Raw genomic sequence first — 72089 nt, 5'->3', positions numbered from 1 at the left:
GGGGCAGAATGGCCTATAATAATCAGGCTGATCTGCATCGGGGGGGCAGAAACCCCTAGACACCAGGGATCTTTTTATTTCCTTTATTTTGTATATGTGGGGAGCAACCCCTTAGGCAAGGGTGGCTCCCCTGGGGGCAAAAGTACCTTTAGGCCATTTCTGCCCCCCCTTGGGGGCAGATCAGCCTATTTTTATTAGGTCAATCTGCTCCCAAGGGGGGCAGAAACCACTAGACACCAGGGATTTTTATTTTTTTTGCGTCAAGTGCACGCAAGGGGAGCGACCCCTTAGGCAAGGGTTGTTCCCCTGGGGGGGCAAATTTATTTTAGGCCATTTCTGCCCCCCTTGGGGGCAGATCGGTCTGTTTTTATTAGGTCGAAACCACTAGGCACCGGGGATTTTTTTTTTGTGCCTATTTCACGCAAAGGGAGCGACCCCTTAGGCAAGGGTCGCTCCCCCGGGGGGGACAAATTTATTTGGGGGCAGATCTTGGGGGCATCTATTTCTATTAGGCCGATCTGACCCCGGAGGGGGCAGAAACCACTTAGGCACCAGGGATTGGTGTGTGTATGTGTGTGTTTTGTTTGGGGGGCAGCCTCTTGGGCAAGGTTTGCTCCTCATGGGGGCACATTACTGTTGGCCATATTAGATCGGCCTATTTTTGGAAGGCCCATCGGCCCCCAAGGGGGGCAGAAATCCCACCAGAGACCAGGGAAGATTTTTTTTTCAAAATAAGAGGGTGGGAGTATGGCAATATCCCCACCTCAAATAAATGCGCCAAGGTTGTTCTGCCCACCATTGGGCAGATGGGGCAATTACCCACGATCACACCCTCGGGGGGGCAGAAAGTCTACTAGATGCCAGGGAATTAAAAAAAAAAATTGTGTGGTGGTGGCTACCAACCAGTATGGGCGTGGTTACGCCCCCACCCCAACTGAAGGGGCTAACAGTCTTTCAGCTCTACCCCCGCACACTAAAACATCTTATCCCATGGCAAGCAAGAGGACATTTGATTATTTTGGGTTTTGGTATTACATTTGGGCCATGTGAACATGGCTAACTCTCAAAATCGTCCCACTTGGAATGGTGAGGGCTGCACTTTTTGGACTTTGGGACGCTGCCATGTAGAAAAATTCACAAGACTTAGACACTTCTGAAAACTAAACATCTGGGTGGGTCCAGAATGGTGTGCTTCACATGCACCCCGCACCATGTTCTTACCCACAATGCCCTGCAAACCTCCAACTTTTCTGGAAATCACTCCTTTTACCCACATTTTTGTGATGGAACCTTCTTCAATCTCCAGGAATCCACACACTTCCTACCACCCAGCATTGTCACATCTATACCGATAAAAGATCTGCCCCACTTGTCAGCCTAAAAATGTTTTTTTTCAAACTGCCCACTTGGACCCGCTTTGGTTCCCCCTCAATTTCAACATGTTTTTGGCTCTTCCCTGTCACAGGCACTTGGCCCACCTACACAAGTGAGGTATTATTTTTACAGGGAGACTGAGGGGAATGTTGGGTGGTAGGAACTTTGTACCTGTGCGATGATCCCACACAGAAATGTGGGAAAATTTGATTTTTTACTTAAATTGAGGTTTGCTGAGGATTATGGGTAAGAAAACATTGGGGGATCCACGCAAATCACACCTCCCTGGATTCCCTCGGGTGTCTAGTTTTCAGAAATGTTTGGATTTGGTAGGTTTCCCTCTATGGCTGCTGAGCCCAGGACCAAAAATGCAGCCCTCCTCCCCCACAAAAACAGGTAATTCAGTATTTGATAATTTTGATGTGTCCACATAGTGTTTTGGGGCATTTCCTTTCGCCGGCACTAGGCCTACCCACACAAGTGACGTACCATTTTTATCGGGAGACTTGGGGGAACGCTGGGTGGCAGGAACTTTGTGGCTCCTCTCAGAACTTTCTGTCACCGAAATGTGAGGAAAAAGTGTTTTTTTTGCCAAATTTCGAGGTTTGCAAAGGATTCTGGTTAACAGAACCTGGTGACAGCCCCACAAGCACCCCATCTTGGATTCCCCCAAGGTGTCTAGTTTTAAAAAATGCACAGGTTTGGTAGGTTTTCCGAGGTGCTGGCTGAGCTAGAGGCCAAAATCCACAGCTAGGCACTTTCCAAAAAACACGTCAGTTTTCTTTGGGAAAATGTGGTGTGTCCATGTTGCGTTTCCTACCTCGGGCATCAGGCCTACCCATGCAAGTGAGGTACCATTTGTATCGGGAGACTTGGGGAAACACAGAACAGCAGAACAAGTATTATTTCCCCTTGTTATTTCTCTACATTTTTTCCTTCCAAATGTAAGACAGTGTGTAAAAAAAGACGTATTTGAGAAATGCCCTGTAATTCACATGCTAGTATGTGGACCCTAGAATTCAGAGATGTGCAAATAACCACTGCTTCTCAACACCTTATCTTGTGCCCATTTTGGTACTACAAGGGTTTTCTTGATACTTATTTTTCACTCTTTAGATTTCACCAAATTAATTGCGGTATACCTGGTATACAATGAAAAACCATTGCAAGGTGCAGGTCATTTATTGGCTCTGGGTACCTTGGGTTCTTGATAAACCTACATGCCCTATATATCCCCACAATCAGAAGAGTCCAGCAGATGTAACTGTATATTGCTTTAAAAAATCTGACAATGCAGGAAAAGGTTACAGAGTAAAACGTGGAGAAAAATGGCTGTTTTTTCGCCTCAATTTCAACATTTTTTATTTCAGTTGTTATTTTCTGTAGGAACACCTTGTAGGATCTATGCAAATGACTTCTTGCTAAATTAAAAAATGTGGTATGTCCCAGTAAAATGCCAAAATTGTGTTGAGAAATGTGGTTTTCTGATTCAAGTCTGCCTGTTCCTGAAAGTTGGGAAGCTGGTGATTTTACCACCACAAACCCTTTGTTGGTGCCATTTTCAGGGGAAAAAACACAAGCCTTTTTCAGCAGCCCTTTTTCCCATTTAAAAAAAAAAAATGAAATCTTTGCTTTATTTTGGCTAATTTCTTAGTCTCCTTCAGGAGAACCCACAAATTCTGGGTACCTCTAGAATCCCTTGAATGTTGGAAAAATAGGACGCAAATTTGGCGTGGGTAGCTTATGTGGACAAAAAGGTATTGGGGCCTAAGCGCGAACTGCTCCAAATAGCCAAAAAAAGGCCTGGCGTCTGAGGGGGAAAAGGCCTGGCAGCAAAGTGGTTAATAATACATTTAATAGTGGCCTATAGTTGCCTTATTCTTTATTTATTTTCCCACACGTTGATGACAGTTACAAAATAGCAAACATATCTTTAGTTCCAGTTTTATTCTCTTTATTACAATTTCTAAAATAGACATGTTAGGAAGAATCAAATACCTCAATCGGTAAATATAGCACCCTAAATATAAACACAAACAATGTTCCCATACCCTAAACTACAACAATAGAAAATACTAGTCACATCAATTACACCTTCACATATCTAAACTCAAACTCACTATTATAAAATCAATACAGAATAAAAAGTCCGTAGACTAAAACATGACACTTCTAAAGTTTCCTCCAAGAGTAGCAATCAAATCTTATATAAAAAGTATACAAAATCTAGTAACCTAACCTAACCAAAATACAAAATACAACATGAATTTAACAGAAAAACATTAATTAAACAAATTTAGAAACACAGGGCCAACAAAACCAAAAAGATAAGTTATACCAATATTAAAACACAATTCCAACAAAGAAAATGAATTAGGCCAATTAGGGAACACAGTGTCTACGCGCGTTTTGGTGTCACTCTCATTGGGGGCCACCTTCATCAGGGCAGTTCCACTTTTGCAGTTCCTTAGGGGCGAATTGTGGCTCATGTCATTCCTTATAGATAGGGCCACATCTATGAGTTTTTCTGGAAACAAATATAAACTTATATAAGGTTCGCGAGACAAGTATCCAACTCTGAATTAATACAAACAGGACTTAATACACACCCGAGAGTGGGGCTAGTGTATAGATAGAGACCATCACCATATAAATTTAGAGTGGTTGTATGCCATAGTGAGGCGTTATTACATAAAATGTCACCTAATTTCCCAAGCTATTTGTGGCTAGTAAGACCATTCACCAAGATATCTACAAATCAATGAGCAAATGTGATTGCCTTGTACCTCAATTTTTTAGAATAATCTCCTATTGCTTCGCATCTCCATACAGGTGTATGTTATTCGAATGGGGGACTCTATGGGCCATATTTATACTTTTTGACGCAAAACTGCACCAGCGCAGTTTTGCGTCAAAAATATTACCGCCGGCTAAAGCCATTTTGGTGCGCCGTGCGGGCGTCAAATTTATACTTTGACGCACGGCGTCGCAAATCACAGGTGGGAGTCATTTATTTTGACGCACACCGCAGCGTCAAGTCGTAAAGCAAAACAACTTTAACGCGGCGGAAATGACTGTGGGTTAATTTACGACCCTGCAAACCGGATATGTGCCGTTTGTTGACGCAATAGCGGCAAAAACAACCGCGAACACTACCATTTCACCAGAGGAGAGCCAAAATGGATACCACTACAGACCCCAGGAAGATGACAACAGACCAGGAACTAGCCAGGAGGACCCACACAAGAAGCAGGACACTTATAAGAAGAAAAGAAAGTGTTGCTTCAGTGCAGAGGAGCAGGAAATTCTGGTCAAAGAGGTGACAGAACACCAGCACCAACTGTTTGTCACCTCAAAGTTCCCAATCAGTAGGAGAGAGGCTATATGGCAACAAATTGTTGACAAGATTAACAATGTGGCAGAAGTACGGAGAACAGTCATCGAGTGCAAGAAACGCTGGCATGTCTGCAAGCGCAGGACCAAGGAAAAGATGGCCAGGAACAGGAAGGCAGTACTGCAGACTGGAGGTGGGAGTCCAGCACACCAGGAGGCCCTGGACCACATGGAGGAGATGGTCGCAGCCGTCATCCCTGAGGAGATCATCACAGGAATTCAAGGACAGGACAGCGCAGACTACCAGGAGACAACGCACATGCAGGATAAGTCGCATGGAGAATTGAAATGCACTAATGTCAACTGCAACCGGGGGGGAATACCTACTACACATTGTATGTAAGTCATCATATACATGGAGTGGCATGGGTAAAGGGACACGGCATGGGGGCATGGCCTGCACAGACAGAAGCTGGGGCACAACATTACACTACACCAACAACAGTCCCATGGGGGCATGCTGTCATGCCAACGATGGAGCAAAGGGAAATCCACGCCAGGAGGGAAGGCCACAACGTCAAACTGACATCCCGGCACACGTCAGCCACCATACCCCCCACATTAACTAGGGCCTCTTAACAACCACTAGCCATACCGACATCTGGAATGTAACTGCGACAACAGTTGCCACTACCACTTCCGCTCTGTGTGCAGCTCAAGTAGCCAATGGCAGTAACCTCCCCATGGATCATACACACCTAAATTAGGGGGTTGAGGATGACAACTTCAACAATCCCCAAAAAAAGACAGTACTGTCAAATGTCAATGCCCATAGTTGTTGCAAACATCAGCCAATTTCAACAACAATAGGAGCTACACAGCACTAAGGACATACCCATGCTGCATATGTCAGGGTCCATCCTGTGCCTGGGTCACAATGTAACATCCCAAATGTCATACTGCTCAGACAACAGCATTGGGGGGGTGGGGGGCACATGTAACTGGTCACTGACATACACCTGCACAGTCAGAGGAGGAAATAGGACACTGCTACAACAATCAGGGCAATCCAATGTACCACACATTCCCCAACATCAGCAGTACAAATTACCAATGTCAACATCCATATTGTGTCATAACATTGCTATGCATAGGATATGCTACATGTCAAATACATTTAAGTGGATGTGAAAGATCAGAGATTGGGGCAGGTCCAGATTGTTAAGTGTGCTGCCAGTGCCATCAGAACACCCACAGCCAGTGAAAGGTCTCACCATGAGAATGGATGTAGACGGAGGGTTGAGTAGGACAAGAAGGTGGCAATTCACTATTTGGTCAAAACCAACACCTAGAAGAGATGATGCCGACAAGTCTAATAACTTAATAACCTACATGTGACATGCAGGTGGTCCATAGGCCTGGGAGAATGCCCATCTGAAGGACCGGAGCAATGAACACGAAACAAGATCACAATGTGAATTCATCACAAGGCAGGCATGTCACATCACTCATGCCACAACACAGACAAACTAATTGTACCCCGTTTCATTGCAGAGGAAGATGGATCTCCTGCGGATATGCCTGTCCCAGATTACCCTGATGACATGGATGACGAGCTGATAAACATTCCCCAGGAGACTATCCAAAAGGTCCTTGAAACCCTCCAGACCCCACCTTCAGTCACAAGGAGGAGCACAGAACAAGCAGCCATTGCAGAGGATCCACCCATCACCCCAATTGTAAGACCTGCCAGCTCCAATACAGCTGAGGACTCAGACGACACAGGCACCAGCTTTGAGAGAACTGTAGTTGGGGTACAGCGGGAGCTGGCCAAGGAAGTGCGGGTGGGGATGCAAATTATGGCAGCCAGCCTAGAGGGGGTGCGTTCGTGCATGAGGTCATCTGCAGCTCAGGCAGCAGCTATGCAAGCCCTAACATCTATCTTGCAGGAGCAGCAAAAAAAACAGAAGGAAACCAGCACAGCTGCAATACAGTTGACCCAACACCTACAACAGCAATCCTGTCAACGCGTGCACGAATGCAACATTGAACCACTCGGGCCGACCTGGCTGCCTACCATCGTGATGTGGCTGCTATTCTTAAGAATCAGCAGATCCTCCTTGCAGCAGTACTGCCCTTAAGACCTTCACAGGTAGCAGCGACCGAGATGTCTGACTCCACGTCTTCTTACATTGAGGTGTGTGTTGCCCCTTCACAACCACCACCACCAAGAACAGAGGAGGCAACACACACATCAGAAGAAGAAGACATGGAACAGATCACCTTCACATGGATAAGTACCCGGAAGCACTAGTCCCTGCCACATGGCCAACTATTACCAAGGTCCTGCGCTTTGTAACATGCCAGTCTTGCAACAGCTCTACTTAATGACTGTTCTGCTTACCACTGTATATCTTGTCAGCCTGCCCAGTGATTGTCTCCTACTCATTGGCAAATCCCGTCCCTCTGCACTGTCTGAAACATCACCCCAGAATGTCAAAAGTATTTCCGTAACCCCTTGTGTAGGATCACAATGTAAGATGTCACTTTAATGGACTCACAATCATGGACAATGTACAGATAGCACTACAGCACTATTCAATAAATAGCACTTACACAACAAATCTGTCTCTGGGTAATGTGACATATCAACTGTGCAGTAGATAACTGAAATGCGCCTACTGTCTGCTATTGGCCTTCAAAGGAGAAATGTACATGATATATGTCATTTACAGTGTGTGTGCATGTGACCATTGTATGTTACGCATCACATTAGCTCTGGGATTTTCAGTGTCCTAATCAGTATATCAGCAATGCTCCATGAGGCAACACTCTTATTCTGATAGTTAGAGATGAAGTTGTGCAAAAATGATTAGCCAGACCATGATATGGTGATTATTATAGGTGTTTATTTAAATTAGTTCATTAAAGTGGTGATGGTGATTATATTTAAAAGAAATTGTTCACGATATGTTGCCGCCTGCGTATACCAGCGGCCGTGTTCTGTAGTTCCCCCTCATGTTGCAGGCCAGCATCCTCCTCTTCCTCCTCTTCAGGCATGTGTGACTCTGGTTCCAGGAGGGGAATGTTCCTTTTGATGCAAATGTTGTGCAATATTGCACATGTTAGGATGATCTTACAGACCATCTCCGGGGAATATAGGAGGCTACCACTAGTGATGTCGAAGCACCGGAACCTTGACTTGAGGATGCCGAAGGTCCTCTCGACTATGGTGCTTGTCCTCCTATGTGCGTCGTTGTAGGCACGCTCTGCTGCAGTACTCGGGTTGCCAATAGGTGTCATTATCCATGGCTGGATGCCATACCCCTGATCAGCTGCAAGAGAAAATGAATGGGATCATGTTGATGTAGCTAGCCCCATTGAAATGACCTTTCATGGCAGTAGTTGTCTTGTGTTGTCTGTGACTCTTTTGTGTTATTATGTCGCATCCTAGGCTTGTAGGATGTACTATCTGCATCGTGTTTTTTCCTTGGCTGAACTAGTGTTTGGCTGCTGACCATTTGTCAGCAGTATGTTTGGGGATTTGCAGTACAGTGTGCCCTCCCTAGCATTGTGACTTGTGATACAGGTGTCCGTGTGTCTTCACTGGGGGTGAGATGATAGTTCCATACACAGAATCATTTTGACAGTGTTGTTAACACGTTCATATCAATGTACCATGGACATCCCATACCTTTAGACTTATGCAATGGATTAATGTAAACGTCATTGGACACTTACAATTTGCAAGGTGACATTTAGGCAACCCACTCCACACGTTGTGATCTTTGACGTCTTAATATTAGGCTGTACAGTAATTTCCGATGTGTGACAGGTTCAATGGTGACCTAAGAAACATGGCTAGCGATGTCACGACCTCAGTGTGTTCCTGTTCACATGTTGCTGTTGTGGGGTATGTGTTGTGTGTCCTAGAGGGTTGCTGTGCAGTGTGTATATAAGTAGGTTTTTGTACTTACCAACAAGTAGTCCATTGCCATACCGTCTATCCTGGAAGTGTTCATTGATGGTACAGTGACAGAAGATGAAGGAGTCATGGACAGGATATTTAGCCACGATGTTGGTGATCAATCCTTGGTGATCGACTATGGCCTGCACATTGATGGAATGTGTGTGCTTCCTGTTGCGGTAGAGTTGTTCAGTTGCAGCAGGTGGCACAAGGCGTACATGTGTGCACCAAGGACGTGTGGGAAGCCACTAATGAGGTAGAACCCCTGTTTTGTTTCCTGCTGCTTTTGCAGTGTGTTAGGGAAGCAGATGTGGGTGGAAGTCCAATGATGGCATCCAGTACTTTGGGCAAAAAGGCAGAGAAAGATGGTTATGATATTCCGGCAACCAGGCCACCAGTTGTTTGAAAAGAGTCACTTGCCAGCATGTGTAGTACAGCAAGCAGCTTGGTTTCTGTTGGGATGGTGCGGGGTGTCAGCAAAGTGGGTGCCAACTGCGGTTCAATTTTTCACAGCAGCTGCTGAATGGCCTGCCAGTTCAACCTGTACCTCTGGATGATGTTGTGTGCCCTGAGGCCATGAAGGGTTGTTCTGGGGCGGAATATCCTCTCCTGCCTTCTGCGCTGCCTTTGGGGTCCCTGCTGGTGTTGTTGTAGCTGCTGTTGTAGCTGCTGGGCTCTGCGTCTGCGTGCACGCTGGTTAAGAATCACCTCCATGTCTCCCTTTTGCTGCTCTGCTGCTCTGCTGTTGCTTCTGTGTGTTATGATTAAATACAGGTGTGTTTGCCCCATTTTAACACCTGCCCTGACCCAGGCGTTAAAGTTTGACGCAAATCAGGCTGTGCGTCATTTTCTGGGTCCGCCTCCCGACCGTGCGTCATTTTTGCCAGAAAGCATAAATACGACGCACGGCCGTTTAAGTCATTTTTTGGACGGGAACGCCTACCTTGCATATCATTAATGCAAGGCGGGTTGCCGCATCCTAAAAATGACGTACACAGCGGAATTTTGTCATCTGCGGGCTCGGGCGTCAAAGTTTAAATACTAGGCAACGTTTACGCTGAATGTGCGTCAAAAAGTTTTGATGCACATTCGGCGCAGACGGAGTATAAATATGCCCCCATGTCCTTTCTTAGTGGCCAAAAAGTCACCTAGGCTTGCCAAGGGCTACAATGAGGTGAATGGTCTAAAAAATAATAATACACTATGAATAACTCACTTTGAGCCTAAGTTAATACCTCACAAACAATTCACCAGCCACTAAATATAACTACCTTGGATTCATGCATCAACCCTCACCGGCAACAATCTATTTATATGTGAATGCCTCGAGGGCTAGTTCACAGCAACAAATGAAATAGATCTGTAAATTATAATAATAACACCAAGCTGAAGAATTTTTGAACTTCGATCTAACTTGGGACATCCGGCCTCACATTAGCTCGTAAAGGTATATTTAAGCAGTATCGCGGTCTGCACCCAGCCGGGGTAAACCATTCTCCCAATAAACAGTCTATCCTTGTTCCTAATCCATACCTATGCAATTGCTTACCTCCTAAGTTCCTTACATGATATATTTTCCTCAATATCACTGGCGTCCTCTCCTACCATTCAAGATCATATTTAACCCCTTCGCTGCCAGGCCTTTTCCCCTCCTGTGTCTAGCCTTTTTTTGGCTATTTGGGGCAGTTCGCGCTTAGGCCCTCATAACTTTTTGTTCACATAAGCTACCCACGCCAAATTTGCATCCTTTTTTTCCCAACATCCTAGGGATTCTAGAGGTACCCAGACTCTGTGGGTTCCCCTGAAGGAGACCAAGAAATTAGCCAAAATACAGCATTCGTTTTTTTCAAAAAAATGGGAAAAAAGGGCTGCAGAAGAAGGCTCGTGGTTTTGCCCCTAAAAAAGGCATCAACAAAGATTTGCGGTGGTAGAATCACCATCTTCTCAGCTTTCAGGAACAGGCAGACTTGAATTAGAAAACCCCATTTTTCAACACAATTTTGACATTTTACTGGGACATACCCCATGTTTACTATTTTTTGTGCTTTCAGCCTCCTTCCAGTTAGTGACAGAAATGGGTGAGAAACCAATGCTGGATCCCAGAAAGCTAAACATTTCTGACAAGTAGACAAAATTCTGAATTCAGCAAGGGGTCATTTGTGTAGATCCTACAAGTATTTCCTACATAAAATAACAGCTGAAAGAAAAGAATATTGAAATTGAGGTGAAAAAAACTACCATTTTTCTCCACATTTTACTCTGTAACTTTTTCCTGCGATGTCAGATTTTTGAAAACAATATATTGTTACGTCAACTGGACTCTTCTGGTTGCGGGGATATTTAGGGCTTGTGGGTTCATCAAGAACCCTAGGTACCCATAGCCAATAAATGAGCTGCACCTTGCAATGGGTTTTAATTCTATACCGGGTATACAGCAATTCATTTTCTGAAATATAAAAAAATGAAAAATTGGTATCAAGAAAACCTTTGTATTTCCGAAATGGCCACAAGATAAGGTGTTGAGAAGCAGTGGTTATTTGCACATCTCTGAATTCCGGGGTGCCCTTACTAGAATGTGAATTACAGGTCTTTTTTACACACTGTCTTACATTTGAAGGAAAAAATGTAGAGAAAGACAAGGGGCAATAACACTTGTTTTGCTATTCTGTATTCCCCCATGTCTGCCGATAAAAATGGTACCTCACTTGCGTGGGTAGGCCTAGCGCCCGCAATAGGAACTGCCCAAAAACACAACATGGACACATCACATTTTCACAAAGAAAACAGAGCTGTTTCTTGCAAAGTGGCTAGCTGTGGATTTTGGCCTCTAGCTCCGCCGGCACCTAGGGAAACCTAGCAAACCTGCGCAGTTTTGAAAACTAGACACCTAGGGGAATCCAAGATGGGGTGACTTGTGAAGCTCTGACCAGATTCTGTTACCCATAATCCTTTGCAAACCTGAGGGAGTCCAGGGAGGTGTGACTTGCGTGGATTCCCCAATGTTTTCTTAACCAGAATCCTCAGCAAACCTCAAAGTTAGCTAAGAAATCACATTTTTCCCACATTTTTGTGTGGGATCACCGCACTGGGACACATTTCATACCACCCAATGTTCCCCTCAGCCTCCCGGTAAAAATAATACCTCATTTGTGTAGGTGGGCCACGTGCTTGTGAAAGGGAAGAGCCAAAAACATGTTGATATTGAGGGGGAACCAAAGGAGGTCCAAAAGGACAGTTTACAAAAAAAAATGTTTAGGCTGACAAGTGCAGCAGAATCTTTATTGGTATAGATGAGACAATGCTGGGTGGTAGGAATTTTGTGGATTCCTGCAGATTCCGGAAGGTTCCATCACAAAAATATGGGAAAACTGTGTGATTTCCAGCAAAGTTGGAGGTTTGCAGGGGATTGTGGGTACAAAAATGGTGCGGGGTGCATGTGAAACACACCACCCTGGAATCACCCAGATGTTTAGTTTTCAGATGTGTCTAGGTCTTGTGAATTTTTCTACATGGCAGCGTCCCAAAATCCAAAAAGTGCATCCCTCACCATTCCAAGTGGGACGATTTTGAGAGTTAGCCAAGCTCTCATGGCCCAAATGTAAAACTAAAACCCAAAATAATCAACTGTCTTCTTGCTTGCTGTGGGATAAGTTGTTTTAGAGTGCGGGGGAGAGCTGAAAGACTGTTACCCCCTTCAGTTGGGGTGGGGGCGTAACCAGGCCTATACTGGTTGGTAGCCACCACCCCAATATTTTTTGTTTTTTTTATTTCCCTGGCATCTAGTAGACTTTCTGCCCCCCCCCCGGGGTGTGGATCAGGGGTAATTGCCCCATCTGCCCACTGGTGGGCAGAACAACTTTGTTCCCATTTACATGGCCATACCCCCACCCTCTTATTTTTGAAAAAAAAACTTCCCTGGCCTCTGGTAGGCTTTCTGCCCCCCCCCCCACCTTGGGGGCAGATGGGCCTTCCAAAAATATGCCCATCTGCCCTGAAGGAGGGCAGATATGGCCAACAGTAATGTGCCCCCATGGGGAGCGACCCTTACCCAAGGGGCTGCCCCCCTGAGGAAAACACACACATACACACACACCAATCCCTGGTGCCTAAGGGGTTTCTGCCCCAATAGGGGCAGATTGGCCTAACAAAAATCGGCCGATCTGCCCCCAAGGGGGGAAGAAATGGTCTAAATACAATTTGCCCCCAAGGGGAGCGACCCTTGACTAAGGGGTCACTCCCCACCTCTAAAAAACAAAACAAAAATTTTTTTTATCCCTGGTGCCTAGAGGCTTAATCGGCCTAATAACAATAGGCCGATCTGTCCGCAGGGGAGCAGAAAAGGCCTAAAATAAATTTGCCCCCCCTCTCCCGGGGAGTGACCCTTGCCTACCGGGTCGCTCCCCACCTCTAAAAAACAAAAAACAAAAAAATGTATCCCTGGCTCCTAGAGGCTTCTGCCCCCCCCGGGCCTAATAACAATAGGCCGATCTGTGGAGCGACCCCCTTGCCTAAGGGGTCGCTCCCCTTGCATGACATTGGTGCAAAAAAAAAGATCCCCGGTGCCTAGTGGTTTCTGCCCCCCTTGGGGGCAGATTGACCTAACAAAAATCGGCAGATCTGCCCCCAAGGGGGGCAGAAATAGTCTAAATACAAAGTGCCCCCCGGGGGCGCGACCCTTGGATTACGCGCTGACATCATCAGACGTCACTGGGGAGGGCAGGGGGGGTCAGGGTGGAAGGGTAAGGGCTTCCCCTTCCATCCCTGCCTTGGGGGGGTGGGAGGGAAGCCCACACAGGAAGCGCTAGCGCTCCCTCTGAGCTCAGTGCCCAGGACGTAATGGTTATGTCCTCTGCACATGAGCACTGTGCCGCAGGCCATTACGACCGTGGCACAGAAGGGGTTAAAGTATAACGATTGCGCGGCGTCTGCCCGTTACGGGAATAACGTACTACCTAGGCTGGAAAAGCATGGTATCAAAAACCGGTCTGAAGATGGGAGCCATCTTATAGGGGAACGATCCAGAAGGTCTTGGAGATAAAATGGGCTGCTAGTGCAGAATGTACAACATAACTATCCACGATATCTTCTGATAACTAAAATTGGTGTCCATTTTTCCCGTTTAGTAATCACGTTTAGAGCAGCGCGATTCAAAGGGCAACACACATTGTCCCTCGGTATATCTTTTTTTACAATAACTGACATCTACTTCTACCATTTAGAGACTGTATTTAAAGCATAACAATTGTGGAACATACGCATTACAGCATAATTTTCTATATATCCGGAACAGGCGATGACAAAATGCGACTCTACGTCAGCCGCCATCTTATAGAAGAAACGTTGCAAAGAACTTAACTATGTACGCTTTCTATATGTCCGGAGCAAAGAGATGTCTAACCACAACTCCGATAAATGGCCAACATCTTGTAGGAGAGAAAGGCCACAAGATCTTAACGATGTAGCTGCTTCTGAAAGGATACACTAAATATATAAAAGGCACATTCACTTTCTGGGATAGCTTCAAGAAATTATTAAGACAGACTATATAACAAGGCCGTCAACCTGCAACAGCATAATCTAAGTGCAAAACGTCAGAAATTGTCTGTGTAAGAGCAACTATGGGATTAATATAACTCCCCATAGTGATACCTGGCAGGGCCTCCCTTCCAGTGGCTTCCACAGATGTAGAAGTGCCTTATGTTACTTGGCCAAAGGGAGTGGTGTGGTGTTGCTCACGGTCCCTGATCAGGGTACTGCCTATCACCCTGAACACCCCTGATAGGAAGGCCTGGATGGTGTTGATGGCCTCCCACTTCTTTAGTGATTCACAATGGAAGTCCCTCTGCAGCTGCTTGATTTCTCTCAGTTTGGTAAGTACCTGGCCAATCACGACTTGGGACTCCTGATAGGCTCCCAAGACTTGGCTGGTGGTGTCCTGGCCAGGACCATCCCCAGAGGCTTGGTGCTGCTGGCCCACAACATCCCTCCCACGCACCCTATCCCCACATGCCTGTGCCCTTGCCACAGATTGCACCTACCACTGTTTCCAGGACCATCATTGTCAGAGGTGTGTTGCTGTGACTCAGGATCCTGGACTGGGGGGGCACAAGATGGTTGTCATTGTCCTAGGGACAATGGTTCGGGAGCGAATGGCTGCCTGCAATGTTGATGCAACCAGGCTGGGAGGAGTTGATGTGGTCATGGTGAGGCTCACAGGTGTTGTCTTGCCAGGTTGCCCTGATAGGCCAGAACCAACCTCAAAGTCCAGACGTCCTGGACGGTTGTCCTCACTGACAGCTTCATCCATGGGGGTAGTGGAAGTCTCTTCTATGGGCTCAGTGTCCCAAGTGGCAGCTCAACCTGTTGCTGTGAGAGATACAAAGTTACAGGTTGTGTTGTAACATCTACCTCCAATAGCTAACAGTGACATTTAGCAAAGTCTGTGTACACGTTGGATTGGCAAGTTTACGGTATGTGACCGGTACACATGCTATCATTTGTACTGACCTGACATTTGTGAAACATACCAATTCCATTTCAGTGAACCAACTGCAGAATTTATGAGTCCATTAACACTTGGGAGGAAGGGCATTGACTTACATCTTGCCACCAGTGCAGGCAAAACAGTGGATGGGCAGGATGTGGCTCTGATCCTTTCAAAGCCTATTTGACTATTATGCAGGAAGACCCAGGACTTTGTTGTATATTTGACTGTAGTCATCATGTGGTCAATTAGTTGTGAATGTGTCTGCTTCCCATACTATACAGGTGAAGCATTTTGAGGCCTTGGGTTATTTTTTTTAATTGCACACAGGTTGAGATGTCCTTTCTGTCCCCAATATTTACATCTTGGATTAGCTGTTCAAGATAGATTTAGGTGGTTAGCCGCATCACAGAGTGTACCATGATCTGTCTCTTGCTCCCTCCCAGGTGAGTAAACTTCATTTGTGAGTTCACATACAGGCGCATTATGGCAAATGGACACTGGCCTGGTGACTGGAGTTACAGGGACTGGCCCTCCTGGGATTTACAGTCATGTTTTTCCATGTACTACACGCAGTATACATAAGTTATCCTCCCAGGTGAGTAAACTTCCATTGCGAGTAAATGAAAAGGATTTTTGGACAGATGCACACTGGGCTTGTGTTTGGATTAGGTGAGCCAGAGCCTCCTGGCCTTGGCAGTCATATCACTCCCCGTACTTCATGCACTTGTTCTATGTCATTCCCCCAGCTGAGTGCACTTCACGTGTGGATTCCCATAGAAGGGTATATTTGCAAATGTATAGTGGACTGGTGGTTGGAGTGACAGTTAGGGAGCCTCCTGTGAGTTGCAGCCATGTAACTCTGTATCACACACACAATACTAATGGTTTCCTCCCAAGTGAGTAGATTTCAATGATGATTTGGTACACAGGGGCATTTTGGGGGAGAACACTGTTTTTGGTGTTTGAAGTTGGGGTACTCGTGCCTGCTGTGACTTGCAGTTCTTTCACTCTCACTGCTCCCCAATACCTGACAGATGCCAACTCCCCCAGTGAGTTCACATCATATGAGACTTTAAAGTACAGTGGACTTCAGAGTAGAAGACATTGTTCTGGTGTCTGTAGTCTTAGCAGTCAGTGCTTCTACTACACACACGCTATAGAGATGTCATCCTGTCAGATAAGTACACTTCAATGGGGAGTTCAGGGAAAAGGGTCATCTGATCAGAGGACCATGTGGTGGCTGAGTGAAGGGACAGTACCAGTGTCTCCTGGCCTTAGCAGTCCTGGCAGTGCTTGTACTACACACACACTATACAGATGTCATCCCCTCAGGTGGGTACACTTCAATGGGGGAGTTCAGGTGCAAGGCTCTTTTGATCAGAGGACATTGTGGTGGTTGAATGGAATGACAGTAGCAGTGCCTCCTGGCCTTAGCAGTCCTGTCAGTGCCTGTACTACACCCACACACACACTATACAAAGGTCATCCTCTCAGGTGAGTACACTTCAATGGGGAGTTCAAGGGTCATTTGATCAGAGGACCCTGTGGTGGATGAGTGTGAGTGGAGTGGCAGTACCAGTGCCTCTTGGCCTTACAGTCCTGTCAGTGCCTGTAGAACACACAAACTATACAAAGGTCATCCTCTCAGATGGGTACACTTCAACGGGAGTTGACAAACAAGGCATTTTTGAGTAGGATACACTTTTTTTTGGAATTGTGGGTCAGTGTCTGCTGGGTATTTTAGTGCTGTCAACTCCTGTACTACAAACACTATACACAGATGTTATTCCCCCAGGTGAGTCTACTTCACATGTGAGATGTCAGACAGGGGTCTATGGACAAGTGGACAGTGGGTTGGTGAGTGGGGTGACAGTGAAGGTGGCAAAACGTCCCAGAGGTAATCCTGTCAAGCCCTCAGGATGGCCAAGACCTTCTCATCCAAGTAGGTGAGTTGTAAGTGAGAGGGGAACCACCACTAGTCTTCTGGACCAGCAGCTGGTGCTTGGATGCCATGGAACGGACCTTCTCCCTGAGGTCGTTCCACTGCTTCCTGGTGTTGTTCTTTGTGCACAGAGTGGGGCCTAAAGAATTCACCCTATCGATTATCCTTCACCACATTTCCTATTTCCTGGTGATAATACAGTTTTGGACTTGTGATTCGAACAATTGTGGCTCTGCTCTTTTGATTTCATCCACCATGACTCTTAACTCATTTTCAGTGAAATGGGGATTTTTTCTGGGGTGACATGGTGGTGTTAAATGAAAAGAAGGGAACCAACACGTGACACTAAGTTCATGAAGTTGGGTACTGCAAATGGATGTGATTGGAAATGTAAGTGTGTTGAGGGTGTGGGAAATGTGCTTTGAGAAAGTTGGATGGGTGCCTATTCTATATTTGGGAAATTATTTGATGTGCTCTGGCTTCTGTGTATGGTGTTGGAGATGAAAAGGATTGTAGTGTGCGAAAGGGTGTGTTTTATAGTGTGCTTTGCAAGTGAATTGAGTGTGGCACTGTGTGTCAGCTGTGTTGCTTTCAAATCCATTCAGTATGGTGTTGTGTATTACTTTGGTGACCGTGAACCGCTGTGGTTCGGACCAACATTGGCAGTCCACCATGGCTGACCGCCACTGTGACTTTTGACCTGTAATACGATTGGTGGTTGGTCAGTGGGCTGTTGGTGGTCGGACCGCCTATTTCTTGCCCTCAACGGTACTGGTGGTCTAGCATTTTTGGCTGGCTTTTGGCGATCCTGCCTGTGTATGTCATAAAAAGGCGGTCTGTATGACTGCCACTGTGGCGGTCTTTTGGTGGCCACCACTATGGCAGTCAGGTGGTCAGACCGCCAAACTCGTGATGAGGCCATTAGTGTCAATATTTGAAGGATTCTCCAAATGCTTTGGTTAAAATGGTAATAACAGTCTTGTATTGCTGTGTGTGGGTACATTTTTAATGTTGTGTTTCTTGTTGCTTGTGGATCAGCATAAAATGAATGCCCACACCTTTATATTGGAAATATATATTCTATGCGTATATTTGTATTAAAATGTGCACATTGTATTTAGTAAATGTAGTAAGTGGCTATATATATATACTTTAAAGAAAGCTACCCATATATTTAGTTGAGTTACAATAATGAATTCACAATGAAAAAAAATGTATGTCTTCCTTAAACTGCATTGCTATGATTATTTATACTGATTATAGTTTAAGTCTGTTATGTACCTAATGTGGGTTAACTTGTGACCAGGCCTTAGTGCACATGTTAGGTTTTACAAACTGTTTTGCCAGTGTTTTGTTTTTCTCTCTTCTGGAGGTGTCTTTCAAACGCTTGTTAAATTAAAATAGCCTTATAGTTCAACTTGCAGTGTTAGGCAGGACTGATCTTTTAATTAAAATCTGGTGTCAAAAGACTTATAGGGCGGAAGAAGCCATCCAGTACCAGGCAAATTGGACTGATGTTACATTGAAGGTCGTCCAGATGACTGCTCCTTTGTTGGAAGATGGGAAAATTAAGGAGTCTACCTGCTCCAGGGGATTACAGTTTATGATTCGTTTGTGGTGCAAATAGATAAAGAGAGGCATGTTAGAATCTTTTTTTCTCTTTTTATGTGTGTGCTTTTCAGAATACAGACAGAAACCTTTTCCTGACTTGGGTGAGAAAAGACCTCTTCTCTACTCTGCTTTACTCTGCTGGTTTACCCTGCCAGAGTGTTAAGCTTCATGCTTGAATATTCAGTCTCTTTTCTTTGAAGCTTAAATCTGGTTCATAGAATTTCCCCTTTCTACTATTTCTACTATATTTAGCATAGGGAAGTTCCTTTATGGAACCTGCTTGGGTGGGATAATAATATATACATTTAGTTTGCATGATCATTTGAACATGCATGCACTTATGGTATGTTTCCTTTAATTCTGCTGATTGATCTATTTTGTAATCTAAATTCATTTGATAATAAACCCTTAAGGTTTGAACATCATCCTCTTTGTTATTTTTGTGGGGCCATATTGGTTTTCTTGACATGCATTGCTGATTTTAGTGCCTCTTTTATACTTCAAGTCGACAATCAAAGGTCTATATGACCGGTGAAGGATTCTATTTCAAGACTTCACCAAGAGATTAAGATTCAAGAAACTCTGGCTTTAACAGTTGTTCAAAGGCAATGTTAATTTTTTGTGGGTAGTAGTTGTTAATTTTGGTTTTAAATTGTGTAAGAGTTTTTTAATATGAAGTACTTTGCTTGGTGGGAAGTGGTACGTACACTTAGGGTATGTTTGAGTTAGTTATGATATTCATCATGTATGGTGCAAATCTGTGTGAATAGTGGATGGTACGATTTCAACATTGAATTGATACCCTGGGAACCAGCTGGGCTGTCCATGGTTGGTGAGATGTATGAGAATGGGGGCCTGTTGATCTTTCAGTCCCTGGCAGACCAATCGTCGACTTTGTCACATCCTCCAGGCAACCTGGCAGGAGTAGCGGCAGGAACCCCTCCAACATATACAGCGCTTCAACTCTCCGTAGCATAGGACACAGGTGGGGAATGGTCCCTTAACTATACAGTGAGATTTGATACAATAAAATGGAATATATGGGCTTGTTAGGAAGGCTTGGGAAAACAAACCCCAGCAAGTATTTAATGATAAAGATTGACAAACTGTGCTGTTGAACCTTTCAAAAATCACCCACAATGCTCGGTTCAATCATATACAAACCAACATACTAGACAGGACATAACTTATATCACCGACATTTCAGAAGATGTTCTCTTTGGTCGCCACCTAATGGAGATTCAGAGTTTGATTTGTGTTAATTGTATTTTTATTGTTTGTTTTTTAAGTTGTTAAATATGTAATTCTGTTTACTTATTTTTAAACATTTATTTGTCTAGCTTGTTTTAGGAAAGGCAGTGTTTTTGTTTAGCAGGTTAGTAATTTTGTGTTGGACGTTGTCATGTAAACTATAGTTTGGAGATATAAAGAAAAATAATATTTTAGTGGTCACTTTTAACTTAAAAGTTTATCATTTAATATTAATTGATTTTAAGCCAGTGTGTTAATAATTCTTTGAAGTGGATTGTGGCAGTTTTGGTAGTTGGGTCTTCGTTTTGTCTCTCTGAAATCCACCAGCGTGCCACTTCTTGTAGATGTTGTTTTTCTTGCTAAGTAAAGCAGTTTTTGTGCTCTCGTAATAGTGTTAATCTACTTAGTAAAATTTTTGTATTTTTAATGTTACACATTATTGGTTGGTTTGTGTGGGTTTTGAATTTTTTTGTCAGTGTATTCCTTATTTGGTGGACACTAATTATGGCTTTTGGTTTAATGTTATGTATGTTATAGTTATTAAGTACTTTTATTTACATGATTATATAATTACATTTAATGATTTATTACAAAATATATTATGATTTTTATGTGTTTAATGATATATATTTTACATTAAATATGTTTGTAATGGCATATATGTATTTGAGTTTTATTGTAAGTAGATATTAATTTTGAGATACTTTTAATGATTTTAATATGAGTATATATAGTAAATAAAGTAATTTAAATATTTTAAATTGTGTTTTGTTAATTTCTGTTTTTTGAGTAGTTATTTGTTGTTTTCAAATTGTACTACTTTTTAAATTTTGTAGATGACATTGTTGTAGTCAGTATTTTTGATATTAATATTTTGGTCATGTTGAATATATTTAACAGTATTTTTGTGTTAGTATATTTTTGTTTTTGATATTACGGTATTTTAGATATTTGGAACATCAATATTTTTGTAGACAATTATATTTTTTGGGTTTTTCATGTTTACTTCTAGGGTGGCCATATTTTTGTAAGACATTTCTGTAAGAAGATGCACAAAGCTGTCTCATTCAAGACTTCAGATACCATTAGGCATAATTATTTGGCTTGCTATCACCAACAGATGTCTTGGTACTGTAACCAAGTCCTTATACATTCATTTACACAGTTAGATCACATGTGCCCTAAACCCCTAATGAGCTCTGAAGAAATATGAGGTGATGTTAGGAGCCAGGGACTAAAGATAAGAGAGGGGAAGTGAGACTGTGACTACAGAAACTAGACACTGTGAGTCTGGACATCCACCGCTAGCCTTCAGGTGAGTGGTCACAAGAGAACAAGTTCCTCTTTGTCTGATATGTCACAAGGAGGCAGCACATACCCCTGACACTGGACCCAGGCAATGCACACCGCATGGGTAGCAGTTAGTGCACAAGGACTGCTGAGCATGCGGACAAGAATCACTACAGGCACTTCCTAGGGTTTTTTGAAGTTTTATACAGCACACCCTCAACCTAAGGGCACTGCAGCACTTTACATGAGCAGCAATTATATTACATAAGGCCAGATCCCCTTTTTTATTTTTTAGGGATGGGGAGGTTAAGTGATTTGCCCAGAATCACAGGAAGTAAGCTGATGCAGGTACTCAAACCTGGTTTCCCATTTCCAAAGTCAGCAACTGTGGTAGTAGCACCACATCCTCTTCCCTAAGGAGACAGACTAATACTCCCCATAGAACACTGATCCAACCAAGCTACTGATGAAAGGGGATGATCCAAAGGCCACTTGTACATTATTTACAAGACACCTAGTAAACAGCTAAAGCTATCAATGCAAACCTAAAAATAGCAGTCTACATAAAAAGCAGTATAACAAAATCCAACTTTAGGGTACAGTTTACCAGACAAAAGAAAAACAGCTTATTCATATATTTTATATTTGGTATTGATTTATTTACATCACATTTTGCAACCTTTTTATTATGTCACCATGTTCAGTGCATACATCAGTAGTAGAACCACTTGGCACCAGATTCACTCACACCCAAGGTAAAGTGTATATCAGCAAGGATGTCCATCAGAACATTATTCCAAAGATTATACCTGCATCTCTCTGTGCAAAACATGGGGTATGCTTGCATCTGTCAAGTGTTCACCCTTTTAAGCCTGTGATTTTATGCTTATGTTCTTTCAGATATAACAACACTATTGCTACCTTGTTGTGCAATACCTGCAACGTTTCAATTTGGATTTTGGGGAGGCTTCTGTACACAAGTTTGCATGTTCCAATTGCAAGAGAATCAGTGATCTTGCCTGTTTTGTTTAGTGAATGGAGTTCACTAACTGGGGTACTATCAATGTTTAGTGTATGGTTTACACTCCTGATTGTTGATTTTACCTGATGTTAGTCATGACAGCCTTAGGGTGGCCTTCCCCCAACATTTTACCTACCTCCTCTACGTTTCTGACCTTGGTTTTGCTGGTATTATACTTGCTAACCAAAGCTAAAGTGATTGTGTTGTCTCCCCTTAACATGGTAATATTGGCTTATCTCCAATTGGAATATTTAATTTACTTAAAAGTCCCTTATAAAGTGGCACTATGTGTGTCCAGAGCCTGTACATTAAACACTGCTTGTTGGGCTGCAGCACTAATTGTGCTACCCACTCAAGTACCACATTAACCATGTCTTAGGCCTGCCATTGCAGAACCTGTGTGTGCAGTTTTACACAGCCATGTCTACCTGGCAAAGGAAACCTTTTGCCAGGCCCAAACCCTCCCTTTTTATACATATGTCACCCCTAAGATAGGACCTAGACAAACCAGAGGGCGGGGTGCAGTGTATTTAAAGGGCAGGACATGTACTTTTAATATTTACTTGTCCTGGTAGTGAAAAACTGCCAAAGTCGTTTTACACTACTGCAAGGCATATCTCTCCGATAGGATAACATATAGATTACCTTATTGCATTTTATAACTGTAATTCCCAGTTCTGAAGAGATAGAATGTTCATGTTTTGTGTCTCTGAAATCACAATTTAAAATCCAAACTTATGATCAATTCAGATTTTAAATTGCAGTTCTGAAAATGCCACGTTTAGAAAGTTTGCATTTTCTTACTTTAACCATTTGGTCCCTGCTGCCTGTCTCTGATCACATGCCTGAAGTGGGTGACAGCTCGGCTTTGTGTATCCCCCCTAGGCAGCCACAACCACTGGAAGCTTAGCTGTGACTTGATGGGCCATCCTGGCAGGGAGGAGCTGGACCCAATCTCACTTACACTTGAATAGGTTGTGTCATGTCCCCACACAAAGGGCTGCATACCCCCCGATGTTAGTCTGGTGCCACGGCAGGAATGGCAGAGCCTCTCTGCACTTCAAAGGCCTGTATTTGAAGTCTACCCCAGTCTACCCCAGAGTAAAAGAGAGTATAAGAACTGGACCTCAGACACCACCACTTCAGTACACTTCTGGACCGGAGGATACTCTGTGGGAAGGATGAAGACCTGCTGTGCTCTGAAGCAGCTACTTCCTTGCTGTGCTGATCTGTTGCCCTCTTGCCTGGCGAGGGAAAACTGGACCTGGAGTCCATCTTGAACCCATGATCCCAGAGTGACTCAAAGGACTAGTCTGTTGGCCTCCTGATCTGAGCCTCAGAGTCATAACAGGCTGCCCCCAGCTCCTGGACCTGTCTTAAATAATCTCCTGACCCCTACGAGGTCCTCTCAGGTCATGGGCCCTTGGAAGTGTTTTTAAGCCCTTAAAGTCAAGCTGTTGGGCTCTTTGTAAACGTGAATAGGCATGCTCGCTTCAGAACCTCAGTGCTCTCCTGTAAATCCAGTGCAAGCAGCTAGAAGTTTATCTCTTTACACAGCAAAAATCATCCACCCGCATGAATCACCACAGCAAGGTGTCATCTTGCAATACGAAGCCAGCTCCTGGCACTCCACCGATCATCGCCAGCGACCCTCTCATTGCTCCCGGCTAACTTCTTCCCCCCGAACGGGACTCATGTCACAATTCTTGAGAAGGTAGAGCTTCAGTAGGACAATCTGGGACTGTATCTGACCCATGCTCCATCGCAGTCAGCTTGAACTTTTGACTGTGACCAGGTCCAGGGTGAACAGACAGCACTATATGCTTTTAGGCTCTATATTGCAGTTTATTCTTTGAAAGTTCACCAGTCCAGTTCTAGTGATAGGAGGTTTGTTGTTTTGATCTTGTTTCATTTTTCAAATTATGCTCTATTCTTCTAACCTGGTATGGAATTTGTTTGTGTGGTGTTTTCACTGTTTCACTGTTTCAAGTGTTGCATAAATACTTTACACACTGCCCATAAGTAAAGCATGACTGCTCTGTACCTTGGTTTTGCCAGTCAGCCCAGTGGGAAAGTCTTAATGGGGACTGGGGAAGGGTCGCCAGCATGGCGGTGACCACCCGGTCGGGAGTTTGGCGGACAGGTGTTCCCATCCACTAGACTCATAACAGGGCTTTTTTTTAACAAAATACTCAAGTTCTTTACCTTTACCAATGTGTGGGGATGCCACTGAGCATCTGTAACCAGTAAATTGAAGCTGCTTTGTTTTTGTAGACCTTAACTGGCTTCTCTGTTTTTACATCAACAAGGCGTGGGAAACACCCCCTTATCAAGTGTACCGAACTTTGACAAACCCTTACAACTTGCAAATCCATCACACATCTCAGAGCAGCACAGGTCCAACAGGAGAGGTGACAGGACAGAAACATGTTTATCCCCACATGTGAGCCCTGCAGTGCCTCAGAGGACAGAGCACATTCTTACTGGCAGATTTCCCTTGATGCATATTGCCTGTGTTTGTAGCTTTTATGCCTCCTGCTCCACATCTTCATCTTCTTCACAGTCTTCCTTCCACAGTGCTCCTTCAATGGACAAGTGAAAATGCTACCTAACCCAACTGTTACACATACAGCACATTATGACACACACCTGTTGAATCTTGCTTGGAGCAATGTATTGTGTTTGTGCCCAATGCATTGTAAGACCCTTTTCACTCTTTCCTTTGTTACTGTTTTGTATTCCCATATTTTTCGCTCCCAAAGCTTTATTTTCGTTTGTAAAAATAACACAATCCATGAATAATGTATTGTGAGGACATTCATTTTCCATGACGTGCAATAATCTACGAAGACACGAGAGTGGTAGCAAACGTTTATACCCATCCATACAGCCCTTGTTTTTTTAATCCATTGAGATTCATGCAAACTCAGTTTTTTCACTAGATGCCATTTTTTTATGGTTCACAAGCAAATTTGCTAGCGCAAAATAACCTCATATTTATCATGCCTCTGCCATTGTCTTGCAGCTGACTTTCTCAGATTGGTATATTACATTGTTAAGCAATTTTATTTAATTTTTTTACTTTTAACCTGTAAGTGTTTGCACTGATCAATTTTATGTAATGTTCTTTATGTATATAACATTTCTAAAGCACTATATAATCCATGATGGATCTGGTTCTCAATAAGCATAATGTTTTCACCAGTGCCTAGCATACTCAGGTCCTCATTACGAGTTTGGCAGTCTCAGGACCGCCATGTTGGCGGCGGCGGCGGTCGTATCGCCAACAAGCTGGCAGAGAAGACCACCAAATTATGACCATTGCGGTCTTCCCAACACAATACAGTCAATCCACCTCTGGCACCGCCAGTGTGGGCAGGCCGCCACAGATGACAGTAGTCACTTTCAGGCCGGCAGACACCATGTTCCCACCAGACAGATTATGAGGCTGCAAACCGCCAAGGTTTCTGCTGTGGTCGCACCATCATGGAAACCCTGGCAGAAACCCACCCTATAAAAGAAGACACCTTCTGGAACACATACCTGTCCGGAGCCACCATGGAACCTGAACTGCACGTCTTCCCACTGCTCGCACAACGACTCCGGAATCAGCGATGATGACAACAACCGTAAGTACACACACCTACCTGACACTGTAGGGAAAAGCCAAAGTACCCATGCACCCACAACATACACATCCAGGGCGGGTGGCGAGGGCGACACACACATGTTACCTCACAATGATATACAAATTCACACACAGCCACATACACACATGCACACACCTACTACACACACCACGGCCAACACACACATTCAATACACACACCAATCTGCAGACACACAGCACCGGCACAGTCGAACACAACAATACACAACACCACCGATTCACTCAAATAGACCACAACAGCATAAAGGCCTCAGCAAGCACATATAATACACACATCCACCTGACACTACTTACATACAACGACACGTAACAACACCTGACAGCCAATACACACAATCAAACAGCCATACAACGAAGGTCATACCACGCTAACACACCACACAACGCTTCTGATATACCCGTCACCACACACACGCATGCATGCACACATTACAAACACACCAGGGCACACAACACCACCATTACAAATGTCAACACCAACAATACACGAAATATCAACATACATGCAAGTTCCAAACACAAACATTTCCTACGCACAATAAACTGCCATCACTGCGGGACAAATGCCAGGACCACATCCACACATGCGACCCAGACACAACTAGCACAACCACTACACATACAGGTCACTCACACACAAACCAAAGCAGGCAAGACCTAAACAGCCATGTGGAAAGAAAGGCAGGACAAATAAGTGACCATGGAACCAACAGCTGGTTGGCCCAGATATATTAAAAATATAAATATGGCAAGAAATAAATAACTATGTACAATGCAAAAATGGCACTTCTGTGTGCCCCTACATGACTCCTGACTGCAATATGAACTCCACAGGGAAGGGCATCAAGGGGGCAGGCAGGCACCTCAGGGATTAGGGTGGTGGAGGGGGGCGGGCTTGGGTTTGGGATGGGGTTAATTGGGCTTGGGGGGCATAGGGCGAGCTTTAGGGGAGGGCTAGGAACACTTGGGAGGGGTCGACTTTTTGGCAGGGGGCGGGTCATGAGTACTAGCATGGGGGCAGGGGAGGACTTGGAGGTGGAAGGGCTGGACTTGGGGAGGAACACAGACCATTTGGGGGCAGTCTGTGCAGGTAGTGGATGTTGTTTGTGTGCATGCCGGTGGTGGGTCTTGTGGTGCTAGTGTTTCTCAGCTGTAGCCCTGGATGTTGAGGTGGGTGCATGCTTGTCTGTCTGTATGCTTTGGCTGGGTTTGGGAAGAAGGGTTTGGGATTGGGAAGAGGTAGGTGGAGGGGGGATGGGAGACAAAGGGTGACTGGCTGCCGTCAATGTGGAGGCCAGAGCCTGAAAGGATCTCTGTAGGCCAATCAGTGCACCTCCAAGAACGCGGAACCCATTGCTCTGCTGGACTTGAGCTGCCAGTCCCTTGATGGCATTCGCGATGGTGGACTGACCCACAGAAATGGACCTCAGGAGGTCATTAGCCTCCTCACTGAGGGCAGCAGGACTGACTGGGGCAAAGATGGTGCTGGGGTGGTCCCAGAAGGGTCCACCGCCACCAAGGAGTGTCCACTGGAGGAGGAGTCCGAAGATGAATGGTGAAGATCCGGTTTCCCCCGTGACACTCCCATTGCCCTTCGTGCGATGAGGTCCCTCGCTGTTGCTGGTAGCAGCACTCCGGGTCTCGTGGCTTGCAACAGCCCTAATCGCCTGTGCCCAGTCACCTTCACCTGCTGATGCTGATGCACACAATTAGAGAGAGAGAGGGAGGGAGATAGAGTGAGAAGAAGAGAGAGGGTTAACATATACCTCACATACACACATTTAGAGTTGCACATCTGTAGGAATACATCTCCTGGCTATCTCTGGTGACAATACACATCCTACATCATGTCACAACATGTCACTACTACCCACCCCTGCATGGCAAGCCACACACCCACATCTAAATCCAAGTAAGTCAGCATGACTGGAGTCATCCACATGATCACCACCAAAGCCATGTTTGCATACACATCATGCCCTGGCTGAAGTATAAATGACTACCAGAATCCTATTAATACCGCTCCATATTCCTATCACCTATTGGAAGTGCTGGTGACTGGACAAAACACATCAGGCCTTTACAGTTACAACACCTGATCAGTCCATGTCCTTTGTAAAGTTCTATGATAGTGAAGACTACTCCACTCACACACCACACAGCACCTGCCTGACACATAACATGGCTGAACTAACAATATATACAGAAAAAACAATAGTGAACTGATAACTGATGTAGACACCTCAAGTTGGACACCCACACAGTTAACATCTGATGTGTAGAATACATGTCAGGGGCACAGGCATGTGATAGGTTTGACACAATCACAGAGGAATATCTGCAGAAAATAAACACATATATAACACTACTATTCTTACAACTAAGTGCATCTACAGTGGCCCGATGGCACACACTACACATCCATACACAATCACTGAGTGCAGTGTAACAAGTGATGAACTTCAGGAACACATATATGCCAACATGGACCACTTACAATTCCACTAGACATGCAGTTTCAATAGTTGGACTTTACAACATTATAACACCACCATCACTCACACCATTCCAGACATGTAATAACCTGTACCTAAGTCCAGACAACACACATGCCAGACTGAAAAGACATGTAAGCATTATGCACACAAGGAACAACAAGACTGCTATAGCACTAACAACAGATCCTACAACTACATAGGGTAGCTACAGGAAAGAAAAAATAACAAATATTTCACTTCAACATCTCATGAGTCATACAATACTGAATCCTGTCCAAATCACCCACTTCAGCTAGGTCAAGGGTATCAGTCACTGTCCCACTCCATTAGATGTGCCCCCAAGTAACCATTGAGACATGATGGAGGCTGCAGCTAAACAATGTTGTCAAAGGTCAGGTCTGCCTAGGCACTTACCACCTTTAGTACTATCCCATGGGGTTCAAGGTCATATCCCAACAAGTCTAGCAAATTGAAATGCATGATGATTGCAATCATACCAAATCAAACACACACATTATTAATCCTACTGTTGCAGCCTCACATACCCCATTGATAGAAGATGAACATAATATGGAAATACAACTACCAAGTCATAAGTTAAATCCTATACAGGCCAATGTCTGTGGTGGAACTGGAATGTCTGCCTCAAATGGATTCAATACCAGTACCAGTACTTGATGTCTATAGTCCCTGTGCAAAATGAGTCACCCAGTTGCAAATTCAGGTGAGCAATACAGAAGGGAATGGACTTTCACCTTAGAGCCACTAATGCTCAAATGCTGATGGACAGACCAGGTCATATGCAATGGGTAGGGTGAAACATAAGCTCACATCAATAGAAAAGGCAGGATGGAGTCACACATGTTCCAATGTAATTTGACCTTCTCCGCATGTAGACATGGAAATGTCTTGATACAGGATATGTACATCCACTGACAGCAAACCATGAGGACACATCTACAACTAATAGTCAGGCCGGGTGGGTGCTACCCATGTCCACTAGTCTACATACATGTTGCACAAACTACATTGTCAAAGAAGCTACAGTGAGACACCTAACACCATACAACCAGAGCCAAGTCCCAGGATACAGTCAGCACTCACCCCCTTGTGGCTGCTGTGCTGCCCTCAAATGCCCATTAACCTCAGCGTAGGCCACTGCCAAAATGTGGGCCATTAGGGGGGTCAGGGTCCGATGGGCACCCCTCCCTCATTGGTAGGACATCACTAGCTGGGCCACTGCAGTCTCCTGGGCCCAGGGTCTCAGGTCCTCTCACCGCTTGCGACAATCGGTGCTCTGCCAGCTGTGGACCCCCAGGGTCCGCACTTGCTTGGCGATGGCACTCCAGATCCCTTTCTTCCGATGGGTGTTCACCTGCATGGATGACACATACAGAAGCAGAAAGTCATATACACTGGCACTATACCAACAGCAGTGGGCAATACACATCTGTCTCAGCTAGGTCCCACACATTCCCATCCTCACACACCTACATTTTATGCCCTCTGCATGCATATACTTCCTCACCAGTTCACTTGCACGATTCACTGTCACACGCAACCACTATCACACATGACTATAGCATTGGACTCACCTGCTCCTCTACTGCCCCATATAGCTATTCATATAGGGGTAGGACCTCCTCCACAAGCTTCTCCAGCTCTTGTGGGGTGAGGACTGGGGCCCTATCATCTGCAGGATGTGGCACAATGGCTCCTAGAGACAGTACACAGCAGCTCAGGCTAGCAACAGTGTCCGGAGTCAAGTGAGCAAGGCTGCAGAAAATGGCGGTCATGGCCACCACGCACAGGACCATCACCGACTGTGGTCATCGCCATTGGCTCCAGTCTGCCACAAGCAGCAATGTTAACCAATGACAAGTTGCACAGCAGTTGCGAATGCCTACCGCCATGACAACATCCACAGGTGGACTTAAGTCATTTCCAACTGTCCCCTTCAGCAGGACAGGCGGCTTCCATTTCGTGCACCTATAAATGATGGATGTCCAAAATAAGTGCACCATACACATAATCTCCCAAAGGGCAGCGTAAGCCTATGCTGTGGCATCATGGTAAAGCAAAAAATTGTGACAGTCATGACACAATAATGTGATGTGGCATTATATATGATGATGGCCATGTTCAGATACTTGGAAGCACACAGGCGATTACACTATATTGGTATAGTCCATTACGTATCATTTGATCAGTGCAGGACAGCTCAGTCTGCCACATATTGTACATTACACATGACATTTGTCCTATACGACTTACATGTACGGCAATGTGCCTCAAACATGGTGTCCAAAACATTTCAGCATGGCCGTTATAGTGTATGTCAGCAGTGCTACGCATGCCCTACAGTGTTAGGTGTATGTTATTTTAACATGTTCTACTACCATGTGTCAACTGCTTTACTCAATGTACGTTCTCTCCTCTCAACCTAGGTATCCTGCCATGAGGAGAATGAGACAACCACCAGTGTACCGTCCACTAGTTGACCTTGTAACCATGGAGGACAGGCATGTCATCCAGAACTATCATCTAAATCTTCATACCATCATGGATCTATGTACATATTTGGACCCAGATCTCTTGCCAGTCATACACTATCCCTATTGCATCCCTCCCACAGTACAAGTCTTGTCAGTGCTACGTTCTCTTGCCATAGGTTTCTTTCAGAATATAATGGGCTTAACTGCAGGAATGTCTCAGCCCATGTTCTGTCTGGTGTTTAAGGATGTACTGTGTGCTTTGTAAGCACCTGGATAGTTACATCAGGTTCCCCCAACATGCGGACTTGGCCTATGTGAAGGCAGACTTTTATGTTATGGTACACATTCCTCATGTGGTAGGGGCCATTGATGGGACTCATATAGCCATGGTCCCTCCCGGTGCCAATGAACAAGTGTATAGGAACAGAAAGAACTATCACTCCATGAATGTTCGGGTGATGTGTCTGGCAGACCAATACATCTCGCAAGTCACAGCCAAGTATCCTGGATCTGTGCATGACTCCTACATTTTGAGGAACAGCAATGTCCCACACATGATGGCACGACTATACACAGAGAGGACCTGGCTCCTTGGTATGTATGCATTATAAGGGGTTTCACTATTATGGCACCTGTCATCACTATCTGCCCTGTCGCTGTGCCTGTAATTTCACTGGTCCTGAATGTGTGCACACAGGTGACTCTGGCTATCCTAACCTTCCTTGGCTTTTGACACCAGTGAGGTATCCTGCCATGGAAGGGGAACTCCATTTCAGTGAGGCCCACGGGAGGACAAGACGTGTAACTGAAAGAACATTTTGCCTCCTGAAGGCCAGATTCAGGTGCCTGGACCTATCTAGAGGTGCTCTCCTCTACTCGCCCCAAAAGGTATACCAGATAATTGTTGCCTGCTGCATGCTCCACATTCTAGCCCTGAGACGTCAGATAATATTGCTAGCTGATTAGGGTGAGGCAGCTGGCCCAGTAGCTGGAAATGCTGAAATGGTAAGTGATGAGGAGGCAGAGGAGGAAGGTGCAGCTAACACTAGGACTGAGCTAATCAATCAGTACTTCCAGTCACATACAGGTATGTTGAGTGGAGTTTTCATGTTTTGTATGTCCACAATCTTTAGTGACAATTGTCCTCCTAACTTGGTTCATCAGTGGGGTGTTATGTGGTCCTATCCCAATGTGTGACATGTGGGAGCTGACTGATAGAATGTAAGGTGTACAGTAAAAGTGTTTCAGCTCTAACAAGTGTTTTCACTGCAGTGTCCTACATTCACATCTCAAATGGACAGACCAGTATAGAGGTATGTTGGTTGCATTCTCCTGTTCTCATGTCATTCCACCTTCTGACTGTGGTATCTTACTCAGTGCCTCTGATACCTGTGGTTTGAGGCATTCATTGTCATTAGCCATTAGTAACCGACAGCAGAAAAGTTGTTTGAACATGACAGTTGGCAGGTAAAGTAATTAGTGTGTATAATCTGTGACTGGAGATGTATACATAGTATCTGTGGGCCCCTGCTTAGGAGGTATGCTGGAGTAGGCACGACATCTGTGACCTGCATATGTGGAATGTGGGGCATCATGCCTTCCTTCCTGATGGTACTCTCTGTCATGGTATTTTTGCAGGTTGGAATACTGACTATATTCGCGTGTGGCCCAGGATTTATACCTCTCTGACATCTGTCCTGAGACATATCTGTTTCACTGTGTCTCCTGCTGAGGAAGCCTCCCTCTGCTGTCCATTACACTGCCTATTGGATGTAGGGGGCATTACCAGACCTCATTTGTAATACATGACATTAGTTGATGTTTAATTACAGACACATATACAGTTGCTGTGTTCCATGGTGTTTATTGTGCATATCATGATATTGTACGGCAAAACAAAGGTGCATACACTGCCCATCAGGTGATGAGTGATGTCATGGTAGATGGAATCAGCAGTTGGTTGCACAGGTCCAGTATCCATGTTCCTTTGAAAAATGGAGTAATGTCACTGAACAGTCAACAGGGTGTCTCAGTGGCACACAAGGGAGACATATCAGGAGAGGTTCACTTCCTGGCAGTGGGTTTTGTCTTGGCATCTGCTCCAGCGGGATGTCTGGGTGGATGTCCACATTTGCGTTGGGGTTCTTCAGCTACAGAGGAAGGGGTGCCCGAGACATGTGGTTCCCTTGGCAGGGCCTCCATTCCACTAGCTGCCACTGGTGTAGATGGCTCAAATGTTAGGTTGCTAGCAGAAGGGGCCTGCTGGTGGGTGGAGGAAGCACACAGGGGGGTGTTGATGCCCCTAAGCACCCATGCAATGGAGGCCATGGTGGCACTGTGGGCCTGCCACTGCTGCATGACCTCCTGGTGGTATTCCCTCTGCAGGCTTTGGTTTTCCCCCAACTCGGTGATAATGTGGCCCATCCTGTCCCGGGATTGTTGGTAAGTTCCCAGAAATTTGGGAGATGGTTTCCTGTCAATGCAGTCCCTTGGGGCTCCCTGCTCTGGCCCACAGCCCCCCTCCCATGCCCCCTGCCCCAACGTGCCTGTACCCCTGGCATGGTGTGCCCACTCCCAGTGTCTGCAGGATCCTCCTTGTCTGGAGTGTCATGGGTCAACTCAGGTCCCTGTACTGTGGGGCACACAACAGTTTGAACAGTCCTTGGGACACAGGTTTGTAGATGAAGGGTTGTCTGTGATGTTGATGCCACAGGGTTGGGGGGATTATGTGGGAAGGGTGAGGCAGGGACTCGTAGACTGACCAGGTGTCCCAGATGGGCAAGGTAGGCCGTCAATATCCAGACGTGTTGTCCTCACTGGGGCCTTCATCCTGAGGGGGGCTGGCAGTCTCTGGTGTCCTCTCCATGGTGGCACTGGTAGGGGTACCTGTGGATGAAGTGAGAGACAGAGTTACATATATGAAGTGTGCATGGGTATCTGTTTATGAGATGCATACAGTGGCTTAACATGATTCCCAGCAATGACAATGAAAGATGCTGCACAGCATACCATTGGTGGTAGATAATAGCCTAGGACATGTGTACCATACTCCATGTTGGTTGGTGTCAATCAGATTTGGTAACTATAGCTCTGTGGGTGTATTCGAGTACCTACTGATAGTTCACATGACTGTTCAGCACTGTTACCTAGTAACTAATTAAGCTTGCTTGATGTTGCACAAAATGGCTGGACATTGCAGCATGATGTCCCAGTGGGAGGAGAGTGTGTCGGTATGCAAGATTAAATGTCCTGTCTTGCATGTTGTGCATGACCATGGAGTCTGCCATCTTACATTCCATACCATGGTGAGTCCATTTCAGGGTTGGAGATATGGATAAGTGGGCATTTGGATTAGTCAGAGCTGTACCTGTGTTTAACCTTGTTTGCCATTGTGGTGTGCCATTGCATTGTTGTTATTGCCATATAGTGGTCCTCAGTTGTACCATCTAGTTGGTGTAGCCAATAGCCATACATGCATGGGATGTGAGGTGATGTGCATATTCCAAGTTTTCACGTAGATGGGCTAGTACATTGTGGGAATCGTAGCAATGGTATTTGCTGATGCTATCCATGCCTTTGGACAGGGCTGTGTGGGAAGTTGGGCTGGGTGGAGGTGTGGCATGCAGGAGGAGGCATTAGGTGAATAGGTAAGAGGTGTAGTGAGACATGCAATGAATTGGGGAGTTACTGGGTGGTGAGAAAGCATGCAGGACACGACAATTGTGTGACATGGAAGTTGTGGGTACTTGTGAATGGCAATCTGGTGTTGTGATGCCATGAAACGTACCTTCACCTGTAGGTCATTCCACCTCTTCCTGATGTCCTCCCTTGTGCGTGGATGGCTGCCTACTGAGTTGACCCTATCGATTATTCTCTGCCACAACTAGATTTTCCTGGCAATCGAGGTTTGCTGGACCTGTGCTCCAAACATTTGTGGCACTAACCTGGCAATTTCATCCAACATGACACTCAACTCATTGTCCATGAATTGTGGGTGCTTTTGAGGGGACATGGTAGTGGTTGTGTTGAGGGTGGGAGGTGTTTTGTGTGTAAGGGTGCAATATTGGGTGATTGAAGGGGTTGTAGGTGGTGTGTTGTGAGTGTTGGACGCTTGTGGTGTTTGTGTGCTCATTATGTGTGTATTGTGTTGGTAGTGCAGTTGTTTGGTGTGTGTGAGTGAGATGTGTGTGTGTGTGTGCCTACAGAGTATAGGTGGTATATTAGTGTATTTGCCTGTTCTCGGTATCTCTATATGTGGTATTAGTTACAAAGGATTGTGGGGCGTGTGAGGGGGTGTTATATAGTAAGGTGAGTAGGTGTGTCTGGTGTGTGTATGTGTGTCAGATTTGGGGTATTCACACTGTCCAATGTGGTGTTATGTTCCAATAGGAGTTTGTACTGAACACAGCGGTTCAGACAGCCAATGGTTTGCTGCAATGGAAGAACCGCTGTGGTGATTTGTGGCTCGTAATTTTGTGGGTAGAATTGTGTCAGGCTGGTGGTGCTGGTGGTAGAACACCATCCTTCCCACCCTCCTGTGTCCGGGCGGAGTAGGAATTTTGACTGTTTTTGGTGTCCTTCACAGTGTGACTCTTAATACGGCAGTCGGATTACCGCCAACATGGCTGTCTTTTGGCGGCCGCCACCACAGTGGTCTTGCCAAATGACTGCCAAATTCGTAATGAAGCCCTTAGTATTGAAGTAAAATGTGCTATTCAATGTTATTGGTAAATGCTTGTGATGCCAATTTCCACATCCAATGAGTGAAATAGTTCTCGTTCTCATTTTATTTACTTTTGTGACTTTACTGAAACAAATAATGTGATTATTTTCATAGGCAACTGTACTATTTTCTTGGCTAAGATCATCTATACTAAAAATACCACTATTTTTGTTGTGTCTGGACATATTTCTTTAGTTGAACAAATATATGAAAACCGTTTGCTTCAACTCTACTGGCGGAGATGACATTTACTTTGATGAAACTGGCAGTCTTCCAAGCCAATTCGAAATTTTGAACTTTGTTGCTTCACAAGGTGAAACATTCAGTTACAACAAAGTTGGATATTCTTTTTCAGCCGGTGGGATTCAAGACATCTTCCTAGGAGAAAGCAATATCTCCTGGAACCCTTACTTCACAGAGGTACCTTTAGATAATTCAATAACATGATTATAAAGTAATTTTATTTGTCCAGTATGATTGTCAAACTAAAAATCATTGTACAAATTATGTATTTTACATTTCTGAAATGTCTGAATTATTTTGGCACATTTCTGCCTACTGGCCGCACCAGAAGCATATGTTAAAAACAATGACTGGAAAAGTCAGAGTTCGGGTTTAATGTGATAAACAAACATGCATGCAGAAATGATTGTTCAATGCAATATCCTTTAAAGTCACTGGTTTTGACCGTGATTGCTATTGGTACTGATGGTGTGGTATTGGTGGAGCTGAGTTTGAGGCTTGTATTGCATTGGTGGTGGTGCTGATGGTAGCAGTAGTGGTTGTATTATTGGTAGTACTAGTGGGGGCGTGGCTAACTGTGCGCCAAGATGGCTACTCCTGGCTCAACCTCTGACATATATGAAGCGGCTGAGCCTGGAGGCCCCAGAGTCGGCGGGTGGGGTTCTTGTACAACGGCAGAGCACAAACACCTGCAGGACCAGATGCAGATCAGGTGAGGTGGTTGCATGGATGGGATCTCTGCAATATGGCTGCTGCTGTCCAGGAGTGATGAGAGATGTAGTACGCAGGCAGACCCCTGCTAACCTAAAGTTCTTGCTTTGGAGGGATGCTTGAGGTGATTGCCTCCACACCATCTGACTGTGTTCCTCCCACGAGAGCAGAGCAATCAGGGGACAAGCTAGATCTTATTTTACAGGAAATTCAGGACTCCAGAGTAATAATGGAACAGAGACTTGGCGCTATTACCACGGACCTAAATCTGCTGAAAGATGACCAGCATAAATTGGCGGACAGAGTCAAATCGACGGAGCAAGTGCTAGCTACCTTGCTGTCAGCACAGTCAGAGTACAACTCAATGTTGACACAACTGCGCAACAAGTGGAACAACTCCAGGACCGTGCCGAAGATACCGAAGGCAGAGCGTGCAGAAATAACATCCGTATTGTTGGCCTTTCAGAAGGCACCGAGGTAGATCGCCCCACTCAGTTCGTTGAGATCTGGCTACAGTCGATGGTGCCGCTGGAGGGCCTATCTGCCCTGCTCACTGTGAAGCAGGCGCACCTTGTGCCGGCCAAGAGAACTGTTCAAGGGGCCCCACTGTGGCCAATAGTGGGAAAAATACTGAACCACAGGGACAGAGACCAGCTGCTCCGGGCATGGAAACGCGCGCCGCTCATGGTCCTGGCTCCAGAGTATCTCTCTATTCAGACTATTCAGACTACGCGATGTCAGTACAACGCCCCTGGGCTTTCTTCCAGGAAGTAAAAAGACACCTCAGAGCACACTGCCTTGTATATGCACTGATTTTTCCAGCAAAATTGAAAGTAATACATGAATGACGTTCTAATTTCTTTGATTTCCCAACAGCAGCCAGAGAATGGCTAGCTCAAAATTTCCAGGGAACACAGAGTGACCAACAACATGAGTTTGCATCATAGAAATCAAACCGTCGGGCTCGGCACGCCCGCCGTAAACAGGACGCCGCAAACGGCAGAGAAGGAGGTCCATCCCCACAACAGGTATGTCAACTGGAAGCCATTCAACTTGCTACTACTCTACGGGATCCCCGCCATAGGTCCAGCACAGAGTCATCCCTGGCTGGGGACTCAGACTCTGAAACTGAGAGCAGCGTAGCATTACTACCAACTATTGCGCCCCAGACTGCTAATGAACTTTGAAAGACCAAAGGGCTGCCCTTATCGTTTCCTCGGCTCCACTTCAGAGAACCTGGCAATGACGCTGGAGAGAACCTCCATCCCACGGCACTGTAACCCAGACCGCTACACCGATTCCTATTTGAAGACATAATGGTTGTTAGCCAGCATTACATTTGCACTTCACCATCTACGTGTGATATCCTTGTATTATTAGCTTGAAGTTGGGAAATACTATTTGGGTAACTTATTACATGTGAGACCTGGGTCCTGACCTTTATTATGTGATATGATTGCCTTGCAGATATATAGATTGGAATATGAACCACTACACCTTACTAGCGAAAGCCTTGCTATCTTCATGTTTATACAGTTTTGTTGTATTTGTTGCACTGGTCGAGCACATTTTTCCACGCTGGACCATGTATTGGGTAGGGTTGTTGATTGCTATTATTACGCTTCTGTCACCACTAACGCAGTAACATCATGGGGATGAAATTTCTCGACATTCACTACATTAATCGCATTTGCCACAATCACTAAATCATACAATATAATTACTTGGAATATTATGGGACTGGGGTCACTCCATAAACGACACAGGGTGCTGGCGCATTTGCACAGTTGCCACGCTCACCTGGCCTTCATACAAAAAACCCACCTTACTACACCAGAAGACCTAAAACTGCAACGAAGATGGAAGGGACAATTGTTCCATACCTCTTTCTCAGCATATGCACAGGGAGCAACCTTATGGATAACGGCAGGGATTCCGTTTTCAGTCCAAGATACAAAGATTGACACACAGGATTGATATGTAGTACTCAGGGGACTCCAGTATGGAAAACAGATAGTACTAGGATGTTTTTATGCTCCGAACCAAGAACAAGATGCTTTTTACGCATGCTTATCCACCATGTTATCGGACTGGGCTTACCTTCCATGGGTGCTGGGTGGGGACTCGAATGGGGTACTTGAACGTTCTCCTTGACCGTTCACACCCACCCCTCCAAGTGCTGCACTGGTTCACCAGGCCAGAGCATTGTGACAACAGGTTGAGAGTTGGGACCTAGTGGATGTATGGCAGAGCCATAATGGGGACGTGAAGGAATATTCCTTTTACTCCTACCCGCATATGCTCCATTCTTACTTATACCGATTCCTGTGCACTTCCAGCCTGCAGTCCCACATAACCCATGCTACATATTTAGGCAAGACATTATCTGATCATAACCCGCTCGAGATCCAACTCGCCTGGAACGGGTACCCACCCCGATACCAACATGGCGCCTACAGCCCACATTCTGAGAAGACACGGTCTATAGGGACACACTAGCTACTACTATAGACACATTCTTTTCAGAAAACACAGACACTGCCCCCTCCCCACTGATCGAGTGGGAGGCCCTTAAAGTCGCAATATGGGGGTCCTCCATTTCTAGGCAGGTGGGAGCAAAGGTGGAAATTCCAAAGGACCTCATACACCTAGAAAATAATCTGGGTGCCTTGGAACAAGAGGCAACCCTAGATGACACCAAGGCAGCGCAATTACAAACAGCACAGATACGCCACGCAGAACTCCTAGAGCGCTTGCGTGTTGTGGATTACAGATTTTATACCCAAAGGGCACATGCAGAAGCGGACAAACTTGGCACCCTTACTGCCAAACAAATCTGTTCACAGCACTTTCCCACACCTATATTAATGATACAAACTCCACAGTTGGGAATAGTAAATAATCAGACTAGCATCAACGACGCCTTCTGTCAATACTATATTGACCTGTGTGCCGCGCCTCCGCCTGTAGACCACAACACCATACACGTTTCTGCACCAACATCCGCTTCCGCAGGTGACAGTAGTAGAGAGAGGCGCTGCAAGCTCCAATCGTGATCACTGAGATCAGCGAGGCACTGAAGGTGATGGGCAGTAATAAGACCCCTGGGTCTGATGGATTGCCGGTAGAATTTTATGCCACATGCGCCAATCGCCTGCGCCCCCACCTAGAGAAGTTATATAATAGGTCTCTCAAAGAAGGAATGCTTGCGGCCGCAACTCGAGAAGCAGTGGTGACTTTGCTGCTTAAACTGGATAGATCTCCTACACAGATGTCCTCTTATACATCCCTGTCTATATTAAATACAGAATATAAGCTCCTTAGTAAAGTGTTAGCGTGCAGACTCCTCCCACTTCTTCCGTGGCTAGTACACACGGACCAATGTGGATTCGTTCCACGCCGCAGTACATTGATGAATATCCTCCGCCTATTTCAGTTGATAGATGAGACGAAACAACAATATCCGCATGCTGGCTGCATTTCCTTAGATATGGGACAAGCATTCGACACTCTCAGCTGGAACTAGATGTTGGCCTCACTGGAGGCCTATGGCATACCCCCAGATGTTATACGGTGGGTGAAGCTCTTATACAGGGCTCTGACTGCTAGGGTCAAGACGGGTGCGCATAGCTCCGACTCTTACCCCATATACTGTGGAACTAGACAGGGTTGTCCTCTGTCCCCCCTTTTATTGGTATTGGCGTTAGAACCCTTGGCACAAAACCCACACCACAGCGTAAGTGATTGGGGAGTTGTGCTCAATCCCACTACCCACGCTTTCTCCTTAAACGCAGATGATATGATACTGTATTATAGGGATTAGCGGCAGGGCACAGAGAGAGCAGCGCAGATTTTTTCTCGATTTGCACTTCTATCAGGGCTTCAAATTAATCCCAATAAAACCAATGCATAGTCCTTCCGGGGCACCTATCCGGAACCTTCGGTTCGATTTGGACCCATGAGCATTGCAATAGCACCTGTATCCTTCAATTATCTTGTTATTTGCATATACCGTGACCAAGCGGATTCACTAGAAGGTAATTTAAGCTGGACGATTACATCGCTCCGGTCCCAAGTCGATTTCTGGATCACTCTACCCCTTCTGGTGGCAGGAAGGGTAGCCCTGGCAAAAATGGTACTGCTGCCCCGTGTCTTATACCATTTTGTGAACCTGCCGCTCATGGTTTCACCTGGTATATTTTGAACAATGAACTCCTTACTGATTGATTTAATATGGGGGAAGGGTTGCCGTCACGTCGGCCTGTGGAAATCACAGTTACCCCCATACATGGGTGGCCTGGGAGCCCCAGACTTCAAAGCCTACTGTATAGCGGGCCAACTCCAATGGCTGTCGTACTGGCTAGCTGGTCATGATCTGGAAGAGATAAATTGTACAGTTGTGATGTGGAAGAAAGGCTTCATTCATCGTTTGCGTTGTCCTTGGTTTGCAAAATTACCCCCGGGACTACCTTGCTCTAGCATACGGTGTTGGCTTACTGGAAACTAGCTACACGTTACACAGCCTCATCAACCCCCTATGCACACAACATACCACTGTGCAGGCTCCCTGCCCCCTCAGGAATTATCATGGCGATAATGCCCAGAGTTTGGGAACAGCAGAGACCATTTACACTAGGGGACTTGTTTGAAGATGGCACGTTAATGACGCACTCGGCCTTTTGCAAGTACATGGCTTGTCTGAAACTTTCTTTTTAACCCATGCTAAAGTATTGACCTACGTACGCAATCATTGGGAATCACAGGGCACTGAACTAGTAACATACGAAGCCCTTCAGGCTCTTCATACAATGGGACACAGCAGGCATCTTAATAGATTGCTATACCGAGCACACCTCCACATGTCTTTGGATACGCTAAAAACGAAGTGGGCAACTGATATAGGTATAGACATTACTGCCAAAGGTTGGGCCTTCCTATTACAATATGGTAAAAAGTATCCGGCAACACTAGATTCAAACTGATAAAATTTTACCTTTTTCATCGAGCGTACCTCACTCCGCACAGGCTCAATATTATAAATCACACGACAACAGCGCAGTCTCCTCGGTGTCATACCGTTGACGCTGACCTTCTTCATATAATTTGGATGTGTCCGTCCCTCTCACAGTACGGGGCCACAATAGGACCCACTTTGATAGAGGTCACGGAGGAGACAGTGGAACGGATGCACTTTGATAGAGGTCACGGAGGAGACAGTGGAACGGATGCCTGCTTATTTCCTCCTGGGGCTACACCCTAAAACAAGAGGCTCTAAGATAACTTCAAGCTTCATGGACATGACTATGCTCTTGGCGAAACAGCAGCTGACAAGGCTCAGGAAGTCTCCCCATGCCCCATCCATTCCCTCATGGAGGGAAGAAGTATTACGCTGGAGCCAGGCTGAAAGTTTGGCACTCAGGAGAGAAGAATACAGAGGGATGAGACGAAAACCAAAATCCCTAGAGTGGGACACACAAGTGGAAGCATTTAGGGCACAGAATGAGACACAGGAATAACAGCAATGAGGCTAGCAGCGTCCCTAAAACAATACTGTGAGCAGAGAGAGAGTAAAAAGCCCGAGGTTTAGACAAATTTCGACCCAAGAGGTTCTCATTCTCACCTTCCCCACATATGATTCATAAAGGGTGGCATTGTTCTTAGGAAGACTACATATGTCGGCCCTACCTTCTAGGAGATGTACTCCCGAGAGGCTCACTGATACTTGCGACCTATATGGCTTTACTCATATGACTGATGACAGAAGCGGGCTGGGGTGGGGAGAGGGAGAGGAAGGGCCTCGTTCTTCACCAAAGTTCAATATTATAGAATGCTCAGACACACCTGAAGGTTTGAGAATTGGACCGCTTGTTCACATCTTTGTTAAGTACTTAATCTATACAATGTCTGTTGACCCATGCTAAGGTTGGAAACCAATAAAAAATGTTTTAATTTAAAAAAATCGGTGTGTCATTAACAGAACTGAAACTTTATTTCAAGATTGCAAGGATATTTTTCATTAAGCTCTACAAACTTACACTTTACTAAAAAAAAGAAAGCAGCGATATTTGTGGATGCTCATTTAGATTATAAAGCCTACACAGGCCTTAATCAACTTGTTCTTGGGTTGGGGTGTGGGGGGTGGGGGTTAAGAGGTTAGAACTCAAGTTATTCACAGGTAGTTTTCTAATTGCTTGCTTCTGTTTCATTTGAAATGAAATAAAGAGTCTTACGGGGACAACTTAGAACATGCCATTTATTTATTCTCCTGAGAGGGTGTGGGTTGGATATTTTATAGAAAGTAATTGGAACTCAAAATACAATAAAAGTCAATGTGGTTGACTGGGAATCAGGCAGCCTTGGATAGAGGGTAGTGGTATGAAGGACCCATGGAAGGGTTTACAGTTCGTCCTAGTTAATCTTTGCACTTGAAACTTTATTTCAAAGATCTAAAGTCATCGGCAGAGCAAAGCTGGAAGCTGAGGACCAATAAGGCTCCACAAACCAGATATCTCTATTACACGGAATTATGATTGCCTTGAACTTCACACTGAAAAACTCTGAGTGGGACAAATCAGGAAACTGCATCTATCAACACTTCTTCATCAAAAACATTGGCAGGCATTTAGAAAAGGTTCTGTACCTTTTTCCTTGGCAATTCCAAATCTCTTCAAAATTTTGGAAAAAGTCTCACAACTGTGATTGGATGTGGTCTCTTGCGCTATCTGATTTTACTACATTGTAACCCAGTTCTCACAAGGTTCCTTATTGTAAATACAGTCCTTCTGTGCTTTGTGTTGCCATTCCCCAGAATGGTACCTCAAAGCTTTCCTTAGCTTTTTGCCTTTTTCTCCATCCAAACTCTGACCAAGGGCATCCTACTTATACCTCCAGAGGATCAGAGGAAAAACCCCAGTCCTGCTTCACTCTTTTCTCACACCGAAGCAGTGAATAGTTACTCTGAATCTGTAATGGTTCTTCCTAGACTCTCATTGTCAGGCAAACACAGCCTGGGTATCTGCTAAACTGATTGGAAGGCCTATTGAGTCAGAATCCTTTGAAACTGCATATCTGGCCTGCAGGCCAGACCAGTAACCTTTTGTCCAAGCTGTTTGCCTGAGCGAACAGTGTGGATACATTTTGCCCGCCCGCGCCTATTCCAGCTTCATCACATGGGACTAGTTGGCTCAAAAACGCAGAAGGTGGTAAAAAAGAAGTAGAAGAGACAATGGATGTCACCATCTCTCTCATCTTCTCTTTGGACTCCGTCACACTTGTTTTGGCACAAGCCCTTAATGCTGTCCAATACCAATGGACTGCTTCACAGAGATATAGACAACTATATCACAGTAATCACACACACATAGTTCCCAACATTCAACATTAGCACCTGCTGGAGTCAACCACTTAACAAAGGTAGAAGCATCAAACATTAAATACAGCAAAAGAACATGGGGCATTTGAAACAAAAAGAAAACCTGGGCCGAGGTCTGTCTCACACTCAATACCTCTTGCACCACATTTTCTTCATTCAGTATCTCCATTTTACATCCTTTGAATGAGCAGCGGTCCACTTTTGAGTTCGAGGATTACGCTGGTGCAGACGTTTAATCAGTTTACATTACTTACCCTCTACAGTATCGTGGATAAGTGTTAAGTGCATAACTTTGTAGTTTCTTTCCATGATTGTACAAGGTCACCAACAATATATTTGTTTGTGTTAGAATGGATTCACAGCAGAAGCAGATTTCACAGACAACTGGTGCTGAGAAGCAGAGATGGTACAGGTGGTTGCTGACCGCTCTTAGGGCGTTATTTCTGCTTTACTTAATGTCATTCTTCTTTTCTTTTTGGGTCCAATCCAAGAGAGGCCTGTCAATGGGCAGACTGGCTTCCAGAGACTGGAACAAGCAGAACTGGGTCTTCATAGAGCCATGGAGGTGTGCCCGTGCATATGGCCTGACCCTGAATGATGTATGAAGGCAAGCAGGCTAAAGAAACTAGAAGCCACTTAAATAAAAGCTGTACCCAAGATGACCGGTGCTCTCTTGAGAACAGCAGTTTCTACAAGACCTGAATTTGTTCCAACATGACTCATGATGGAGACTGCCAGTGGCGGCTGGTGGCATTTGAAAGTGGTGGGGCGTAAAAGTTTGGGATGAGTGCCCTGTGGTGAGTGAGCGTAGCGAGCAAACCTGTCACAAAAGGGGCTCGGGGGGTCCTCCCCCCAGGAACATTTTGAAAAAAGAGTGGGCAAATGGTGCATTTTCAAGCAAATTTGAGAAAGCAAGAAGATTAATAAAGCCATTGTGAAATTATAGTTATGACATTAATAATAAAGAGCTTTCAAGTAAATGAAACATACGACAATGGAAAAACAGAAATGCAAGAAAAAGGGGTGGAACTTTGTTGAAAACATTGGTATGAAACTGTGAGTCCTTTTGAATGGCACACTGATGACCTTAAGTTTTCATTGTGGTTTTCTCCACGTTTGTAAGGTAAACATCCTGCCCTAGCAGCCCTAGGTTGTGTGGCCCTGACCATTGTTACAACTTGTATATATCAGGTGTGAAGTGCCGGTCACTAGTGTCACACACACACAAGCGCTCTTTTGCACAGAATCTGCAACAGAGGGGGGCAAAACAGAGGAGAATTGCCCAGACGGCAGGCGTGGTTTACTGATGTAGTAAGACCCCCCCCCTCACCACTGTTTCCTACTCCCTGGGGAGTTCAGGCATGGCATGGGGGTTGGCAGAAATACATTAAATTAATTGGAAAAATAAAAACTTACCTTAACTCGCCACGCACGACTCCTCCGTCGCAGGGTCAGGCGCAGGCTCCCAGGCAGACTGGGAGCCTGTACAGGCTTGTGTTGCTGGACTAGAGATAGCCTACAGTGCCTGTGTGTTTGACCGGCCCTAGATGGCTGGCCAAACACACATGCGCTCTGAGGGAAAGTGCTGCACTCTCCCTCAGAGCACGTCACCCCGTGGCCCTTTCCCTTTCAGAACGAAAGGATAATAAACATTGTTTATTATCCTTTTGTTCTGAGAGGTTTGCAGCTTCTGCTGCTGGCGGGGGGCGAGGCTCCTCTGCCCATATGGAGGAGCTGCCCCTGAAGACTACCATCGGCACTGTGAACCAGGAGGACCTTCCCAGGATAAACTTTCTTTCCCAGACGATGAACTTATTGGATCCGGGCATACAGACTGCCTGGGATCAGGTGAGGGACAAAGAATGACCAGGAGCGACACCAGGCAGGAGTGGAACTGATACTCTGGGACATTGCTCCACGGAAGGATGATGTATGAATGACTCCAATTGTCTCTGAGGCTTAGGCCGTCCAGAAGGTGGAAATGATTAAGCCACTCTGTCCAAATTGTTCTGTCTGTTTTTCTGTTTCCTGACAGAAGTTGACAAATAGAAGTTTTATGCAAAACTGTTACTTTAAAAGTAACGTGGACATAATGTAGGTACTAAGTGAATGTTAATTTTTTGGCTGCACACTTTTGTGGGTGCAAATAAGAAAACATCTGACAGGAATAGTAAGGAGGAGCAGGAGAATGTAGTATGTACAACCCAATATCCTGGCTTATGACCTATACTTAAGAAGCCAGGCACAGAAAATGTGGAAGACAGGGGACATAGAAACAAGGATGAGAACTATGTGGTGCTCACTTCAAGGATGGGGCAGGATGCCTGAGGTGATGGGGTAAAATTGATCTATAAGATTCACATTATATCTGGGAAGGTGCCTGGCAACATATTGCAGTTATTTTTTGTTTTTTTTACTTGGTTTATGATTTGTTTGTCACTTGCAAAAAAAAACAGATGATGGACGGAGTGCCGAACAATGTCAAACATTCACCACAGTCACAGATCTGAGCCTAAATCCATTGTATTTTTTGCTCGCCATCTCATTCCAGTTTGGACCCAGCCACGTTCAAATCAGCCTCAACCCTGCTCAACATTGGAACCGGTCCTGGAATGCTTGTTTCCAGTCCTGGGATGACATGGCCTGGCAGTTTAGGCTGGACTGTTCCCATGGGGATTAGGATCAAGACTGATTTGCATATGGCTGGGTCCAAACTGGGGTGGCATGGTGGGCAAAAAAACAATGGATTTGGATGCCGCTCGAGCAGTTGCCATTGGCTGAGATTAATTCAAGCATTCCATCCATCACCTTGTTGTTTTTGCATTGTTTATTACTTGGCCATGCGTCCCACAGGTTCACAGTGTTCTCTGGCACACTTATCCATTCTCCTCTTAGTTCTCTTGCCTCGCTCCTCAATACCAGTGGTGGCTCATCAACAGGAGCATCAGAACACAGTCCTGCCACCTAAGAGCCAGTACATAATGCCCATTGCCTGTGCTCACAGTGCACATTATCAAATGTAGCAGTGCTCATAAAAACACTGATTTTGTGCCTGCATGAGTACGGTCAGTGCAAAAGTCATCCCTCTCAAGCTCCCCAGTCTTCTGATGATAGTTGGTGGGAGAACTGGGGGTTGGGGAGCTTAGGCACGATTCATCTACAGAGTGCTGTCCAAAACATGGCACTCTGTAGGTGGATGGCTAGCTTGCACAAGTCTGACAGGTGTAACTGAACTACAATTCCTTTACTCGGGCACAATCCATTTTACTTAGCAGGCATACTGTGCATGCCTCAGGCAGCACAGTATATCAGCTAAACTTAGGCTGTCAGAGACATTATCGGTGGATCCCTGAGGTCAATAATAATTGAAGCAGAGCAGCAGGATCCTAAGCTCCTATCCCGCTTTTAGGGGCTCTACCTCCAATTATATCAAGAAGCTGGGAGATGGTTTGCAGTAGGTATCCACCTTAACCCTGGTGCTGTTGCTCACTGGCTCCTCATTGAGAATCATGCCTGCTGGTTCCAAAGTCCAGTGCCAACCTAACCATGATCTCCAGTGTATCTCTACACATATGGTAAGTGGAGTTAATGGTTAGGTTAGGTCTACTTTCAGCTGGGTTTCATGGTAGCTTCGCCTTCTATTCACAACATTATGTGGCAAGGGGCACATTTTTCAATTTCACCGCACTTGGAGAAGCATGAAGTATTGATCACTTTTTGCTTTTTTCCTTTTGGTTCCAATTAGAGTGTGTTTATTCTTGAGAAAATCGTTTATAACATGTTTTGGTGGCGGCTTAAAATTGTAATTTTAATACAGTGAATGCTTAATCGTTTACTCATGGTTATATGCATAACATCATTGTAGTTTGCTGAAGGACTTCTTTCTTACATTATAGTTACACCTGATGAGGCTCTTGATGACTGAAATGCATAGTGTTTATGTTATCACGGTTACCCAGGATGAAACGTGAATTTCGACATGCTGTGAAATAAAGCCTAAATAGGCATTTCCATGCATCTGAAGAATGGTACCATGTTGCCTATGTATGAACTTTGAAACTAGTGAAGAAATTGAAATAAAACTTGGATTACTATGGATTACTTAGCTCAAATTCAACTTATGTTGTTAGGCATTGTGTCTTGGGACTGGTGTGCTCTATGCACACCTGCCAGTTTATGGAAAATTATGGTACTGGCATATTCTGTTCAACTCTTGGCATAAGGTGGTACCCATGACAAAATCCTGGCATTGGCACACTGGAGGTAATGTTAACATATTGCGGCACTCAAGGCAAATTTTGAAAAAAAAAACGAGAGAACCCATGGTAAGTGTCCCCCATCTGTTATCAGGAGCCCAGAGAAGCCTGCACAGTCAGAGTACATGGAAGCACAAATGATATGTTTTCATCAACAATGGAAAATGAAATAAATAGCACTGAGCAATAGTTTAGGGGAACTAGGTGGGGTTCACAGGTGACAAGGTGTTGTCCTAATACAGGGATACTCAAAGTACGCCCGCGGGCCTCATGCGGCCCCTCTGACCTTTACATGTGGCGCTGGGGCAACAAGAGCACTGGGCAGCTGTTTGCTCGACTCCGCACTAACAAAAATATTAAATACACACACAATAATTTATTTCAAACTTAACTGGTGTTAAAGAAAGGAAGTAACTAGGGACTCCTGCACTTAACTTTAGAAACGCCTTCATTTTTAAAGACCTCTTGCAGCATAAGTGTAAAACTAAGACACTCTCTTCAAAACTAAGTGTATTTAGTTAACATGCAGAACCTTTTTCGCCTTAGTACAATTTATTTTATCAGTGCATTGTGATGTATTCATTTTAAAGTGATAGTTTTCAAACACAAATTTGAAAACATTAATTATTTCCCTTACCCTGAGAACACCACCAATAGTAAATTAAAGAGGCAAGTCACTTGGTATGTGCACTTTATGGGCGGCCTGGGTTCCTATCAGACATAGACAACATTATAGTTTATTAAATCAAACATAGAAGCAGGTTTTGTGCAGTGCACACCATGAATCATGTATTTCGAGGTCATCTTAAATGTGATAATGCAGAAAAAGGAGGGAAAGTGGCACTAAACAATTGCCTAGGATCACAAAATTTGGAAAAGTGGGTAAGCCGGGATTAATTCTAGGTTTTCTGGTTTCCCATTGTTTATTTCACCCACTAGATGTATATCCTTTGGTTCCTCTACACCTACCTTGCCACCAATCCCCCTAGTCACCCCACCCACCCGCCACCGCCCTGGCATCAATGCGGCCCCCAGGCACGTCACAGACCAAACTTTTTGGCCCCTGGGAAAATGTTTGCGAGTACCCATGCCCTAATACCTCTGTCGAAAAGCCACCAATGATAAGTGCCCTTTTAGAGGCAATGGCTTTTAGCGAAGGTATGTGAAAATTATTGTTTAAAATTCACTATTTGTCCCCGTTTAAAAAAATATGATATGGGGAGAGCGCTCAGTAATGATTATTGATGAAGCCAGACTTGTTTTGTTTGGCAGCATACTAGAATTACTGATAAGTATTACGCTTCAACACTTTCAGAGATCACACTGCCTCTACTGCTTCTCAGTGCCCTATAAAATGTATTAATCCTCATCTGCATCAAAATTTGCTCTCTATGAATTGTTGTCAACATGCTGCCTTGGCAGTACTGAGCCCTTCACCTTTGTGTATTCGGCTCTGATCCTGGAACCTGGTAGGGCCTGGGCTAGTCGTAGCACTTTGCAGCCAGTTGAGAGGTAAACTGATGGGTTCTGTTTCCGGTTCTGCATGTTAATACGTGTTTGTTCGCAACATTGTAGTAATTATTTTTTCGTTTCTGTGTTCTACCAAGGTTACCAAGTAGTGGTTCTAAGACGATCACTGGCTGTAGTTGGCATAATTTAGAACTTGTCTCTCCAGTGTCCTACCCACTTCCTTCGTTTTCTTCAAGTTCCTAACAGTTATTATTATTCCGCACATTGGTTGGAACAGGTGGTGAATTGGTATTGTCAACTATATCATTTGGAGATCTCATCCGAGACTAAATCTTAAATAAAGTCTTATTTTCCAGATTGATAGGGCAAGGAGCTGTTCGAAACATTTTAATACACACTTACAGAAGAGTTAAATCTGGACCCTTTATTGCAAATTGAGCTTGCCTTTTCTGTTTTATCAAGGGAGCCTTCCGTGAGCTGTCTGTGGCCTTGTGTACACCCTTGCTTCAGGTGTAAGTTAAGGAAATGATTACTGAAGGCTTTGTCACTAAATGTAACTTCATGTTGTGCACAATTCACAATTGGCTAAACAAAGGGTCATATATGCCAAATATTTTTTTTCTTATAGAAGTGCTCATGCAGTTGCAAGTTGCTTGCCAGGCCCCAACTTTCCTGAGATTGAAATACTACTTGCAGTCCAAAAAAAGAAATTCAGAAGAACATGGCTAAAACTAATTTCCTGCAAAGGGATTCAATAAGTGTGAAGAAGTTCGGAGAGTCCCACTTCACTTGTTAGTAACTTTGGAGTTCTGAGACCGTTCAGGGAGGATGTTGTTGTTAGGACTGACCTTGATTCTTACGTTCATCCTTAAGTCTTTAACAAAGCAATTGTTTTTAATGATATTACTCATGATAAGGACCTAATGTTAGATTAGAAGCTTTGAGTCATGCAAGCTTCGACAGTTTGGAAGAGCATCAGTGTGGTGAAACTGGAAAAGAAAGACTCACTTGGAAATAGTCTGTTCAACCCAGGACATTGACATCTTATGTCTTTGGAGGAAAGTTTATATCAGTCAAAGATCGTGCGACAATGTGTGGGAGGCCCTTTCAGGCTATGTTCTCCAAACCAATTGTAATATTAACTACAATATTCGTTTTTGATCTTTTCTTCCATGTCATTCTTTCCTCTTTTTCTACACTTGTTCCTTTTTATTGGCTGTTGCAGATCAATGAGCTTGGTTATTCCTTTGCTTGACGTTGATATAGCTTTAGTTTTTCACGATAAATGTCTTTCACCAGACTTGGCGTGTAACTATTTTATTTGGCCACAGTTTCCATTTATGTTTGCAATATGACAATACAGAAAATGAATAAATAAATCAGACTGGTTTCTACTCAGTGAAACAACGAGACACTGGGGCGTGTCTTGAAACCACCTTCATTTTGACAGCTCTTCACGTTTTTTACATTTCACAGACTCCTGTCTCCGTTTGCAGTCCAAGCTGCTTGCCCGGATTCAGAAAAGTCCCTGAACGAGAGAAACAAGTATGCTGTTACTCGTGCAGCCCGTGTCCAGAAGGGGAAATTTCAAACCAAACAGGTATGCACATTTTCACCCAGACACAGGGACATAGTTACTAAACTTTTACACAAGCCAGGGGAGCAACCAAAGGTGCTACGCCTCGTTGCGTGAAAGGATGATATGCCCCATATATACAAAGATAACAGAACATTTCTGCTCTCTTCTAGCGCCAACACACGCACTCTTGGGGTGCCTACCTTACAGCTAGGATTGTGTGTAGGAAGGGACTCCGTCCTGCACAACAAAAAAAAAAAAAATCCGTAGAGGCATTTTCCTCTGTCCATTTGTTGTGCAGAATACACGAAATAACAAGGAGGACTATGCTCTCATTATGCCTCACTGGGGCAATCTGATGCATTCCAGGGTTTACTAGCTTTAGTAAATCTGAGAATGCACAATACTCTATGGATGGATGCATGGAACTGCCCATTCTCCACCCATAGAATGCCTGAAAGGTGGAAATGTAACATAATGCAGCCCAAGCAGCTGCGCTGTGTTACATTGCTTTACAAATACATACAAGGCCACACAAATCAGGCCTTGCGTGGCTTTGTAAATTCCAAATAAGCCTTTCTGTTGCCCTGCATCAAACAAGCGACACAAAGGCTTAGTAAATCTAGGCCTAAGTGAGCAATCCCTGCTCCCGAGATAATGTTTATAATATGATTGGTGCTGTTTTATGTTTTTTTAAATCATCGAGCCCCCTTAAAACTAAATCCCACTGAACAGTGGCAAAGAGAGTTGTTCTAAACATTTTTGGATTAAAGAATGTTTGCTTCTCTGTGTCCTTTCTTTACTCACCTGACAGCACCACAAGCAACAAGCACTGACAAAGCCAATAGGTTTTGCCTTTGTTTTTCTTTTGCATTCTATCTTACTATCTAAATGGATTATAAATATTAGGAAAATGTTATAATAATGTTTGTTTTAAATTTGATAATAGTTGTTTATGTTGTTTATTAATTTAACATACATGACAACATAAACAACTATAAACGGTTTATCAATTTTAAAGCAAACATTATTATAACCTTTTTGTAATATTTGTAATATTTATAATCCAGTTTGATAGCAAGATGGAATGCAAATGAAAAAACAAAGGCAAAACCTATTGGCTTTGCCAGTGCTTGTTGAGATTGTGAGACCCGTGGTGCAATGTTACACAGAACACTGCTCGTTCTATGAACAGAATTAGGAAAATAGACTATTTTAAATATGGCAGTGAAACTGAAGAATTGTTTCCAATTCAACATTGTTTTACAAGTGTGTAATGGGATTCATAACTACCCCTTCGGACGAGCAGCCCGCACTGCAGGCCTTAACGAGGATCAAGCCCGGCTCCAGGTTACTGGATCTGGGAGGGCCATGAAGAAGCACAGGTGGGCCATGATGATGAATGGATTTGCACAGCATCCCCTGAGTGTCTGAGACCTGGGTCTGGTCATGCCGGGGAGTCTTATAGGGGATGAGCTTCATGCTCTGCATACTGTGGGTCATGCTTACTAGTGTTACCGCTATCTCTAAGGGTTTGTTGTGTAGCTAAGTTCTTTATCTAGTTGACTCTCTCTTTCTGTCACTCTCCTATCTCACGCCCCTTTCTCTTTGCCGGCCCCTCCTTTCTCTACACCTCATCCTCCTTCCTCTGTGCCTCACCCTCATTTGCCACCACCTCGTCTTGCTCTTATCACCCTCTGCATCCTCCTGCCTCACTCTTGTCTCTTGACTTCACCCTCCTCTTTCTCCATCTCACCCATCTCATCCTCCTGCCTCCCTGCAGTGGCCTCCTCTTTCTCTCTCTCCAACGTATCCTAATCTCTTTTTCCCATCACCCTTTTCTTTTTCTGACTCAATCTCCTCTCTCTCTTTACCTTACTTTACTGTCCTCTCACTGTACTTCCACATTCTTCTTTCGTCTCCACTTCATTCTTCACTGTTGCTGTGACTTTCTTTCTCTACCATGCCTTTCTCTCACTCTCTCCCGCACTCGCCTGCTTCTTCTCTTCCCCTCTCCAGCCTCACTCTCTCTTACTCAGTATCCTTGGCCTCTTTGCCTGACCTCCTATCTCCCTCGCACATTCCTGTCTCCCACCCCTGCCTCAGCTTTCAGACGCCCTCTTTGAAAAAACAACCTCCTCTCTCTCCAGCTCAACCTTGACTCTCTCCTGCTCACCCTCGTCTGTCAGCCTTACCTTCCCTGCTGCTGCCTCCAGGGTAATACATGTGTGTTTGTAAAGGAAGCTTGAACTGTTTCTGAACAAGTGGTTGTGCTTTTGTGGGCGTGCATAAATGGACTTTGTAATCCTGCTGCCCTGTACTTGTTCCCCACTGGCAACTCACAGCATCTCAAACACCAGCAGCACCGAGTCCTAGATTATACAGTGTGTGTGCGCAGAAGAACAACTAAAAGTGGGGGGCTGCATATTTTAAAGGGATTGCACAGGACTGTGGGACGTTTTGGAGACCCTACTGTTGACCATTTACTTCAAATAAATATAATAACAACAGAAAAAGCAGTCAAAGGTGGCAACTGGCCAAACATCATATGCAAATCTGTTTGTTACCTTAGCTGCCCACTGTGCCAACAGCACTGATTCTGAGGATTAAGACTATAACTGTAATTTGATGATTAGTTTTTCAACCAATATTGAGGTGTCAGTCCTTTCAGTTGAAAGTATTTTAAGGAGAACAATGTGGAAATGTATAGGTCAGGTGATTGCCTCTAGATTGAACAGTCTTTTCTAAATTGTGACTGGCATTTCTCCTCCTCTTCTTTTCTTCCTCTAGTCTCTTCCATTCCATCACCCTCTCTGTTTCCAACACCCTTCTCACTCATCACTCTCCTCTCCCTCCTGTTCTACCACTCTCCTTTTAACATACCTTCTCTGTCCCAACACAATTTACCATATGCTGATATCGCTCCTCTCTGATTACATTTGTTTTTCATCATCCTAATCCTTTATCAGCCTATTTCAGCACCTCCACCCCTTTCCATTCTTCCTTCTCATCCCACCTCTTGTTTTTTTCTCAGTTCAGATCTATCAATCACCCTATTCCCATCACCCACTTTGCTCATTGTCCTCCTGCCATACCCTTATTCATTCACCTTCAACACATCTTTATCACAATCTCTACCTTGTATCACATATCACTCTCCTATACCTCTAATCAGTCCTTCTGTCATATTTTTCTCTTCCCGTCTACTCACTAGTTTATTCTTCTTTCATCCACCTCTTTCCTTACCATTCTTTTTTGTTATCCTTCCTTTTTTCCTTACCCTCATCTTTTCTATCCTCACACTCTGTAAGTAATCTCCATATCTCATCTATGCACCATTCCTATCACCATTTCCTCTTGTCAAGAATCTAAAATGTATGATTAAGTTCACTACTCATAAAGCCACAGTGGTGGAAGCTGTGGACGAAGGGTTTTCAGGACTACTGACAAAAGGACACCACCACATCCATAGCTGTGAGTTAATTAATAGTTAATAACATTAGTGGTCTAACCTGGTTATGTGCTCAGCCTTTCAAAATGCACCAAAACACAATTATTTGCAACTCAAATAAGGGTGTTGTTTAACAGGGACTGCAATAAGCTCAGAATTTTTACATTGATGGCAGGACATAGACTTTTTTACAACGTTTACTGTCCAAATTTTTAGTTAAAAATGAAATTCTGAAGAGCAATATTAGAACTCCACAGATTAGAGGAACATCTTAGCAGCAAGTGCATTAGCCGACTATATTATTTTATTGGTTTAGGGCAGAGAGGTTACATTAGCCCTATAATCCAATTCCATCCATGTGACATAGAGAGAGAATTTGTTGGGAGGTAATAAATACACAGTTCCCTGTACCCTAAAAGGTTCTGTCTCCCTCTTAAGGGCCTTCTAATTATGTTAGACTCACCTAGCACCACTGGAGATTGGGAGTAGGCAGTAGGTAGTACAGTTGTATTGTATTGTATTGTATTGTATTGTAATAGTATTTATATAGCGCTTACTACCCCTGACGAGGCGTTGAAGCGCTTTTCGGTGAGTAGCTCGCTACTCTGGAACCCAACAAGAATTAGTGATGGATTAGTATCGGGAAATATGAGTACAGTTTTAGTATTATTATGAGTTCATTTGAGCCGCAGATATGAGAGTTTGTTAGTTAGATTGACTGGAGTAATGGAGGGGTGGAGGAGGAAAGAAATCCAGAAGTGTTAATTGGAAGTATATCCTTCATTTACTCAACCCAAAGGCTTGGGATGAGTAAAGGGTGATGGAGGAGGGAAGAGTCTGTGGAAGGGTTAGGGAAAGCATAGTAGCAGGGTGAGATAAATGAGGGAGAATTTAGTAGGGTTGTGTGGGAGCTCATGGTAGTAGAGTGAGGTTTGGTGAGTAGATGTGGAAGCGGAGGGAAGAGCTTAGGCAGAGTTATTTAGGAGATGAAAGTAGTAGAAAGGATTTGGGATGAGTCAGAGTGGGAATGGAGGATAGTTTGATAGAGACATGACATATGATGATGGGTAGATAAGTGTGATAAGATGAGAGCAGGAATTCATAGATATCTAGTATAACCACCCACCCAGGAGCCATGCAATGACCCACGAACATGCCAAGCACAGAAACAACATATACACATACATATATATATATATAGATATATATATAGATATATACATACACACATACAAACACACATGAATACACACACATATGCACATACAATACATAATTAGAACCATGGGTAAATATACTTAGTCAAACAGGTATAAAGAGTGTGTGTGTATTTTATTGTTATGACATAGTAGCAATACATATTTTCTAAAGAACTATGCATAACTAGAAATATACACATAATCAGAAAAAATATTTATCAACATAGGCATATGCAGTCCATAGTTGTTTGAATATGGTGGTTATGCAGGAAAGAGCCAACTCTTGAGTAGTTTTCTGAAGACAAGAAAGTTATCTGTGGCTCTTATAGTTGGGGGTAATGAATTCCATAGTTTGGCTGCTTGAACAGAGAAGGCTGTACCACCTATAGTCTTTTTCTTGTATGGTGATGTTCTAAGGCGGGGTGCCAATCTTGAGCGGAGGTTTCTTTGTTGGATGTATTTGGTTATTTTGTTTCTGATAAAAAGCGGTCCTGTTCCATGTATAGCTTTGTGGGTGATACAAAGCAACTTGAAAGTGCATCTTCTGGCAACGGGTAACCAGTGTAGTGCTCTCAAGGCAGGGGAGATGTGGGCTTGCGGCTTTACATGTAATAGTAGCCTGGCTGCGGAATTCTGGATACGTTGTAGTTTTTTCATAATAGATAGAGATGATCCATGGTAGAGGCCATTGGCATAATCCAGTTTGGATAGTACAAGCAAGATAGTAGCTTGCACCTTGCATGGAAAATCCGAGGTGGGGGAAGATGCGTCGTAAAGTCTTCAAGGTGATGAAGCTTGTTCGTGCTAATTTGTCCACTTGAGCATTAATAGTTAACTTGGAATCCATGGTGATTCCAAGGTTTTTGACTTCTTTCGAAAATTGAGGAGGTGGTCAGGCCAGACGCACAGAGGGTCATAACTTTTCCAGTCACCACATATGAGTATTTCTGTTTTGGAGGTAGTTAGTTTGAGATGGCTCCAGGTCATCCACTGATCAACGGCTCTTAGGCAACTGAAGATTTGTGAGTTTTCAATGTTTTTGGGGCATTTTAATTTAAGTAATATTTGTGTGTCATCTGCAAAGTTGTAGCATGTGAGAAGGAAATCATTGATCAGTTCTGGTAAGGATATCATGTAGATGTTGAAAAGCAAAGGTGAGATGATTGATCCTTGGGGGACCCCTGCTTTTGTGAGGTAGGGTTCGGACGAGAAGGGGGGCGAGTGGATGATATTAGATCTTTTTTGAAGATAGGAAGTAATCCAGTCGAGATCAATCCCTTGTATGCCGGCTTCATGGAGTCTTTGAATTAGGGTGTCATGGTCAACCGTATCAAAGGCAGCCGAGAGGTCCAAGAGAAGTAGTGCAGCAACTCCATTGCGGTCGACTGTGTTTTTAAGATCATCCCAGATTGCAATGAGTGCCGATTCAGTGCTTCTTCCTGGGTGGAATCCAGTTTGGAAGTCTGAAAGTATAGAATTGTCTTCAATGAATTGTGACATCTGGGCGAACGCTGCTCTTTCTATCAATTTGCCCAGGAAAGGTCCATTTGTGATTGGTCTGTAGTTGTTGGGGTCTTGCGGGTCTAGGTTTGTTTTCTTTAATAATGGTCGTATGTATGCCTTTTTCAGGTCTACAGGAAAAGTTCCTGTAGTTAAAGAGTTGTTGATGATTCTTCTTACAGGTGTGGTAGCAGATGTAGATAGAAGAATGTTCTTGAAGATTTGTGGTGGGCAAGGGTCAGAAGAGCAACCGGAAGGTCTGCTTGCTTTGACCAAATCCATAAATTCACCTTGGGATATTTGTTTGAAGGACTGTAGAGGTTGGGTTGGTTTATTCTTAGAGGGTATTTTAGGAAAGGGGTTGGTGCTGATGGTTTTCTTCTGTTTTAAATAGGAGTCCAATGTGTCTGCCTTGGTTGTGTAGTGAGTTGCCAATTTGTTTGTGAAACTTTGAGTAGTGGGATGATTTCCTTCCATACATGTAGGTTTTCGAAATTCATTGAGAATTTTATAAAATTCCTTGGTTGTAGATTGAGCATTTTGAATTCTGTCGGAGTAGTACCTTTTTTTAGCTTTTTTGATTGATGATTTGTATATTCTGTTAAGTTTGTGTAGCTGCAGTTTGTCTTGACTGTTGTTTGTTTTGAGCCAGGTCCACTGCAACTTTCTGATTTGTTGCTTTATCTTTTTAAGTTCTATGTTTCTCCAAGGTGTTGGGTTTCTTTTGTCGTGTTTAGTTTTTCTGAGTGGTATTAGGATATCAAAAGCTTCCTGTAGCCACTCAGAAAGTTTTGTCACAGAATTAATTGTATCTAGATCTGTGTTGGCTGTTAGTTGTGTTTATAAGTCATCCAAATTGAGGTTGCTCCATGGTTGATAGGTGCATGTATGTAAGTAGTTGTGGGGTGTGTTGATTTGTGGAGTTGTATGTCGGAAAGTTATCAAATGGTGGTCTGACCAAGTGATTGGCGTGATGCTATGAACCGTAACTAGTTCAGGCTTGGCAAAAATGACATCTAGGATGTGTCCAGCAATGTGTGTGGGATTGTGTACAATCTGATGTAGGTTCAATGCGACTAGGCCAGTGGTGATAGCTTTTGGATGGGGCATATTGGGTTTGTTAAACCAAATGTTTAGATCCCCAAGAATGCATAGGTTGGAGTATAGTGTAATAAGGTTTGAGACTGTGTCTAGAAAAGCATCTGGGAATGTGGAGTTGTTAGGTGGAGGTCTGTAAAGGAGGAGAAAGTTACAGGAGGAAGTTGGAGTAGGGTGGCATCTGGTAAGGAGGGCTTCACAACCTTGTATGGAGATGTTGTCTGTTTTACTGAGGTTCAATGCCTGTTTGAATATAATACCTAGTCCATCTCCTCTCTTGCCTATACGGTTTCGTGTGATGGTTTGATAGCCTGGAGGAACGGCTTCGTGCAACACTGGGGCCATGTCATCTCCCAACCAGGATTCAGTTATGAATAGTAAGTCAGGTTGTGTGTCTGTGAGCAGGTCATAGATGTGGTGCTTGTTTTGAGAGTGATCGAGCATTTATGAGCTGGCAGTTTAATAAAGCTGTGTTAGTGGTAGTGTTGTTTTGTTTAGGAGAAGGGTAAATAGTATAATATGAGCTTGAAGCAGGAGTGTTGCTAGTTGTGATAACTGTTTGAGGCTTACAATAGTCTTGCTTTTAAATATAGTGTTCCTCTTCCAGCAGGTTAAGGAGGCATTTAATTGGGTCTGTGTGTGTGGGTAGTGGACTTGGTGGCTAAGAGAGCCATGACGAGTGTACTGTTTTTTGTAGGATAGTCTTATTATGTAATAGACAAGGGGATGTGAGGTTGCTAAGAGTGGCATGTTTTTTATTTTGTTTGCGTTTGTTTAGTGTGGATGGAGTATGGGTTAGGGGTGGTGGAGGAGCATGTGGATCATGATGTAAGGCTCTAAATTGTGCAATGGAGGAGAGGCGAGTGAATTAAAGTTGCTGGGATGGGGTGCTTGTGGTAGGTGCTTGTGAAGAGTGAGAAAGTAGGGGTGGAGATAGGATGGAATTTGTATTCTTTGTGTAGTGCTGAGGGCGGGAGTGGGTATGACGATAAGTGTAATGTAAGTTTGTGTTGATTTGATGTGCTGATGTGTGTGGTCTGTCTTGTTTTTGTGGAATAGTGAGAGGGGATATTGGTGTAGTTGTTTTTGGTGAGGGATTTGTATGTGAGTTAGTGCTGGTGAGTGGAATTTGAGTGTTAGATGGGGTGTTGATGTGTTTTGGAGATGATTGCACGAGGTGTGTAAGAGGTGATGGATGTGTGTCAGGGGAGTTAGTGTTAGTTGTGATGACTGGAAGAGGTAATATGTGTGGTGGAGTGAAGTGTGGGGATTGTATGGTTGTGTATAATTGGTGAAGAGAGGGGAAGAGTGTTTGTAGATGGTGTGTTTGAAGGCAGGGTTTGGGCATTGTTATGATGACAGGTGGTCTGTGTGGAGCAAACAGCGGATAGTGTTGTTGGTTAGTATGAGCAGAGAGTGTGTATCTGGAAGGATGAGACTGAGAGAAATGTATACTGTAGTTTTGTGTTGTGTGGGTGATGGCAGGTTGTGTTAGTGGGAGTGGAGAGAGTAGTGTTTGCTGTGAGAATGAAGGTGTTTGACTGTTGTAGTTGTGGAGGATATGTGTATATGTGTTGTATAAAGGGTATTGCGTTGGGTGATGGGACATGGCAATCTGTCTGTGGTAAGTTTGTGATGCACGAGTTGGATGTCTTTGTAGAATGTGTGTTTGCATGTTGAGGGAAGTGTAGGGGCTGAATCCATTCCTGGTCATTTGAGAATTGGGCAGCATTTCTGGCCCTAGTCCCTACCTGTCCCGAACAGGCCCAAACAGGCAACTGCCCTTGTGCTCTCCACCCTTTGCCTCTCCGCCCGGGTTGAGACGCCCTGAGTCCTTGGCTTAAATAACCCTACTGGCCAATAAGAAGCTGGTCCTAACCCTAGCCAATCCAATTTCTAGCCCTGATTCAAACTAATGGGAGACCCAGCCCTAATCCCCAATCATAGCCCTATTCCTGACCACCAATCACAGCCCCAGCCCTAAAACCAGCAACCAATCAGAATCCTAGCCCTATCCACCAATCACAGCCCTAAAACTAGCAACCAATCAGATTCTCAGCCCTATCCACCAATCACAGCCCTAGAACCAACAGCCAATCAGATTCTCAGCCCTATCCACCAATCACAGCCCCAGAACCATCAGCCAATCAGAATCTCAGCCCTATCCACCAATTACAGCCCCAGAACCATCAGCCAATCAGAATCTCAGCCCTATCCACCAATCACAGCCCTAGAACCAACAGCCAATCAGATTCTCAGCTCTATCCACCAATCATAATCCCAGCCCTGGAGCCAGCAACCAGTTGCAGTACATGTTGCCAGCTCTGAATCAGAATAGTTGCCAAATTCTGTTCCTCTTATAATAGGAACTTGCACTGCGCAGGCCCGTGCTGTATCTGGGTTATGCTATTGAAACTTCGAAAAGTCTTTTCAATTCAGAAAAATTTGGGGTTTTTTTTATATAGCACAATGAGTTAAGAATAGGGTCACAGGCAGGAAGAAACTACAACCACTACAAAGATATAAACTCATTGTATGCATATTTTCAATTACTTTTCTTAGGATGGCAAAAACATTTCAGATTGTTTCTGCCATATTCAGGGCCAACTGTTATTACCTGGCAAGGGAAAACCAAATAATGCTGCAAGGTGTAAGAAATTATGCAACAAGAAAAGGCAAATTATGTGGCCTAATGTGGTGTATTTTGAAGCAGTATTCACCATTTTCTCGTTTTTACATGTTAACAAAGATTTCACAGCACTAATATCAGTTTAACATCTAAACACAGCAATCTGGGACAGAGAAGTGACTTGCCTGTTCGCGACAAAACACCTGCTACTGCATGACAACACTTGGTAGTGGTTTAGTTACTTTTGATCTTTTGAAGTAGAAACATTTTTTGTTTCAATCTGCAAATTATTGGCACTATGTGGCAAATGCGGCCAATCCATAATTATGCAGAAATCACGACATCAGCAGAATCACAAAATCCTGGCGCCTCTGGCCATATGTCATCTTTTACGTAATGTTTAATTGTAGCTTGCAAGCCTCTTTTGATACAATAGACATATCACAGGTACCACTGTTTTTCACCTGAGCATTTAAACAACAACCATCCCACAGGCTTCACACCTATCCCTGGCACTTCAAGTATCCTACCGCACTGGTGTTTGTCAGGAAGTTTACCATTTAGGTTCAGAACGCGAGGCTGCTGATTGCCCTCATTAACCATTAAGAAAATAAAGAAATATATATATTTCTACTTCTATATGAACCTTGGGAGGGCCGGGGGCTACTTGGGTGGGCCTGGCCCTCCTGGCCCCCTGCTAGAAACGCGCCGGACAAGGATGATATGGGGGGCCCGCACTGCAGGGTTTATACCTATAAGATGTTTGCATGCTATCTCCAGAGTTGCGTGATCATGCTGCCCAATTTTGTTTATGCGGATGATACCCCTGGTAGACCTTATGCCTATTGCCATGTAAAGGTGTTTTGCAAAGCAGACGCAGTATTTTGGTTGGATCGTCTGCTGAAAAACAAACATGAGTTCGGTGAGAGCCACTGTAAATTCAGTAGGAAGCTGGAATCCGAGAAAAATCGAAGTGTTAAAGAAATTAAATATGTCTGCACAGTCACAGATGAGCCACTAACCACTCAAACACTAAAAAGCGATGCAAGCAGATGTAAATACGTCAGTGCTAAAATGCTTGCATATTGGTCTGGACAATTTAAGTAGACAACTGTTGTGAAATGAACTCATGCATTTACAGGGGAATTTTGGGAAGTTATTCTTGGGGCTGATGACACGGACTTCTATTGAGTTGGTCCAGTTGGGCTTAAACTACCAGCGAGTTATAATACCGGTCCACCACATCACATTTCTTGTCTGCTATTCAATTCTCACATCTGAATGCCTGACTTTACAAACTGTAGATCAGGATGAGTATCACAAATTGCAGTCTTCTTTACATTTCGAACCACAAATACTGCAAGTGTTATATGAATGTTAACGCGGACAATGCATGCATGTACGGAGGGTAAAACAGGCACTGCTTCTAAAAGTAGAAGGAAAAAGAAGGCAGAAGATGGAAGACGGAAGAAGACATAAGAAAGAACCCGAAAGACAGAAGATGGAAGACAGAAGACGGCAGAAGACTGGAGAAGACAGAACACAGAAGAAGACAGAACACAGCAGAAGACCGAAGGTGGAAGAAGAGAGAAGATGGCAGAAGACAGAAGGCGTGAGAAGACACGTCTCTTGAGAAGAGTGCAGATGTGAGAAGACAGAAGACGGCATGCGGTAAAGAAGATAGCGAAGACAGAAGACGGGATGCAGAAAGGAAAAAGAAGACAGACGGCCATGAAGAAAGAAGACGAGGAGAAGGCATTGAAGAAAGAAGACAACATGCTGGAATTAAAAAGAAATCAGGAACGAAGAAAGAAGACAGAGAAGACGGCAGCGAAGTCATCAGAGAAGAAAGACGGCATGCAAGAAGAAAAAAGAAGTACCTTCAGCGTCGCAGCCAGTGGGAAGGACACTGGCCTGTGTCCAATAGGAAGTGACCGGAAGGAGTACTAGGTCCACAGGCAACTCGACAGCAAGATCGGCGAAGACAGGAAGTGACATGAAGAAGATGTGCTGGCCAATCTGAAGTAGGTCAATCAGAGCAACATTGGAGTAAGTTCAGGTAAGTAAGTGGTTGGCTCCAAGCCCTTTTAATTTATTTTTTTTGACCAACAAAAGTTTTCACAAGCATGCACGCAAGCGCGCATGCAGGCGAAACCTAAAAAGCAGTAAAAGCTAAAACAAGTGTTAATGTCATAAAAAGGAATACGTGGTTTAAATAATAAAGAATAACTTTATTATTATGGTTATTTTTATGTATATACACAAAACATGTGTTTATTAACAATGAGTCAACGATCTGGTAATAAAAAACTGAACTTAAATGCATTAACTAAAAGATGAAGGGCTGGCTGAAGATGAACAAGGAAACCAAGATTGTAAATGATGTAATACATTGCTGCCCCTTGGTTTCTGTTTATGCCTTTAGTTCTCTGTGCTTGCAATCACTTCTGCACAATGGGCTTGTAGTGCTTGTCACGGTAATTCTGTTTGCAGAAATGTGGACCCCCACCCTTTTTACAATCAGCATTTAAAGCCCGTTCCTTGTTCTCAAATGGCATGTTTTCAGTTGCTGGTAGGTTCCATCTCACCACCAACTCATCCTGTTTGCTCTTTTAAACCAAAAGATTCTCGGCTCCATTATTTTTTCATTTCCTCTCCTTCAGGATCCCAGATTCATTCCGACCAACATTTCTCGCATCCACACATGCCTGCACCATTATTCCATCCATGGAGGGAGGCAGTGGCATTCCGGGCCAGTCTAGTATCCTGTTTGTGAACAATAACACTAAGAAAAAGCTGTAGAAAACTTCCAATGTCTCTGCAGGTTATCAGGAATGAAAGCAGCAGAAACGCACTTAAAATTAGCATACGACTTGCATGATGCAACAGCTTCATAGCAGCCAAGGCTTCAGACTGCTATGTGTGACATTTTCATAATTTCTATTTAATTATGAGTGACACTTTCTCGCAAGCAAAATCAAGTGAAGAAGACGATGGAACCATATAAATATAAGAAATTACACCCATTTGAGCAACGAGAAACTCTAAGAAGATCTTAAAACTGCGGCAAAGCACCAGAAATGGGAGGGCTGGCTGTGTAACCTCAGGTGCATTGTGCTCGTCCACACTTTCTCTTCATTCCTTTAGGGAGTGAGATGCTTCTGGGCGTCAGCACATCATTATTTGATTAATGATCTATGGGAAGGAAGCATGCGTGGGGCACATTCCCCAGCACTAGATCTCCCATGAGTGCCCCCTCCCACCAAAGGACCAGTGCTTGGACCATGGGGCCCCGGAATTGCGATGCTGAGGCGGGCTGGCTCGCTTGGCTGAGATATGAGTTTCTGTGACAGTAGAATGCATATTTTCTCGTAATATATGGAGAATCCCATACCTCCCATTATACACCACTACTACCTTGTGACTTTTGATAAACAGTACTGAGAGCTTCTAGCAAAGTGAAAAACTTGAACTACACGGTTTTAACACACTTCAGGACATGGTTCTTTTGCGTGACAATCTCAGGCATTGCAAGAAAATGACCGAAAATGCGTTATTCTAACATGAGATGTGTGGCACTTGGCAGGGCTGCAGCTGTTGTGTTAGAGAACATTTTCAACTTTGATTCCCAGACAGCGGGGCTCTCGTTATTTTCGGCCTAGAAGAGCGGAGTTGAAAACTCGGGTAAGTGTCCCTGTATTCTGCTTGGCTCCAGCACATTCGTCCATCTTCAATGTCTATGGTCACAGTGTCATGTCATATCATGTGCCAGCGCTTGTGCAACTCAGACAGCAGAAGCCTGTCTATCTGAATGCATGCTTTTCCGGAATAACATCATCCACCCCATTAACACTAGGAGCATGGCAGATAAAGTTTGGGAAGTGGACCTTACTTAGGGTGACCAGACGTCCCCAATTTCCACGGACATTCCCGTTATTTAGAGGACTGTCCCGGTGTCCCCATGCTTCTCTTAATTTTAAATACATTTCCAGTTTTTTGGGACGAAGGTCAGATCATTGAATAAATGTCCCGGTTTTTGGGACAAAGGTCAGGTCATGTAGGGAAGTATAAGTTAAAGGCGACTACAAAGTATGGAGGAATTAAAGTAATTTCTCTGTTACTGTCAGGCAACACAGTCCGCTTTCTGCTCCCAGAAGGAAGACGGAGTGGGGAGCAGAGAGAGGTGGATGAGGGGGTGTTAGGGTGCAGGGTAGGAGGTCAAGCCATAGCTAATTTTATATATGTAGTCTTGTAGGCGTTTGTGTGTGTGCATATGTTTGTGTGTGTGTGTGTGTGTGTGTGTGTGTGTGTGTGTGTGTGTACACACACACACACACACACACACGTATAGGCACACATTCACAAAGCTACGCAAAACAACGGGAGAGGCCAGATATAAAAGTGAGAGTAAAGTCTTTAGTCCCTCTTTTATGTCTGACCTGTCCCGGTTTTTGCTCCTCAAAATCTGGTCAGCCTAACCTTACTGGAGCCAAGCAGAATACAGGGATGTGGCTTGTTAAGGTAATTTATTCCCTCAACCCCACCTACTCGTTTCTCTTCTATTCACTCTGACATGGCCGCCTGCTAGATTTACGTGAGTTTCTGCCACCTTTCATTCCTGATAAACTGCAGAGACGTTAACGTGGAAGTTTTCTATAGCTGTTTCTTAGTGCTATTTTTCACAAAAACTTTTTCTAGTCCTGGACCATTCGGGAGCGCGGCCAGGGGTAAGTGACCCGCATATGTCCAGGACTAGAAAAAGTTTTTGCAAGCCTGGCTAATGGCCTGTGTGGTCCCATGAAGCCCGGTCCCTACTTGGGAGGGATGACTAATAGGAACAGCAAGTTCGGGTCAGATTGGACTCGTGTAAGTGACTGGTAACTCCTATGGGCAAGTGGAACCTCACAGAATATTGTGGAGTATTTATGTAACGCTGCAAGTTCCGCCCACCCCTATTTAGAAGGTAATGTAAATTTAGGGATAACTCTATGTGGAAATAACACAATGGCTGCTGTCAGAGTGTACAGGATTAGTCCACAATTTAGGCTTTTCCAGGCATTAGTGCAGATTGCAAATTGGACTAAGTTTCATTCCTGGGTTGGACACTGCTTTTCCCAATTATTCCTGCCCTGGTGTTAGTATACCTGGATTTCCCAGGGGTAAACGCCTGGACCAAAATTTACCAGCCAGGCAATCTAGTTAGTAAAATTGTTTTAGGCCTGAGCTGCAAGTGCAGCAGATCTCTGCTGTGTGCCTCTCACCCGAGCCCTTTCTAAGGCCCCAGGTACTGCATGTAATACTCCAACCTCCAAGCCACATTGTCCACTTCCCTCTGTCTCCCACCCGACCACCCTCCAACTTTCACCCAACCCACACCACACTCTTCCCTGCTCCCTTTTTAGAGCAGTAAATCCCCAGCGACTTTGGAATAGTGTGGAACTTTGCTCGGAGCAATAATAAACGCAAGTACATTGTCAAGGCATTCAGCCTTTCCTATTGCTTGTGGTGACCTTGGCGGAGCCTGCAGGCCTAACTCTGTTGCTCATGAAGAGTCCATGATGTTACAAAAAGCCTTGTTAGGGCTATTGCAGTTTTTCATGTTAGGGCTTGCAATTTCACACTAGGTCCTTTGCAGATAAAGTCAGCAGACTAGATTGATGGGGTTCCCCCGTTATATATTTTTATGGGAGGTAATGTGTCACCTGGTTATCTGCAGCCAATTTAGGAGGGGTCTTAAATTGCTATCCCCACCAAGATCCTGTATACTATCTAGATTTTAATTTTGCCTACTGCATATTGTATTCTTATTTGCAATTCTATGTGTAGTATTTAGCTTTGTGTGTATTTTCTTGAAATAGAAGCCTTCACTGCACCTGATTTACCTGAGTTTTAATAGGTGTGTTAATGAGTTCTGAGTTTACAACCCATATCACCTCCGTGCGACACCATTACCTTGAGAGTCAAGTGCTGAAGGGATGTGCTTGGTCTTCAGTTTGGTGTCATTTGTCTGAGGCCTGTGAGGCCTGAGACATCACCTATTCCAAAACGTAAGGTATTGAGAATTGATGGGGAGACAAAAGGCAACAGGCACAATGACAATATCTAGTGCCTGAACAGTCGCAGGAAGTTAAATATATGCGTACATGTAACATACTAAATAAATGATGAAGAGGAGACAGTGCTCAAGATGATGTCTGACTGTGCTGATGAGCTTTCAGATGAAAGAGATTCGCCTTGAAAACAGCAGGGTGGGCGTAGCCCTGTGATGTTAATGGAGGAAGCCAGTATACCGGGCTAAACACATGGACTGAGTGAGAGTGGGTACTTGGAGCTTTGAGCCGTGCATTGGAGGGATGGTGCCCGAATTGCCTTATGGTGTTCCAACATTTCTTATACAGTATTATAGAATTAACCAAAATCAGTAGAATGCACGCCCAGTTATTGCACATTTCCCACATTACTACTGCCCTCTAAATGTGAGATAGAGCATTAGGTACAAGGACATGATTAAAGTGTTTACAGGAACAAGACTTGCAAAGTGAGCTTCTGCCAGATCAATCCCGCCATCAGTAAAAGTGTCCTGCATAAAAATTTAACACCACCCCCAAAGCTGACCTGCATGACTGGTGCCAGGTGCTGAGAGTGCAGGGTACATAAATTGCAAGGAACAAACAGAAGTGCAGCCAATTCCGTCCCAGGATTACAACAAACAGACCACATCACACAAACCTTGGAACTCAGAAACTGATGCCTGATGAAAGGCAGGAAAAAGGTCAAGACGCTAAGCATTAAATAAAAATAAAATAAAAAAAGCACTGCATGGCTGTGGCCTTCACTACATTAGGGATAGGTGTATACTCTTTAAACTAACTAGACATCTTATTTTAATGGTCCACAATTAACTTGCCTTCAAGCCAGTGACTTTATTTGTATTTGTTTATGATTTTTCTGTAGCGCTGGTCTACCTGTATTGGGTGTGAGAGCCCTTTACAGTGCATCTGAAATTTTGTTTGAGCAAACAGGTGTACAGTTCAACATATTTGATAAGTACCTTTTCCTATCTAGATAATTATATTTTGCTAAACATAAATGTTTGTATGTATGTATGTATGTATGTATGTGGTATTTCTATAGCGCAAACCTAGCCAAAAGGCAGAACAACCCCTATAATGGGTTAAAGACAAGTGTAAATCAACAAGTGATAGGAGAGGTAGCTGGTTAGCAGACTGTTAAGGCATTGTGACATAGTGTTCTTTGAAAATTGTCTTCAACTCTTTCGTAAACTGGAGCAGCGTTGGTGCGGTACTGATGGATATGGGATTCAGCTCCAGATCTTGGGAGTATAGATGTAAATGACCTGCTGCACTGTTTTTCTTTTTTCACTCTTCTTACTCTGCAGTCTGAAGGAGTCCTGGCAGTGGGTGTGCTAAGATCCACCAACGATAGTGAGCTTATTTGCAAGAAAAGCAGGTGTAGTGGTTGTGGTGGTTTTGCGAATGATGCTTTAGTTGAAAAAGCTACTTGAAACAATCAGGGATAATTAGTAAATATGTCAGACCGTTGAGGGTAATTAGAGCAGAGAGGAAACAGGTGAAGATCACAATACCAGTCAGCTAATTGAGCTGCACATTTAAGTATTGTTTAAAGAGAAATGTTCTTGGATTTATTTCTGAAGGACCCAAATCTCTTTCACATCTTATGTCATCCAGTAAAAAGTTCCGCAGTGTGGTAGCCATCCCTGTGAATGCTTTGTGTAAGGCATGCTGCATTTTGATGTTTTCTCATAAGGCTTATCTGTGGAATCTCCTTAGCACTCCCAATTTACATTTAACTTTTTGAATTTATATTTGGACTGAAACTCCCTGTTCTGGCTGGTGTAAGGACTTGCTCCCTCATAGTGACCTGCTGGTCCACCAAGCCACATGACCAAGGAATCACTGGCCATCTGGATACCCAACTGCCTTTCCCTAAAGTATTCCTTGAAGACCTCGGAAACTGCTGTAAAGTGGTGTGGTCACTAAACAAAACAATCTCCAGATAAAACAAAACTAAACACAATACAACAATAGACATTTTGAGTATGGTCACCTCTGCTTCTCTTGCAAACAATAAATCATCCCCCTTTGATAACCTGAGGAGAGATTTGTAGGTATGCCAATTTCCCAATGTTCACTTAATGGGGAATATATAGCTGTTTACCCCGTTTTTGTGGTTATTTTTAGGGTCGAGCCTGCGTTGCATGCGTTCGCGCATGCGTATTGCAGCGAGACGCTTTAGTATTTAGAAAAGGGCTCGGAGCCCTGTCAACTTCACGTCAGTGGGTTTTTTTTTTTGGTTCGTGGGCTTGCCTAATAAAATCTGCTTGCTTTCATTAGTGGAAGGCACGCATACGTCATGCCTTTTCCGGTGGCTAGCCCTCCTCGAGCGCAGCGACCAAGAACAGAAAACATGCGAGGCTCGCTGTTTTTCCATCGGGCTCGTGGACTTCTTTTTCTCTAATTTACAAGCGCGATCTCGCATGGCAGAAGTCGAGCGCTTTACATAGTTAATTTCACTTTTTCGGGTTATGTACATAAATGCACTTTTGCCCGATAGGTGAAAAGTCGGGTTAGGAGTTTACAACACGATCAGCTCTAACATGAGCAAAAGCGAGACCCGTTGCATTGTAAATGCTTGTTATACAAGCAGGCACTGTTTAAAAATAAAAGGTTTGAAACATTCTGGGTAGTCATTTGAAGGATTCACAGTAAATTGTAGGAGAACATGTTCCTTTGAAGATTTGGTGGGAAAATTAGGTGATTTGAGCAAACTGAAGGGGGCATAGCTGGTGTTTATAAGTGCAGAGGGACAGTGAGAAATGTGTTGTGTGCGTCCCTGAAAATTATGATTTTAAAGAAATCGTAAGCACAGTTAATAGTGGATATGCTCCAGCACAGAAGGAAGGTAACAAGCTAACCAAACAGAATAGCAGTAAACATAGGACTGAATTGATTGAGAAGATAAGGTCACACTTATAGGAAGATTGAGCTGTTTAATGACCTCTTGTGGTGGGATTTATGGTTCTAATTGTTGCGGTGCCGGAGGTCTGCTGGCAATTCCTCCACGTTTGGGGATGGAGAGACACTTGCTTATGAAAGGAATTGATGGTGGGAGTGTGTCAGGCCTGGATATGTGGTGCGGCAGAGTGCAAGTGGAGAAACTGGGAGTCAAAGGCTGACTGAAGAGTCTTGTTAAAAGAGTCATGTGTGGTGGACAAGGGAGGTAGAGCCACGTCATTTTTTATCTGATCAAGGCTAGCAGGGTGGACATATGAGTTAGAGCTTGGCCAGGGTCAGACTCGCCAGTAGTAGGAGGAAAGGAGTAAACAAATACTTCAGACCTAACATGATTCTTTTTTTTTTAATACATTTTTGTTTCAGCATAAAAATATTTGCATTTCAAAAACATGGTTTTAAGAGACCCATATCAATATTAAGGGCTGAGGTGTTTTCTACCTCCTTATGTTTTTATGGATTGTGCATAACATTCTCTCTTTTACATTACTTCTTCTTTTTCTCCTAGACATGGAAAACTGCGTAAGGTGCCCTAAAGATCAGTGGCCCAATGAGAAGAAGGATTCATGTTTTCCAAGGACCCTGGAGGTTTTGTCTTATGAGGATCTACTGGGTGTTCTGTTAGCCTTCTCCTCAGTTCTTTTTTCAGTAGTAGGAGCTGGTGTTCTAGGGATCTTTATAAAACACCATCACACCGCTCTTGTAAAAGCCAACAACAGAGACCTGAGCTACATCCTCCTCATTTCTCTAATACTTTCCTTCCTTTGCTGTTTAATATTCATTGGCCGACCTGTAAAAGTAACATGCGTACTACGACAAACAAGCTTTTCAATTGTTTTTACCATTGCTGTTTCTTCCGTTCTCGCAAAAACCGTCACAGTAGTGCTGGCCTTCAATGCCACAAAGCCAGGCAGCCAGCTGAGGAAGTGGGTTGGACCAAGACTTGGAAACTCTTTAGTCATCTTCTTATCTTTGGGGGAAGGTATAATATGTATCGTGTGGATCATCCTCGCTCCACCTTTCCCAGACGTCGACACCTCTGAAATGGGGAAGATGATTCTGCAGTGCAATGATGGCTCTGCTGTTGCTCTATACCTTGTTATTGGCTACATTGGAGTTTTGGCTCTCCTGAGCTTTCTTTTGGCGTTCTTTGCCAGAAGGTTGCCGGACTCTTTTAACGAGGCTCAGCTCATTACATTCAGTATGATGGTCTTCTGCAGTGTGTGGGTGGCCTTCATCCCAGCCTACCTGAGCACCAAGGGCAAATACATGGTGGCCGTGGAGATTTTCGCCATCCTGGCCTCCACTGCGGGACTCCTGGGTTGTATATTCATTCCCAAGTGCTACATTATTTTACTAAGACCGGATCGCAACACGAAAGGGTTTCTTGTTGGCAAAAAGTGAACAGTTTTTCACTCATTAAATTATAGCTTAACTATTGATTCTTATCCTATAAGACAATTATCATCCTCTTCTATAGAACATAATTGTGACTAGTGTCTCATAAATAAACATAACTTCAAAAAATGAAAACTATGTTCATTAATTCCCCTAACATCCTAACTGCCCATGAAATGTAGCTTCGTTGTGTATGTGCCCCAATGAACTTTCCTTCTCTTTTTCTTTACTTAAACTTCAATGAAACGCAGTAGCATGCACACACAGAGCTCCTCATCTTCCACGTCCTAACCGACCTTACATGATGTGACATTAATCACTTTGCTTCAGGAAGGTGCAGTGCTTATATAAAGTTAATAAAAACCACCCTTGACTTGGAGTCCTTCAGCAGATCTGATACTAGAGTCTATTAGCCTGAACAGAATGACGCCACTCTACGGTTTCTGAGCGGGAGCACATTTCACAGGTCTG

The 72089-nt window shown here is 44.2% G+C and overlaps 1 protein-coding gene across 1 annotated transcript; it reads left to right on the top strand.

Annotated features, from left to right (window-relative positions):
- Positions 1–37135: 37135 nt before the first annotated feature.
- Positions 37136–71624, top strand: LOC138262392 (vomeronasal type-2 receptor 26-like). Its single transcript, XM_069212293.1, has 3 exons — positions 37136–37352; positions 51114–51314; positions 70729–71624. The coding sequence occupies exons 1-3, from the start codon at positions 37136–37138 to the stop codon at positions 71622–71624; spliced, it is 1314 nt and encodes a 437-aa protein (XP_069068394.1).
- The last annotated feature ends 465 nt before the right edge of the window (positions 71625–72089 follow it).

This window comes from Pleurodeles waltl, chromosome 10, assembly GCF_031143425.1.
Source record: "Pleurodeles waltl isolate 20211129_DDA chromosome 10, aPleWal1.hap1.20221129, whole genome shotgun sequence".
In the NCBI taxonomy this organism is placed as follows: Eukaryota; Metazoa; Chordata; class Amphibia; order Caudata; family Salamandridae; genus Pleurodeles; species Pleurodeles waltl.
Note: the sequence above shows the minus strand (reverse complement) of the source record. Positions and strands in the feature narration are given on the sequence as shown.

Excerpts from the sequence above, each read along its gene's own strand:
- LOC138262392 (XM_069212293.1), top strand. The coding sequence starts at position 37,136 with ATGGTGCCGCTGGAGGGCCTATCTGCCCTGCTCACTGTGAAGCAGGCG. Across the intron at positions 37,353-51,113 it reads GACTATTCAGACTACGCGAT|TGAAACAACGAGACACTGGG; the intron begins GTCAGTACAACG and ends GTTTCTACTCAG. Across the intron at positions 51,315-70,728 it reads GGAAATTTCAAACCAAACAG|ACATGGAAAACTGCGTAAGG; the intron begins GTATGCACATTT and ends TTTTTCTCCTAG.